General features: G+C 45.6%; 2 protein-coding genes across 2 annotated transcripts; both read left to right on the top strand.

Annotated features, from left to right (window-relative positions):
• Positions 1-34,668: 34,668 nt before the first annotated feature.
• Positions 34,669-36,255, top strand: LOC125524865 (aspartyl protease family protein At5g10770-like). The gene is made up of 2 exons (XM_048689899.1): positions 34,669-34,816; positions 35,015-36,255. The coding sequence occupies exons 1-2, from the start codon at positions 34,669-34,671 to the stop codon at positions 36,253-36,255; spliced, it is 1,389 nt and encodes a 462-aa protein (XP_048545856.1).
• A 12,443-nt stretch (positions 36,256-48,698) lies between these two features.
• LOC125519330 (aspartyl protease family protein At5g10770-like) lies at positions 48,699-66,549 on the top strand. The gene is made up of 4 exons (XM_048684174.1): positions 48,699-48,706; positions 48,905-49,542; positions 55,258-55,287; positions 66,122-66,549. The coding sequence occupies exons 1-4, from the start codon at positions 48,699-48,701 to the stop codon at positions 66,547-66,549; spliced, it is 1,104 nt and encodes a 367-aa protein (XP_048540131.1).
• The last annotated feature ends 5,540 nt before the right edge of the window (positions 66,550-72,089 follow it).

Below are 72,089 nucleotides of genomic sequence, written 5' to 3'. Positions count from 1 at the left end.
TGTTTGTTGTTGATCTTGGTGCCGGATGAGACACCCGGCTCTCCCCAACTAATTCTTGCAAAGACATCCTGGTCTAATCCATGACAACTCTCACCGCACTAATGACTGCTACCTCTTGAGCACTTGCGTTGTTTTTCCCTTGAAGAGGAAAGGGTGGTGCAGCAAAGTAGCATAAGTATTTACCTCGGTTTTTGAGAACCAAGGTATCAATCCAGTAGGAGGCTATGCGCGAGTCCCTCGCACCTACACAAAACAAATAAATCCTCGCAACCAACGCGATAAGGGGTTGTCAATTCCTACACGGTCACTCACGAGAGTGAGATCTGATAGATATGATAAGATAATATTTTTGGTATTTTTATGATAAAGATGCAAAGTAAAATAAAAGCAATGAAAATAACTAAGTATTGGAAGATTAATATGATAAAGATAGACCCGGGGGCCATAGGTTTCACTAGTGGCTTCTCTCAAGAGCATAAGTATTTTACGATGGGTGAACAAATTACTGTTGAGCAATTGATAGAATTGAGCATAGTTATGAGAATATCTAGGTATGATCATGTATATAGGCATCATGTCCAAGACAAGTAGACCAACTCCTGCCTGCATCTACTACTATTACTCCACACATCGACCGCTATCCAGCATGCATCTAGAGTATTAAGTTCAAGAGAATAGAGTAACGCTTTAAGCAAGATGACATGATGTAGAGGGATAAACTCATGCAATATGATGAAAAACCCATCTTGTTATCCTCGATGGCAACAACACAATACGTGCCTTGCTGCCCCTACTGTCACGGGGAAAGGACACCGCAATATTGAAGCCAAAGCTAAGCACTTCTCCCATTGCAAGAAAGATCAATCTAGTAGGCCAAACCAAACTGATAATTCGAAGAGACTTGCAAAGATAACCAATCATACATAAAAGAATTCAGAGAAGATTCAAATATTGTTCATAGATAAACTTGATCATAAACCCACAATTCATCGGTGTCAACAAACACACTGCAAAAGAAGATTACATCGAATAGATCTCCACAAGAGAGGGGGAGAACTCTGTATTGAGATCCAAAAAGAGAGATGAAGCCATCTAACTAATAACTATGGACCCAAAGGTTTGAGGTAAACTACTCACACATCATCAGAAGGGCTATGGTGTTGATGTAGAAGCCCTCTGTGATCGATGCCCCCTCCGGCGGAGCTCCGGAACAGGCCCCAAGATGGGATCTCGTGGATACAGAAAGTTACGGTGATGGAATTAGGGTTTTGGCTCCGTATCTGATCGTTTGGGGGTACATAGGTATATATAGGAGGAAGGAGTACGTCGGTGGAGCAACAGGGGGCCCACGAGGGTGGAGGGCACGCCTAGGGGGTAGGCGCGCCCCCCTACCTCGTGGCCTCCCTGTTGGTTGCTTGACGTAGGGTCCAAGTCTCCTGGATCTTGTTCGTTCTAAAAATCACGTTCCCAAAGGTTTCATTCCGTTTGGACTCCGTTTGATATTCCTTGTCTTCGAAACCCTAAAATAGGCAAAAAAACATCAATTCTAGGCTGGGCCTCCAGTTAGTAGGTTAGTCCCTAGAATAATATAAAAGTGTATAATAAAGCCCAATAATGTCCAAAACAGTAGATAATATAGCATGGAGCAACCAAAAATTATATATACGTTGGAGACGTATCAAGCATCCCCAAGCTTAATTCCTGCTCGTCCTCGAGTAGGTAAATGATAAAAACATAATTTTTGATGTGGAATGCTACTTGGCATAATTTCAATGTAAGTCTTCTTAATTTTGGTATGAATATTCAGATCCGAAAGATTCAAGACAAAAGTTCAATATTGACATGAAAATAATAATACTTCAAGCATACTAACTAAGCAATTATTTCTTCTCAAAATAACATGGCCAAAGAAAGTTATCCCTACAAAATCATATATTCTGGCTATGCTCTATCTTCACCACACAAAGTATTTAAATCATGCACAACCAAGATGACAAGCCAAGCAATTGTTTCATACTTTTGGTGTTCTCAAAGTTTTTCAATCTTCACGCAATACATGAGCATGAGCCATGGACATAGCACTTTAGGTGGAATAGAATGGTGGTTGTGGAGAAGACAAAAAGGGAGAAGATAGTCTCACATCAACTAGGCGTATCAACGAGCTATGGAGATGCCCATTAATAGATATCAATGTGAGTGAGTAGGGATTGCCATGCAACGGATGCACTAGAGCTATAAGTATATGAAAGCTCAAAAAGAAACTAAGTGGGTGTGCATTCAACTTGCTTGCTCACGAAGACCTAGGGCATTTTGGGGAAGCCCATCTTTGGAATATGCAAGCCAAGTTCTATAATGAAAAATTCCCACTAGTATATGAAAGTGATAACAAAGGAGACTCTCTAATATGAATATCATGGTGCTACTTTGAAGAACAAGTGTGGTAAAAGGATAGTGGCATTGTCCCTTCTCACTTTTTCTCTCATTTTTTTATTTGGGCCTTTTCTCTTTTTTATGGCCTCTTTTTTTATTTGGGCTTCTTTGGCCTCTTTTTTTTCGTCCGGAGTCTCATCCCGACTTGTGGGGGAATCATAGTCTCCATCATCCTTTCCTCACTTGGGACAATGCTCTAATAATGATGATCATCACACTTTTATTTTCTTACAACTCAAGAATTACAACTCGATACTTCGAACAAGATATGACTCTATATGAATGCCTCTGACGGTGTACCGGGATATGCAATGACTCATGAGTGACATGTATGAAAGAACTATGGATAGTGGATTTGCCACAAATACAATGTCAACTACATGATCATGCAAAACAATATGACAATGATGGAGCGTGTCATAATAAACGGAACGGTGGAAAGTTGCATGGCAATATATCTCGGAATGGCCATGGAAATGCCATGATAGGTAGGTATGGTGGCTGTTTTGAGGAAGGTATATGGTGGGTGTATGATACCGGCGAAAGGTGCGCGGTATTAGAGAGGCTAGCAATGGTGGAAGGGTGAGAGTGTGTATAATCCATGGACTCAACATTAGTCATAAAGAACACATATACTTATTGCAAAAATCTACAAGTTATCAAAGCAAAGTATTATGCGCATGCTCCTATGGGGATAGATTGGTAGGAAAATACCATCGCTCGTCCCCGTCCGCCACTCATAAGGAAGACAATCAATAAATAAGTCATGCTCCGAATTCATCACATAATGGTTAACCATACGTGCATGCTACGGGAATCACAAACTTTAACACAAGTATTTCTCAAATTCACAACTACTCAACTAGCATGACTCTAATATCACCATCTCCATATCTTAAAACAATTATCAAGTATCAAACTTCTCATAGTATTCAATACACTCATAGAGAATTTTATTATTAATCTTGTATACCTAGCATATTAGGATTATTTATGAAAATTACCATGCTATTTAAGACTCTCAAAATAATCTAAGTGAAGCATGAGAGATCAATAGTTTCTATAAAACAAATCCACCATTGTGCTCTAAAAGATATAAGTGAAGTACTAGAGCAAAACTGTATAACTCAAAAGATATAAGTGAATGTAGCGACCCGACCCGAATGGATCAAGTCTCTGTGCTTAAGTGTCATCCCTGGATCGGTATGCTGACACACACAGTACTCGAGGATTTATAAAAGAGGTAAATCACATGTAAAAGTAACGTAAATACTATTACCTCAAATCCAAATTAGCGGAAGTAACAAGGTTGTGGATTCCCATCAACACCAACGGCAAAGTTGAGTGTAGAAATCTTAACCCTAACGTATCACTTACTCGTCGTAAGATAATCCTGCAACATGAGACGTTGCAGCCACAGAGGGTCAGTACATTGAATGTACTGGCAAATTCACACCATAGAGAATGATGAATAAAGACTATCACTACATGCATATTTGGCTGGTGGAAAAGCTCTATGGTTATAAGGTTTTTGCGTAAAGCCAATTTTTCCCTACCGCAAAGGAATAAATTTTATTTAACTATCATGGTGGTTGTTGAACATTGAGAATGGTTGACAGCATTCTCAATCCCAATTAAGTAACATCATTAAACCCAACAATATTCATTTAAAGTAACGTGATGAGATCAACAGGATAATCCAAGAACTAGATACTCAAGATGTCCATAACCGGGGACACGGCTAACCATGATTAGTTTATACACTCTGCAGAGGTTTGTGCACTTTTCCCCACAAGACTCGATCGCCTCCGTTGGATTTCTCGCACTACATGGTGTTTGAGAAACGGATGACCGAGACACAGTCTTTCAGAAGCGCTAGCACCTTACGATGGATAGACCAGTACACCTACTTTCCCCTACATCTGCTAGTCTACCCTGTAAGAGTTCGCACGACTTACTCAACTATGCCAGAGCCCATAATGGCTTGTGGCTGCACACGGAAATTTCTAGTATGAATAATCTCATGATCCCTTTGAGCCTGGGTGGCGGTCCAAAATAAAAACAGGCAAGTCCTGGAATACCCAGGTGCCTCAATCCACCCAGATGTGTGTTAGGTTCCCACCTTAGATAAACCATTAATTAACAATCTCACATCTGTCATGGATACTCTCAAAACCCAATCCACGTCTACTAGCATAGCATGGCATAATAAGCATAACGTAATAGTAACTCCCAAGGGTTTGATAACAAACAGGTAATAGGTACTACCTCATCTACTTCCCATCCCATAGTTTAATTAGATCCTAATCATGCAATGTGTGAGGATGGATCTAATGCAATAAAACTAGGTTGTAGAAAAGGTATGATCAAAGTGTGAACTTGCCTACAATGTTGATGAAGATGATTCGCACTCAAAACTCTTGATAGATCTACTCGTCACACTCCGGTCAATCTATCGTAAGCAAGCAATAGTAACCACACATAAGCAATCACTCAAAAGATCAGAAAGAACAAAGAAGACGATTCGGAAACATCAAAACCAAGCAAATAACTCTTGCAACATAAAACAATTTCTAACAGTACCAAAATTATGTGAATTTGGCCTTATTAGAATGTTTAGGTCAAGAGCTTCGATTTGCAAAAAGAATCAACTGAAACGGAGCTACGAAACTCAAGTTATGATCAAACGAAGTTTGAATTCAAATCTGCTCTAATTCAAATTTTAAACTTTTCAAAAACATGTTTGAGTTGGATTACTGGATAGAGGAGATCATAACGAAGACGTGGGCATTGGTTTCGTTGGGTTTGGATAAACGGGTAAAAAGATGTGGTGTTTTGAAAATCAGGGACTAAACTGCAAAGAAAGAAATTGCAACTAGGTCCCTGGATACGTGTCAGAAATCTACTGGCCGAAATCTGTTCGCTGCGAGGCTAAAACGGCGGATGTTCGCTACTTAGCGCATACCGGTTAAAAAAAACCAGACATATCTAATCCTAACCGTAGCTCTAAGATCAGATGGTTGAGGTGACAGGGGGCTTTACCGCGGCGGTCACGTCGTCGGCGTCAGAGAAGAAAGCGGCGGTGGCGGCGGCTCGAACGGGACGGCGGCTCCGGGGCTCGGCGGCGCCGGTGGAGAAGATGGAGAGGCGCGGCTCGACGAGGGGAAGGCGGTGGCGGTGTGGGCGCTCGGCCTCGGAGTCGGAACGGCGCGGGCTTGGCGGCGGATCTCGCGAACACCGGCGAGTTCGCGCGGGGCGTGGAAAGCTGCGGTTTGAGGCAAAACGAGGCCAGGGCCTCGGCTTATAAAGGGGGTCGCCTTGGGCGAGGGGAGAAGACGGGGGAAGCGCCCGGGTTGAGCACGGCGTCGGCCGACGAATCGTGCGCGTGCTGGACTCCAGCGGGAGGTCGGTGACGAACCCGACAGGTGGGTCCCACCTGTCGGTGGCTGGGCGTGGCAACATGCGCGCGGAGGAGAGAGCGGGCGGGCGAGGCGAAGGCGTTTCAGGCGCGCGGAGGCCGCTGCTGAGCTGGGCTGGCGCTGGACTGGGCTAGGCCGGTCCAGTTCGGCGGCGGAGGAGGATTTGTTTTTTTTAACACAGGCAAAAGATAAATAAAATAAAAGCGAACTAAAAGAAAATATTATATAGCCATATAATATATCAAACTTTCAGAAAAAGATTTTCTACAACGTGAACATTTTTGTAAAGTCAAATAAAATCCAGAAAATTCAAATAATTCAAAGTGTGCTACTGGTCTAATAAAATCCAATAAAGAACATTTTAAAAACACCAAAATGATTTCAAATAAATTTTTCTCCAATTTTATAATGTAGGGAATCATGTTACCCTATTTTTCATGTATTTTGATTTTGGAGAAAAATAATTTGAATAAAACTAAAATAAATCCAAATTGAAAATAAATTCAAAAGAGCTTTGAATTTAAATCTTTGAACTCCCAACTCATATTTCATATAATTTGAAGAAGTCATTTTATCTTCGCTCGTGAAAATCATTGAGTTGCATAAAGTTGCAGAATTGGAAATATTTTCCAAATGAAATTTAAAATTTTTCAAACACCCCATTTCATTTAAATAAATGGAAGAAGTCATGTCATCTTCTCTCCAGGGTTTTGTGATGAAAAGAATTTGAATTCATGGAGATCAAAAAGCAAATATGGAAGTTTGGGAAAGTCCTTTTATTCCCTCTCTTTTAACTTTCAAAAAGTTTCGAATTCACTCACTTTCAGACAATCAATCAAACAATCAACCAAATCTATCTAATTATTATAACATTCCAAAGTTTAGAATTTTGGGATGTTACAAACCTACCACCCTTAAAATGAATCTCGTCCTCGAGATTCGGAGAGGCTAGCAAGAAAAAGGTTAGGGTTTGGGGGTCTCCTCAAATTCCATCAATCATCACCGGGGTCTGGGGTGCTACCACCCTTAGAAACATTGTTACGGTCCCATCAAAACTCATATACTCCATCCTTATTCTTGACGGGGTCGGTCTTCTCAGATCCTCGAGAAAATTCCTTCTCTGAGCTCTTCCGATAGTGGCATAATCTTTTCCTCAATTCTTCCGTCCTTTTATCTTGGTAAGGTTATTCTGAGACTGGGTCTTCTAGCTGACCGGTCTGGCGCCAATTTTATATAACTATCGATATCTCATGGTGGTTAACAATTTATGGCTTCTCCTGCAGGAAATGGGTCTGGGTTGATCCTCACCGTATAACCTACGGTTGGCAAAGCTGCCTTGTACAAGGGAAAAATTCTTATACCATTCTAGGGTTTAAACAAGGTTTTGATCATCGTCTCTCCACTATAGGTAAGTCACTCAGATTTACCATCCCATATAGCAAGGCGAATAATGAGAGTAAGTCGGTATGGTGATCAATCCATCCCGCACCCAAATCATTACCATGTATACAGTTTAGCGAATCTCGCATACTAACACTCAGTCATCCTCATGAGCATTGCAGAATTTCTCTCGTCGACGAACCAAGGTTCGGATAAATCCATTGATTCTGCAAGCCAAACAAACATCTATCATTCCTTCACAACTCTCAGGTTTTGCGTAACTCCTATAAGATCGTCTGTCGATAAAATCGTAACTTCTTTCAGGGTTTTTTTCCTTCAGCAAGAATGTGCTTGCTTCTTGGCAGGTCCTGGGCCTGTGGGTTATGGCACACCTCATCACTTGTAGTCCTTGAACTTATCATCGGGCAACTTATCGTTATTCCAACATCCAACTTCCAGCTTCCTAGCATACTTAGAATCCATCCAATTGTATTGTCTTCTTCCTTCTATTGGCACCAAACTAGGACATGATTACTCAGACACATCATGGAATTTCCATTGATCCATATTTCCAACATCATACCTCCTTTATATCCAACAGTACTTCATCTCTTCATATTCTTGGGGTATCCAACATATCGAGATAAAACTCGTATTCATTTTTGTCCGAAATCCACTCAGTGGAGTATCCTTATCTTTTCCAGGGGTCAACGGTTCTTTACAGGGTACTAGCACCCTTAAAATGCACAAATCTTCCATAGACCATATTTCTCATATCCTCAAAATGGCCAAAATTCTTCTTCATAGAGTAACAACTCATAAAATCCATATCAGTACCAACGGTGCTAACTTTATTCATTCTCAAGTGATTACCATCCCTTGCTTTTCCATTACATGTCTCAACTCAACACCTCAATATAAAAGAAAAATGTTCTCACTTCTACTACTCCATTACTTTTGTTGCAAACTCAACTATCTAGCACAAGTTTCCTTCTCCTTAGGGCATTCTCTAGCAAAGTGCCCTGCTCCATTACCACTAAAACATATTACTTCTGACAAGTATCGAGGTTTCCTTTTTGGGCAATTGTTGAGGTAGTGTCCTGACTCCTTGCACCTGTAACAGGTGATATGACTCAGGTCCTTCCTGGAATCCAATCGGTTTCTCTTCCTGGACTTTTTCATGCCAATCATGGCTTCTATTTCTTGTGGGTCATATTCTACTTCCTCCGTCGGGAATTCTACTTGATCCCCATTCAAACAATTTTGGGAGATGTGTCCTTCTTCTCCATATGAATAACAAGACTTAGTGCAGGGTTTACTCGGGTCTTCTTTAGATGTGTCCTCCATCTCTTCCTTCATCACAACTTCTTCTAAAATTTCCATGAGGGCTCCTTTCATTACTTCTTTCTTCTGCTGGATGGTTCGTTGTACCATGGGATAAATGTGACACTGAGCAGGATAGTGGGTAGTCCCTTCACACAAGAAACAAGTAATCTACCTAATTGGGCATTCTTCAACTGGGTGACTTCCTTCGCAATTAGGGCATTCATCCTTGTGTTCTTTATGGGTGTGTCCTATTTCTCCACAAATCTTGCATGCACAAGGTTTCTTCATATCCTTTCCATAAGGCTTCAACTTCTGGGACACAAACCGGGACTTTGGCAAAGTCAACTTAAATTCCTTCCAAGTGATTTCTCCTTGCCATCCATTGATGGTTTGGTACATTCTCCACCAAGTAGCAGCACCTCTTTCAAAGCACTGAAGAGCATGCTGGGTCATATCATGTCCAACTATAGGGTTATTCTCCATGTGATCCTCCATGTTCTGAATCCATCGGTCCGTCTCCAAGTGACTCATCGGTCCAGAAAATACAAGCTCATCTCCATTCATCCTCTATTGGGTCCAAGGGTTTTGGGGTGAGATAAGAGGGATAGAGAGGGATACACATAATACAAACAATGGTTTTGAAAAGACAGATTTTATCTGTGGCTGTCGGAAAAAACATCAAGCAAATGACAGCTCACAAACATCACATCTAACGTAGGTATATAACAGGGGTTTGGTCTTCTAAAGGTCAATAAATCTTCGACGTCTCCAAACTCTTCAAGCCTTGTTCATGCCTCCAATGGCTTGTTTCGATCATGCTTGTCTTTCTCAAGTTCTTTTGCCAGATCAATCTCTGTTGACGTGAAATCTCTCGTGACATCCTTTAATATTCCGGAGTTGCATTTCAAACTTCTGGTTTCAACATCCTTCACATGAACCATGGTCATACTGTCCTTCAGTTCCTGACAATTCTCCGGTATCTCGAGGTTGTAGCTCCTCCAACATGGCTACTCTCATTTTCAGGATCCTGAGTTCCCCATGAAATACTTCCTTGTCTAATACGACTTCCTAGAGCTCCATTTTAAACTTCTTGATGTACTACTCCAGATCCTGGTGATACACCGGCTAGGGCTAAAACTTCATCTTATGATAGGTGCTCCATCAGCCTTCTTCCATCAAATCCATTCTGAAGACATGCATCCTTAACTCAGCACGGTGACAATAGCAATAGCGAGTGATGACATCACGGATAACCGTGTTTCTGCTCTTGTCATTTCCATGAGCTATCTCTCCACAGTTGATATCTCCTGCCTTAGGGTTTCTTTGACAAAACTTCGAGTTCTCATACTCCTTGTTTCAGTCTTTCTCCGATACACCTTGATCTCGGGTATTGACAACTCCCATAATCTGCCAAGTTCCATAAGGGTAGCATTCCTAGGTCATACAAATCTGGGGATTCTTCAGAGCCTCCAATTCTCCTAGTCTTCAGAGTCTTCAACAGCTGTAGTTTCCATTATCGTAATGTATGGTAAAATCCTCTTCATTCCGAATGGTCTTACTTGTCTGATATCCTGTACTTCTTGGAGTGGTCTCATCAGTGGAATCTTTGAGTGGTCAAAAGGGGAAAGGGGTATGGTCTCACTAAAGAGAATTTTTGAATAAGCTCAGAAGAGAAGAGAGGTAAAAGATCTTTTTGAAAGGGGAAAGTTGTAGAGAAAACTCTTTGCTATGGGCTTGCCAGTTTCTAGGGTCACATCCTACAGTCAACATGTGCTCTGATACCATCTTGTAGCGACCCGACCCGAATGGATCAAGTCTCTGTGCTTAAGTGTCATCCCTGGATCGGTATGCTGACACACACAATACTCGAGGATTTGTAACAGAGGTAAATCACATGTAAAAGTAACGTAAATACTATTACCTCAAATCCAAATTAGCGGAAGTAACAAGGTTGTGGATTCCCATCAACACCAACGGCAAAGTTGAGTGTAGAAATCGTAACCCTAACGTATCACTTACTCGTCGTAAGATAATCCTGTAACATGATACGTTGCAGCCACAGAGGGTCAGTACATTGAATGTACTGGCAAATTCACACCATAGAGAATGATGAATAAAGACTATCACTACATGCAAATTCACACCATAGAGAATGATAGATCTACTCATCACACTCCGGTCAATCTATCGTAAGCAAGCAATAGTAACCACACATAAGCAATCACTCAAAAGATCAGAAAGAACGAAGAACACGATTCGGAAACATCAAAACCAAGCAAATAACTCTTGCAACATAAAACAATTTCTAACAGTACCAAAATTATGTGAATTTGGCCTTATTAGAATGTTTAGGTCAAGAGCTTCGATTTGCAAAAAGAATCAACTGAAACGGAGCTACGAAACTCAAGTTATGATCAAACGAAGTTTGAATTCAAATCTGCTCTAATTCAAATTTTAAACTTTTCAAAAACATGTTTGAGTTGGATTACTGGATAGGGGAGATGATAACGAAGACGTGGGCGTTGGTTTCGTTGGATTTGGATAAACGGGTAAAAAGATGTGGTGTTTTGAAAATCAGGGACTAAACTGCAGAGAAAGAAATTGCAACTAGGTCCTTGGATACGTGTCAGAAATCTACTGGCCGAAATCTGTTCGCTGCGAGGCTAAAACGGCGGATGTTCGCTATTTAGCGCATACCGGTTCAAAAAAAAAAACAGACATATCTAATCCTAACCGTAGCTCTAAGATCGGACGGTTGAGGTGATAGGGGGCTTTACCGTGGCGGTCACGTCGTCGGCGTCAGAGAAGAAAGCGGCGGCGGCGGCTCGAACAGGACGGCGGCTCCGGGGCTCGGTGGCACCGGTGGAGAAGATGGAGAGGCGCGGCTCGACGAGGGGAAGGCGGTGGCGGTGTGGGTGCTCGGCCTCGGAGTCAGAACGGCGCGGGCTTGGCGGCGGATCTAGCGAACTCCGGCGAGTTCGCGCGGGGCGTGGAGAGCTGCGGTTTGAGGCAAAACGAGGCCAGGGCCTCGGCTTATAAAGGGGGTCGCCTTGGGCGAGGGGAGAAGACGGGGGAGGCGCTCGGGTTGAGCCCGGCGTCGCCCGGCGAATCGTGCGCGTGCTGGACTCCGGCGGGAGGTCGGTGACGAACCCGACAGGTGGGTCCCACCTGTCAGTGGCTGGGCGTGGCAGCGTGCGCGCGGAGGAGAGAGCGGGCGGGCAAGGCGAAGGCGGTTCGGGCGCGCGGAGGCCGCTGCTGAGCTGGGCTGGGCCGGTCCAGTTCGGCGGCGGAGGAGGATTTGTTTTTTTTAACACAGGCAAAAGATAAATAAAATAAAAGCGAACTAAAAGAAAATATTATATAGCCATATAATATATCAAAATTTTCAGAAAAAGATTTTCTACGACGTGAACATTTTTGTAAAGTCAAATAAAATAAAGAAAAATTCAAATAATTCAAAGAGTGCTACTGGTCTAATAAAATCCAATAAAAACATTTTAAAAATACCAAAATGATTTCAAATAAATTTTTCTCCAATTTTATAATGTAGGGAATCATGTTACCCTATTTTCCATGTATTTTGATTTTGGAGAAAAATAATTTGAATAAAACTCAAATAAATCCAAATTGAAAATAAATTCAAAAGAACTTTGAATTTAAATCTTTGAACTCCCAACTCATATTTCATATAATTTGAAGAAGTCATTTTATGTTCGCTCGTGAAAATCATTGAGTTGCATAAAGTTGCAGAATTGGAAATATTTTCCAAATGAAATTCAAATATTTTCAAACACCCCATTTCATTTAAATAAATGGAAGAAGTCATGTCATCTTCTCTCCAGGGTTTTGTGATGAAAAGAATTTGAATTCACGGAGATCAAAAAGCAAATATGAAAGTTTGGGAAAGTCCTTTTATTCCCTCTCTTTTAACTTTCAAAAAGTTTCGAATTCACTCACTTTCAGACAATCAATCAAACAATCAACCAAATCTATCTAATTATTATAACATTCCAAAATTTAGAATTTTGGGATGTTACAGTGAAGCACATAGAGTATTCTAATAATTTCCGAATCATGTGTGTCTCTCTCAAAAGGTGTGTACAGCAAATATGATTGTGATAAACTAAAAAGAAAAGACTCAAATCATACAAGACGCTCCAAGCAAAACACATATCATGTGGTGAATAAAAATATAGCTCCAAGTAAAGTTACCGATAGAAGTAGACGAAAGAGGGGGTGCCTTCAGGGGCATCCCCAAGCTTTGGCTTTTTGGTGTCCTTAGATTATCTTGGGGGTTCCATGGGCATCCCCAATCTTAGGCTCTTGCCATTCCTTGTTCCATAATCCATCAAATCTTTACCCAAAACTTGAAAACTTCACAACACAAAACTTAAAGTAGAAAATCTCGTGAGTTCCGTTAGCGAAAGTAAACAAAAGACCACTTCAAGGTACTGTAATGAACTCATTCTTTATTTATGTTGGTGCTAAACCTACTGTATTCCAACTTCTCTATGGTTTTTAAACTATTTTACTAGCCATAGATTCATCAAAATAAGCAAACAACACACGGAAAACAGAATCTGTCAAAAACAGAACAGTCTGTAGTAATCTGTAGCTAGCACAAGATCTGGAACCCCAAAAATTCTAAAATAAATTGCTGGACGTGAGGAATTTATCTATTAATCATCTGAAAAAATAATTAAATAAATATCACTTTCCAAATAAAAATGGCAGCAGTTCTCATGAGCGCTAAAGTTTCTGTTTTTTACAGCAAGATTAACAAGACTTTCCCCAAGTCTTCCCAACGGTTCTACTTGGAACAAACACTAATTAAACCAAAAAAAACCAAAACAGAGGCTAGATAAATTATTTATTACTAAACAGGAGCAAAAAGCAAGGAATAAAAATAAAATTGGGTTACCTCCCAACAAGCGCTATCGTTTAACGCCCCTAGCTAGGCATAAAAAGCAAGGATAGATCTAGGTATTGCCATCTTTGCTAGGCAATCCATAAGTGGGTCTCATAATAGATTCATAAGGTAATTTAATTTTCTTTCTAGGAAAGTGTTCCATGCCTTTCCTTAACGGAAATTGGAATCTAATATTTCCTTCCTTCATATCAATAATTGCACCAATCGTTGTAAGGAAAGGTCTACCAAGAATAATAGGACATGAAGGATTGCAATCTATATCAAGAACGATAAAATCTACGGGCACATAATTCTTATTTGCAACAATAAGAACATCATTAATTCTTCTCATAGGTTTCTTAATAGTGGAATCCAAAAGGTGCAAGTTTAGAGAGCAATCATCAAAATCACGAAAACCTAACAAATCACACAAAGTCTTTGGAATCGTGGAAAGACTAGCACCCAAATCACAGAAAGCATAGCATTCATGATCTTTAATTTTAATTTTAATAGTTGGTTCCCACTCATCATAAAGTTTTCTAGGGATAGAAACTTCCAACTCAAGTTTTTCTTCATAAGATTGCATCAAAGCATTAACGATATGTTTGGTAAAAGCTTTATTTTGACTATAAGCATGAGGAGAATTTAGCACGGATTGTAACAAGGAAATACAATCTATCAAAGAGCAGCTATTATAATTAAATTCCTTGAAATCCAAAATAGTAGGTTCATTAACATCTAGAGTTTTTATCTCTTCAATCCCACTTTTATCAAATTTAGCATCAAGATCTAAAAACTCTGAATTTTTGGAACGCCTTCTAGGTAAAGGTGGATCATATTCAGTCCCATTATTATCAAGATTCATATTGCAAAACAAAGATTTAATAGGGGACACATCAATAACTTTTAGATCTTCATCTTTATTATCATGGTAACTAGAAGAACACGCTTTTATAAAGGAATCTTTCTTAGCACGCATCCTAGCGGTTCTTTCTTTGCACTCATCAATGGAAATTCTCATGGCTTTGAGAGACTCATTGATATCATGCTTACATGGAATAGATCTAAGTTTCAAAGAATCAACATCAAGAGAAATTTATCAACGTTCCTAGCCAACTCATCAATCTTAAGCAATTTTTCTTCAATCAAAGCATTGAAATTCTTTTGCGAAGTAATAAATTCTTTAATATTAGATTAAAAATCAGAGGGCATCTTATTATAATTTACATAAGAATTGTTCTAGGAATTACCATAATTATTAGAGGAATTACTAGGATAAGGCCTAGGATTAAAATTTCCTCTATACGCGTTGTTACCAAAATTGTTCCTACCAACAAAATTCACATCCATAGATTCATTATTATTCTCAATCAAAGTAGACAAAGGCATATCATTAGGATCGGAAGAGACACTTTTATTAGCAAATAATTTCATAAGTTCATCCATCTTTCCACTCAAAACATTAATTTCTTCTATCGCATGCACTTTCTTATTAGTAGATCTTTCAGTGTGCCATTGAGAATAATTAACCATAATATTATCTAGGAGTTTAGTAGCTTCTCCTAAAGTGATTTCCATAAAAGTTCCTCCCGCGGCCGAATCTAAAAGATTTCTAGAAGCAAAATTCAATCCGGCATAAATTTTTTGTATAACCATCCACAAATTCAAACCATGAGTAGGGAAATTACATATCATTAATTTCATCCTCTCCCAAGCTTGTGCAACATGTTCATGATCAAGTTCCTTAAAATTCATAATATCATTTCTAAGAGAGATGATCTTAGCGGAAGGAAAATATTTACAGATAAAAGCATCTTTGCACTTATTCCAAGAGTCAATACTATTTTTAGGCAAAGACAAAAACCAAGCTTTAGCATGATCTCTAAGCAAAAAAGGAAATAGCTTCAATTTAACAATATCATTGTCCACATCTTTCTTCTTTTGCATATCACACAAATCAACGAAGCTATTTAGATGGGTAGAGGCATCTTCACTAGGAAGGCCGGAAAACGGATCTTTCGTGACAAGATTCAGCAAGGCAACATTAATTTCACAAGATTTAGCATCGGTAAGAGGAGCGATCGGAGTGCTAATAAAATCATTGTTGTTGGTATTGTCAAAGTCACACAATTTAGTGTTATCTTGAGCCATCGTGACAGGCAAGCAATCCAACACACAAGCAAACGAGGAACGGGCAACAAGAGGCAAATAGAGAAAGAGAGGGAGGATAGAGAGAGAGGGGGGGGCGAATAAAACGGCAAGGGTGAAGTGGGGGAGAGGAAAACGAGAGGCAAATGGCAAATAATGTAATGCGGGAGCTAAGGGTTTGCGATGGGTACTTGGTATGTTGACTTTTGCGTAGACCTCCCCGGCAACGGCGCCAGAAATCCTTCTTGCTACCTCTTGAGCACTTGCGTTGGTTTTCCCTTAAAGAGGAAAGGGTGGTGCAGCAAAGTAGCATAAGTATTTCCCTCAGTTTTTGAGAACCAAGGTATCAATCCAGTAGGAGGCTACGCGTGAGTCCCTCGCACCTACACAAAACAAATAAATCCTCGCAACCAATGCTTTAAGGGATTGTCAATCCCTACACGGTCACTTACGAGAGTGAGATCTGATAGATATGATAAGATAATATTTTTGGTATTTTTATGATAAAGATGCAAAGTAAAATAAAAGCAATGAAAATAACTAAGTATTGGAAGATTAATATGATAAAGATAGACCCGGGGGCCATAGGTTTCACTAGTGGCTTCTCTCAAGATCATAAGTATTTTACGGTGGGGGTGAACAAATTACTGTTGAGCAATTGACAGAATTGAGCATAGTTATGAGAATATCTAGGTATGATCATGTATATAGGTATCACGTCTAAGACAAGTAGACCGACTCCTGCCTGCATCTACTACTATTACTCCACACATCGACCGCTATCCAGCATGCATCTAGAGTATTAAGTTCAAGAAAACAGAGTAACGCTTTAAGCAAGATGACATGATGTAGAGGGATAAACTCATGCAATATGATGAAAATCCCATCTTGTTATCCTCGATGGCAATAATACAATACGTGCCTTGCTGCCCCTACTGTCACTGGGATAGGACACCGCAAGATTGAACCCAAAGCTAAGCACTTCTCCCATTGCAAGAAAGATCAATCTAGTAGGCCAAACCAAAATGATAATTCAAAGAGACTTGCAAAGATAACCAATCATACATAAAATAATTCAGAAAAGATTCATATATTGTTCATAGATAAACTTGATCATAAACCCACAATTCATCGATCTCAACAAACACACCGCAAAAGAAGATTACATCGAATAGATCTCCACAAGAGAGGGGGAGGACTTTGTATTGAGATCCAAAAAGAGTGAAGAACCCATCTAGCTAATAACTATGGACCCGAAGGTCTGAGGTAAACTACTCACACTTCATCGGAAGGGCTATGGTGTTGATGTAGAAGCCCTCCATGATCGATGCCCCCTCCGGCGGAGCTCTGGAACAGGCCCCAAGATGGGATCTCGTGGATACAGAAAGTTACGGCTGTGGAATTAGGGTTTTGGCTCCGTATCTGATCTTTTGGGGGTACGTAGGTATATATAGGAGGAAGAAGTACGTCGGTGGAGCAACAGGGGGCCCACGAGGGTGGAGGGCACGCCTAGGGGGTAGGCGCGCCCCCCTACCTCGTGGCCTCCCTGTTGGTTGCTTGACGTAGGGTCCAAGTCTCCTGGATCTTGTTCGTTCCAAAAATCACGTTCCCGAAGGTTTCATTCCGTTTGGACTTCGGTTGATATTCCTTTTATTCGAAACCTTAAAATAGGAAAAAAAACAACAATTCTGGGCTGGGCCTCCGGTTAGTATGTTAGTCCCAAAAAATAATATAAAAGTGTATAATAAAGCCCAATAATGTCCAAAACAGTAGATAATATAGCAGGGAGCAATCAAAAATTATAGATACGTTGGAGACGTATCAATGACCGGTTGTTGTGCGGGAGAAGATGGCTGGCTCGCTCGTAGAAACAATTGCGCGGGCGATCCTGGCATTTCAGAAATCAGGGACGGCAACGGCAAGCCACTATGCAATAAAGACAAGCGTCGCAACAATAATGCAGGAACCCAAGACAAAATGGTTAACACCAGATTTAGTTGCTCCAAAACCGGTAAACGGAAGAAGCCATTTAAGGCAAATAGAGATGGCCCATCCAGTCTAGACAAGATACTGGATCGGCCCTGTCACATCCATGGTAGCCCCGACAAACCCGCCAACCATACCAATAGAAATTGTTGGGTTTTCAAACAAGCCGGCAAGCTCAGTGCCGAACACAAAGGGAAGGGGCCGCACAGTGACAGTGGAGAAGAGGAGGCTCGCCTACCGAGCACCGGGGGACAGAAGCAATTTCCCCCCGAAGTAAAAACAGTAAACATGATATACGTGACACATACCTCTGAAAGGGAGCGCAAGCATGGACTACGAGACGACCACGCCATAAAGCCGGTTGCCCCAACATTCAACCCATGGGTGGCCTGCTCTCGATCACTTTTGATCACGGGGACCACCCAACCAGTATCCATCAGGGAGGTTTGGCAGTCCCGGTCCTCGATCCAATTATATGCGGATTCCATCTCACGCGAGTCCTCATGGATGGCGACAGTAGCCTCAATTTACTCTATCAAGATACCGTCTGCAAAATGGGCATTGACCGTTTGAGGATCGGGCCCACCACAACTACCTTCAAGGGAGTGACACCCGACCCAGAAGCTCACGGCACATGCTCAATCTCACTGGAAGTCGTCTTCGGTTCACCGGAAAACATCCGACGCGAAGACTTCATCTTCGATATTGTCCCATTCCGCATTGGCTACCACGCATTGCTCGGGCGGACCGCTTTTGCTCGTTTCAATGTGGCCCCAAACTACACCTATCCAAAGCTTAAGATGTCAGGTCCATGCGGCACCATAACGATCAACGGAAATGCGGAACGCTCCCTCCGCACCGAGGGGCACACTATGGCACTCACAGCCGAAGTGCAAGGCGACCTCCTCAAGCCACATATCTCATCGGTCATTAAACCACCGGCCTCTACTACATAGAACCGGTCAATTTTAGAGATGGATTAGCAGCTCCGCCTCCGTCATTCGCCTCTTATACCTGCGGATTTTGCACCGCGCATACATAATTATGCACTCAAAATACCTTGGTCATCGGTGGAGGCACACTATGGACAGGCCTACAAAGTGGTTCGTCCGGATTTTAGCCTTTTCTCCTTTTTTCTAACTATTTTCTTACCTTTTTTCCACAGGTGAATCAATACATGTCCGTCCTATGGTCCTGAAAGGACTCCTTTATGAGCCCAACTTTCCTCCAAATAACCAGGGAAGCATTTTCGCGGAAACACAGGCAATGCAGACGTGCGACAGGAGGTCCAAAAGATTTTTTGTAGACCAAAAACTCTATTTGAAACCTGAACAGAGCCTTTTTTCCTCAGCCCTCGACCCCTGGCACGTAACATGGCCTGGGTGGTGTCATAATCTGTAAAGATTATGTTCGACGTATCAATCAGATTTTAGTGAACATAATCCGTCTTCAGTATTTGCTTTCCCGCATACAAATGTACCTGGCTTCTTCGGTTGTTTCATGCAGACACCTCAGCACAAATCGCCAGGGGCTTGATACCGCAACATATGGGTTGCCGAAAAAGTCCGAATAGCTCTATAGCATACTTTGGCGTCACAAGTTTGGCATTATATGCATCAGCTCCGAATCATGTCTTTGGTCAATAGTTGGGTTGCCCGGCTCCTGTGCTTGCTACCCTACGTTCCATGTTATCGGCTAGGGTAGTAAAGGGAGAACTACCGCAATTGTGTTTCTGGTTCACCTGGTCAAACATCTCAGTAGAGAAAGCCGAAAACTGACTGTCATGATGCGGCGAGAGCTGGTCAATCACTCGGTGACTTATCAAAATCTTTTGTGATTTCTTCCGTATTACACGAAGGACCGTTTTATCTGGTCACCTATGTAACGCACCCGTATTCGGATAACTGCGTACATACCAGGGGCTACATCATAGACCCACCGTAAAACTCCTATGGCTAAGTGAAGGTGTTAAAGCCCTATAGTCCGATTGCCTAGTTCGCCGCAGTGACACCTCCGTTCCGGACCAAGACGTTGGGTTAAGAGTGCTCAGGTGCTATTCCGAACACCCCCGTATCTTATGCGAGGGGGCCGAAGCCGACGAATGGCAAACTTTCAGGTTATAAGAAACGGCCGCAAAGGAGGAAATAATAGCAAAGGTATATAACACAACTTTAATGTATCATAATATTGTTTTTACAATTTTGGTACATTTACTCAAATATAATATCCTTCGAGCACTGACCCTCTATCAAGCGGGCGCCCTCTAGGACGTCCTCCAAATAATGCTCCGTCATGCGATGGTCCTTGCCTCCAGGCGGACCCTTGGTTGCAACATCGGTGGCCTTCATCTTTGCCCAGTGCATCTTGACGCGGGCGAAGGCCATCCGAGCACCTTCTATGCACGCCGACCGCTTGACGGCGTCAATACGCGGCACTACATCGACAAGCCGCTGTACCAAACCAAAATAGCTTCCCGAAACAGGTTCGGCTAGCCATAGCCGAACCACGACGTCCTTCATGGCAGCTCCAGACATCTTGTGTAGCTCGGCCCACTGGGCCATCTGATCGTCCAGCAGCGCCGGACGCCTTGCCACGTCGAATTGCAACCAGAAAAGCCTCTCCGCCGCATGCCTTCCTGTGCTTGGAAGAACTGTGCCGCATCGGAAACACTCTTCGGCAGATCCAAGAGCGCGTCTGGAGAACTCCACATACTTTGGGTCGCCGAACTTAGTCTGTAAAAGAAAGGGCTTACCAACCGTTATCTCCCCTGCCTGTCGGATCTCCTCCCGAGCCACTCTAGGTCCGGATCGCGCTTCTTTCACCTCTAGTAAGGCCTGGTCGAGTTTGGCTGCCTTAGCTTTGTTATCCTCCTCGAGAGATTTACACCTGCTAGTGACATCCTTCACCTCACGCTCCATGGTAGATATTCTCTCCTGGTACTGGCGCTGAGCGGCCTGTTCGGCCTTTAAATCCACAGCCGCCTTCTTGGCAGCCACATCGCTCACTCTGGCCTGCTCCTTGGCCCGGGCAAGTTTAGCCTGAAGGGTCTCAACTGCGGCAGCACCATCTATAGTTATGCATATCACAGTTTATGATTTTTAGCCTCGTGCTCATACTAGTATACATGCATAAACAAAGCTGCCCCAACACATACCTTGTGCCTTGTCGAGCCGCCTGTTAATGAGAGTGATGTCCTCATCCGCTAACTCAAGTTTTTGCTTTAGATCTACAACTTCTATAGCTTGGGCGGTCTCCATGGATGCAACAACCTGTGTTCGCATTAATTATGTTACTTCCTGAGCATATCTTTTTGATCCTCTGATCGCCTCCCTGTGGAAGCCGACCAGAGCCTCAGGGGCTACTATCTATACACGAGCGCATTGTGCATGTAGAAATGGTTAAGCTATTACATTGCATACCTCGAAGCCTCTCAATAGGCCCATGAAAGCTTCATTCAATCCGCTTCTTGCGAACATAATCCTTTCAACTACCGTACCCATTAAGGTATGATGTTCCTCGGAGATAGACACACTTTTTAATGTGTTCATCAGAGTATCCGGCACCTCCGGATTCTTGGAGGCTGTTGCGTGAGTATGCATTCCCTTCAAAGGGGTACATCGGCTAGACCCTTGAGTCGTCTTCGGCTGTAGTCCGGATAGTTCGGGGCCTTCATTGCTGGCCTCCGTAGGGGCTGCGCCCCTGGACCCTTCAGATCGAAGTACCACCCACGGGTGTGGTTTTCATTGTCCCCCACGCCGCTTGATGGTCAGGGGAGATTCTCCGAGATGACACCTCGAAGTCGTCCGCCCTAAAAGGCGAGGAAGCATGAGGAGGCGTCTCGCTTTCCATCATCCCCGAAGATAAGTCCCCTGATGAGGAGGACTTTCGGGGTGGACTGTGGGCCAAATTGCAAGCATATAGTTTATATGTTATCTCTGCAACCCGAAAAGAATGGGACATGTCTAGAGCATCCTTGTTCACTTACAATTCGGCAAGGGGCATGTCCTTAGAGAGGTGCCTTGCGACGACATCGGCTTCGGAACCCGAACCATATGATAGGGATACCTTCCCTCTCTTGGGTGCTTCCACTTTCAAGTCTTCGGATGCAGTCCTTTTCCTCCCGTAAGGGGAAGGGATGTCACCTTCTCTTTCCCCTTCGTCTTTCGAAGAGGGAGCTTCAGTCTCTCCGAACATAATGTCCGGAATACCTATAGAGTGGAGGCCACTTTCAGCCTCTTCGCTCTTCTTCTTCTCCTCTTGCGCTGGCACTTGATACGGCGCCGGGACCAGCATCCTCGTCAACACGGGATCGGCCGAGTCTTCGGGAAGTGGAGCTGAACCCCTAATTCGTTCCACCTTCTTTATCCAGCCCTGGTCAAAAATAGAGTTCTCAGTACATTTCTATGGGATACTCAAACAGTTGTGGTTAGAAATTGGGTGCTTACCGAGGTATCCGGATGGTTGCAGTCAAGGCCGATGTCCTCTAATGTGTCCGACCACTGCTTTAGAGTCTTGAAGAATAGTTTCCACATCCCTTCGTGCGTTGTGCCGAAGAATTGCTGAAGGGTCCGCGGTCTTTCCGGATTGAACTCCCACATGTGGAGAGGTCGTCGCTGGCATGGGAGGATCCGGCAGACTAGCATCACTTGGATGATGTTTATAAGGCCAACGTCCCTTTCAAGGACACTCCGGATACGACTTTGAAGCATCTGTACTTCATCAGCTGATCCCCAGTCGAGCCCCTTATTTATCCATGATGCGAGCCGCGGTGGAGGGCCAGATCGGAACACAGGTGCAGCTACCCATTTGGTGTCGCGGGGTTCGGTGATATAGAACCACTCCTGTTGCCATGAGTCAGAGGTTTCCATTAAGGTACCTTTTGGCCAGCTAGTGTAGGCGAGCTTGCACACCATGGCACCGCCGCACTCCGCTTGCTCCCTGTTAACCAGCTTCAGCTTCACATTGAAAGTCTTGAGCCATAGGACGAAGTGCGGGGGGATGCGGAGAAAAGCTTCGCACACGACGACGAACGTCGAGATGTGGAGAAAAGAGTCTGGAGCTAGATTGTGAAAATCTAGCCCATAATAGAACATGAGGCCGCGAACAAAGGGGTGAAGAGCGAACCCTAGCCCACGGAGGAAGTGGGAGATGAATACAACCCTCTCGCCGGATCTTGGTGTGGGGATGACCTGCCCTTTAGTAGGGAGCCTATGGGGGATTTTCGTAGTCAGGTACCTCGCCTTCTGAAGCTTCGCGATATCCTCCTCGGTCAGGAGGCTGCCCACCTACCTTGGGAGATGGATCCGTACATAACTAGAGGGCCTGGTAACAATGGAAGAAATCATATCCTGGGCGCTGGAGCCTGGGGTTGGGAAGGTTGAGGAAGAGGTAGGCGTGGGGGGAGAAAGATAGATCTGTACCCCGTTATAAAGACGAAGAATATCGAACGCCTCCTCACGGGCCTTAAAGCTCGCCTATTCCCAAGAGATCGCCAACAACACGATTGGATTATCCACATCCATATTAATGAGGATCCCGCAATAAGGGGACACGATCCCTGCTTCGACAAGATGTGCCAATGAAAACCGCGTCTCAAAACATGGAGCGGGTGGTTAAAAAACGGTTCGAAATAATGACCAGGCGGAGACGTGGCATCTCACTACAGAAAATGTCACTAGATGGGACTTGTTAAATATTATACTCTTGGCGGAGCTTGTTTTGCAGAGCCCGACACGTTCTCTGTGTTCGAGGACTACTTTGAAGTATTCGGAGGAGGAACCCGCCTTGCAATGCCGAAGACAATCTGCACGCCGAACACATCGTCATTGAAGCATGGTTCAGGGGCTACCGAGGGAGTCCAGGATTAAGGGGTCCTCGGGCGTCCGGCCTATGTGACATGGGCCGGACTGATGGGCCATGAAGATACAAGATAGAAGACTTCCTCCCGTGTCCAGATGGGACTCTCCTTTGCGTGGAAGGCAAGTTTGACGTTCGGATATGAAGATTCCTTCCTGTGTAAACCGACTCTGTACAACCCTAGACCCTTCCAGTGCCTATATAAACCGGAGGGTTTAGTCCGTAGAGGCAATCACAATCATACAGGCTAGACATCTTGGGTTTAGCCATAACAATCTCGTGGTAGATCAACTCTTGTAATCCTCATATTCATCAAGATCAATCAAGCAGGAAGTAGGGTATTACCTCCGTCGAGAGGGCCCGAACCTGGGTAAACATTATGTCCCCGTCTCCTGTTATTATCGACCTTAGACGCACAGTTCGGGACCCCCTACCCGAGATCCGCCGGTTTTGACACCGGCAACGACAAGGGCCTAGACAAGAGCTAACGACACTGCATGTGTCGGCACCCTTTGGCAATGGCTCAACAGAGGTTATAAATTTTCCTCGAGGAAATTGATAATGAGTGAGCCTTATCCATCTAGATATCTTACATTTTAGTCCTATGATTATAGTATATTATATATTTGTCCCTACATCTCACACCCACGCCATTAGGCTTGCCACACTTTCTAGTTTAGCCCCCAAATTCTATGATATTTGCGAACAAGTTCTAGTTTTTTACAAAAGGAAACAAAGAAGCCATCAAATTGATTTTACCATCCTCATTCTAGTAAGTTTTGACAAGGATTTTACAGTGATCCAGTAGACAAGCTGGTATCAACGCTAAACAACGATATCGAGGGGCCTTAGACCTCAAATAGTGTCATGACAAAAGGAGGAGAACACACAATATGGAGCTAACCTTGGGCGTCGATGCTCGATCTAGTAAAGAACACCAATAGTGTGATGACAAGTGGACGGACGTGGCAACACATAACAGACCACATTATGTGTTGGGGAACGTAGCAGAATTTTAAAATTTTCTACGCATCACCAAGATCAATCTATGGAGTCATCTAGCAACGAGGGAGATAGGAGTGCATCTACATATCCTTGTAGATCGCACGCGGAAGCGTTCAAGAGAACGGGGTTGATGGAGTCGTACTCGACGTGATCCAAATCACCGATGACCTAGCGCCGAACAGACGGCACCTCCGCGTTCAACACACGTACGGTTGGGAAGACGTCTCCTCCAACTTGATCCAGCAAGGGGGAAGGAGAGGTTGATGAAGATCCAGCAGCACGACGGCGTGGTGGTGGAAGCAACGGTGATCTCGGCAGGGCTAAGCCAAGCTCAGGGAGAGGGAGGAGTGTCACGGGAGGGGGAGGGAGGCGCCAGGGGCTAGGGTGCGGCTGCCCTCCCCCCACTATATATAGGACCCCTAGGTGGGGCGCCGGCCCTAGGAGATTGAATCTCCAAGGGGGGGCGGCGGCCAAGGGGGTGGAGTGCCCCCCAAGCCAAGTGGGGCGCCCCCACCCCTAGGGTTTCCAACCCTAGGCGCAGGGGAAGGTCCAAGGGGGGCACACCAGCCCACTAGGGTTTGGTTTCCTTCCCACTTTAGCCCATGGGGCCCTCCGAGATAGGTGGCCCCACCCGGTGGACCCCCGGGACCCTTCCGGTGGTCCCGGTACAATACCGATTACCCCCGAAACCTTCCCGATGGCCGAAACTTGACTTCCTATATATAAATCTTCACCTCCGGACCATTCCGGAACTCCTCGTGACGTCCAGGATCTCATCCGGGACTCCGAACAACTTTCGGGTTACCGTATACTAATATCTCAACAACCCTAGCATCACCGAACCTTAAGTGTGTAGACCCTACGGGTTCGGGAGACACGCAGACATGACCGAGACGACTCTCCTGTCAATAACCAACAGCGGGATCTGGATACCCATGTTGGCTCCCACATGCTCCTCGATGATCTCATCGAATGAACCACGATGTCGAGGATTCAATCAATCCCGTATACAATTCCCTTTGTCAATCGGTACGTTACTTGCCCGAGACTTGATCGTCGGTATCCCAATACCTCGTTCAATCTCGTTACCGGCAAGTCACTTTACTCGTACTGTAATGCATGATCCCGTGATCAACCACTTGGTCACATTGAGCTCATTATGATGATGCATTACCGAGTGGGCCCAGAGATACCTCTCCGTCATACGGAGTGACAAATCCCAGTCTCGATTCGTGCCAACCCAACAGACACTTTCGGAGATACCTGTAGTGTACCTCTATAGTCACCCAGTTACATTGTGACGTTTGGCACACCCAAAGCACTCCTACTGTATCCGGGAGTTGCACAATCTCATGGTCTAAGGAAATGATACTTGACACTCGGAAAAGCTATAGCAAACGAACTACACGATCTTTGAGCTATGCTTAGGATTGGGTCTTGTCCATCACATCATTCTCCTAATGATGTGATCCCGTTATCAATGACATCCAATGTCCATAGTCAGGAAACCATGACTATCTTTTGATCAACGAGCTAGTCAACTAGAGGCTCACTAGGGACGTGTTGTGGTCTATGTATTCACACATGTATTACGATTTCCTGATAACACAATTATAGCATGAACAATAGACTATTATCATGAACAAAGAAATATAATAATAACCATTTTATTATTGCCTCTAGGGCATATTTCCAACAGTCTCCCACTTGCACTAGAGTCAATATTCTAGTTACATTGTGATGAATCAAACACCCATGCAGTTCTGGTGTTGATCATGTTTTGCTCTAGGGAGAGGTTTAGTCAATGGATCTGCCACATTCAGGTCCGTATGTACTTTACAAATATCTACGTCTCCATTTTGAACACTTTCACGAATGGAGTTGAAGCGACGCTTGATATGCCTGGTCTTCCTGTGAAACCTGGGCTCCTTGGCAAGGGCAATAGCTCTAGTGTTGTCACAGAAGAGAGTCATCGGGCCCGACGCATTGGGTATGACTCCTAGGTCGGTAATGAACTCCTTCGCCCAGATTGCCTCTTGCGTTGCCTCCAAGGCTTCCATGTACTCCGCTTCACATGTATATCCCGCCACAACGCTTTGCTTGCAACTGCACCAGCTTACAGCCCCACCATTCAAAATGTACACGTATCCGGTTTGCGACTTAGAGTCATCCAGATCTGTGTCGAAGCTAGCATCGATGTAACCCTTTACGACGAGCTCTTCGTCACCTCCATAAACGAGAAACATATCCTTAGTCCTCTTTAGGTACTTCAGGATATTCTTGACCGCTGTCCAGTGTTCCATGCCGGGATTACTTTGGTACCTTCCTACCAAACTAACGTCAAGGTTTACATCAGGTCTGGTACATAGCATAGCATACATGATAGACCCTATGGCCGAGGCATAGGGGACGACACTCATCTTTTCTCTATCTTCTGCCGTGGTCGGGCATTGAGCCGTGCTCAATCTCATACCATGCAATACAGGCAAGAACCCCTTCTTTGACTGATCCATTTTGAACTTCTTCAATATCTTGTCAAGGTATGTACTCTGTGAAAGACCAATGAGGCGTCTCGATCTATCTCTATAAATCTTGATGTCTAATATATAAGCAGCTTCTCCAAGATCCTTCATTGAAAAACACTTGTTCAAGTAGGCGTTTATGCTTTCCAAGAATTCTATATCATTTCCCATCAACAGTATGTCATCCACATACAATATGAGAAATCCTACAAAGCTCCCACTCACTTTCTTGTAAATGCAGGCTTCTCCATAAGTCTGCGTAAACCCAAACGCTTTGATCAAACGAATGTTCCAACTCCGAGATGCTTGCACCAGCCCATAAATCGAGCGTTGGAGCTTGCATACCTTATCAGCATTCTTAGGATCGATAAAACCTTCCGGCTGCATCATATACAATTCTTCCTTAAGGAAACCATTAAGGAATGCCGTTTTGACGTCCATTTGCCATATCTCATAATCATAGAATGCGGCAATTGCTAACATGATTCAGACGGACTTCAGCTTCGCTACGGGTGAGAAAGTCTCATCGCAGTCAACCCCTTGAACTTGTCGATAACCCTTAGCGACAAGCCGAGCTTTATAGATGGTTACATTACCATCCGCGTCTGTCTTCTTCTTAAAGATCCATTTATTTTCTATGGCTCGCTGATCATCGGGCAAGTCAGTCAAAGTCCATACTTTGTTTTCATACATGGATCCTATCTCGGATTTCATGGCTTCCAGCCATTTGTCGGAATCTGGGCCCGCCATCGCTTCTTCATAGTTCGAAGGTTCACCGTTTTCTAACAACATGATTTCCAAGACAGGGTTGCCGTACCACTCTGGTGTGGAACGTGTCCTTGTGGACCTACGAAGTTCAGTAGCAACTTGATCTGAAGTTTCATGATCATCATCATTAACTTCCTCTCTAGGCGGTGCAGGCACCTCAGGAACATTTTCTTGAGCTGCGCCACTTACTGGTTCAAGAGGTAATACTTCATCGAGTTCTACTTTCCTCCCACTTATTTCTTTCGAGAGAAACTCTTTCTCTAGAAAGGATCCATTCTTGGCAACAAAGATCTTTCCTTCGGATCTGAGGTAGAAGGTATACCCAATAGTTTCTTTAGGGTATCCTATGAAGACGCATTTTTCCGACTTGGGTTCGAGCTTTTCAGGTTGAAGTTTCTTGACATAAGCATCACATCCCCAAGCTTTTAGAAACGACAGCTTAGGTTTATTTCCAAACCATAATTCATACGGTGTCGTCTCAACAGATTTCGACGGAGCCCTATTTAAAGTGAATGCAGAAGTCTCTAAAGCATAGCCCCAAAATGACAACGGTAAATTGGTAAGAGACATCATAGATCGCACCATATCCAATAGAGTGCGATTACGACGTTCGGACACACCATTACGCTGAGGTGTTCCAGCCGGCGTGAGTTGTGAAACTATTCCACATTTCCTTAAGTGTGTGCCAAATTCGTGACTCAAGTATTCTCCCCCACGATCTGATCGCAAGAACTTGATTTTCTTGTCACGTTCATTCTCAACCTCACTCTGAAATTCCTTGAACTTTTCAAAGGTCTCAGACTTGTGTTTCATTAAGTAGACATACCCATATCTACTCAAGTTATCAGTGAGGGTGAGAACATATCGATAGCCACCGCGAGCCTCAACACTCATTGGACTGCACACATTAGTATGTATGATTTCCAATAAGTTGGTTGCTCGCTCCATTATTCCTGAGAACGGAGTCTTGGTCATTTTACCCATGAGGCATGGTTCGCATGTGTCAAATGATTCGTAATCAAGAGACTCCAAAAGTCCATCTGCATGGAGCTTCTTTATGCATTTGACACCTGTGTGACCAAGGCGGCAGTACCACAAGTATGTGGGACTATCATTATCAACCTTACATCTTTTGGTATTCACACTATGAATATGTGTAACATTACGCTCGAGATTCATTAAGAATAAACCATTCACCAGCGGAGCATGAGCATAAAACATATCTCTCATATAAATAGAACAACCATTATTCTCGGATTTAAATGAGTAGCCATCTCGAATTAAATGAGATCCTGATACAATGTTCTTGCTCAAAGCTGGCACTAAATAACAATTATTGAGGTTTAAAACTAATCCCGTAGGTAAATGTAGAGGCAGCGTGCCGACGACGATCACATCGACCTTGGAACCATTCCCGACATGCATCGTCACCTCGTCCTTCGCCAGTCTCCGCTTATTCCGTAGCTCGTGCTTTGAGTTACAAATGTGAGCAACCGCACCGGTATCAAATACCCAGGAGCTACTACGAGTACTGGTAAGGTACACGTCAATTACATGTATATCACATATACCTTTAATGTTGCCGGCCTTCTTGTCCGCTAAGTATTTGGGGCAGTTCCGCTTCCAGTGACCACTTCCCTTGCAATAAAAACACTCAGTCTCAGGCTTGGGTCCATTCTTTGACTTCTTCCCGGCAGCTTGCTTACCAGGCGCGGCAATTCCCTTGCTGTCCTTCTTGAAGTTCTTTTTACGCTTGCCTTTCTTGAACTTAGTGGTTTTATTCACCATCAACACTTGATGTTCCTTTTTGATTTCCACCTCCGCTGATTTCAGCATTGAATATACCTCAGGAATGGTCTTTTCCATCCCCTGCATATTGAAGTTCACCACAAAGCTCTTGTAGCTCGGTGGAAGCGACTGAAGGATTCTGTCAATGACCGCGTCATCCGGGAGATTAACTCCCAGCTGAGTCAAGCGGTTATGCAACCCAGACATTTTGAGTATGTGTTCACTGACAGAACTATTTTCCTCCATCTTACAACTGAAGAACTTGTCAGAGACTTCATATCTCTCGACCCGGGCATGAGCTTGGAAAACCATTTTCAGCTCTTCGAACATCTCATATGCTCCGTGTCTCTCAAAACGCTTTTGGAGCCCCGGTTCTAAGCTGTAAAGCATGCCGCACTGAACGAGGGAGTAATCATCAGCACGTGACTGCCAAGTGTTCATAACGTCTTGGTTCTCTGGGATGGGTGCGTCACCTAGCGGTGCTTCTAGGACATAATATTTCTTGGCAGCTATGAGGATGATCCTCAGGTTCCGGACCCAGTCCGTATAGTTGCTGCCATCATCTTTCAGCTTGGTTTTCTCTAGGAACGCGTTGAAGTTGAGGGCAACATTAGCGTGGGCCATTTGATCTACAAGACATAGTGTAAAGATTTTAGACTAAGTTCATGATAATTAAGTTCATCTAATCAAATTATTCAATGAACTCCCACTCAGGTAGACATCCCTCTAGTCATCTAAGTGAAACATGATCCGAGTCAACTAGGCCGTGTCCGATCATCACGTGAGACGGACTAGTCAACATCGGTGAACATCTTCATGTTGATCGTATCTTCTATACGACTCATGCTCGACCTTTCGGTCTTCCATGTTCCGAGGCCATGTCTGTACATGCTAGGCTCGTCAAGTCAACCTAAGTGTATTGCATGTGTAAATCTGGCTTACACCCGTTGTATTCGAACGTTAGAATCTATCACACCCGATCATCACGTGGTGCTTCGAAACAACGAACCTTCGCAATGGTGCATAGTTAGGGGGAACACTTTCTTGAAATTATTACGAGGGATCATCTTATTTAAGGTACCGTCGTTCTAAGCAAATAAGATGCAAAACATGATAAACATCACATGCAATCAAATAGTGACATGATATGGCCAATATCATTTGCTCCTTTTGATCTCCATCTTCGGGGCTTCATGATCATCGTTGTCACCGGCATGACACCATGATCTCCATCATCATGATCTCCATCATCGTGTCTTCTTGAAGTTGTCTCGTCATCTATTACTTCTACTACTATGGCTAACGCTTTAGCAATAAAGTAAAGTAATTACATGACGTTTATGTTGACACGCAGGTCATAAATAAATTAAGACAACTCCTATGGCTCCTGCCGGTTGTCATACTCATCGACATGCAAGTCGTGATTCCTATTACAAGAACATGATCAATCTCATACAACACATATATCATTCATCACATCCTTTTGGCCATATCACATCACACGGCACATGCTGCAAAAACAAGTTAGACGTCCTCTAATTGTTGTTGCAAGTTTTTACGTGGCTGCTATAGGTTTCTAGCAAGAACGTTTCTTACCTACGCCAAAAACACAACATGAAATGCCAATTTCTATTTACCCTTCGTAAGGACCCTTTTCATCGAATCTGATCCGACTAAAATGGGAGAGACAGACACCCGCTAGCCACCTTATGCAACTAGTGCATGTCAATCGGTGGAACCAGTCTCACGTAAGCGTACGTGTAAGGTCGGCCCGGGCCGCTTCATCCCACGATGCCGCCGAATAAAGATAAGACTAGTAACGGCAAGCAAATTGACAATATCCACGCCCACAACTGCTTTGTGTTCTACTCGTGCATAGAAACTACGCATAGACCTAGCTCATGATGCCACTGTTGGGGAACGTAGCAGAATTTTAAAATTTTCTACGCATCACCAAGATCAATCTATGGAGTCATCTAGCAACGAGGGAGAGAGGAGTGCATCTACATACCCTTGTAGATTGCACGCGGAAGCGTTCAAGAGAACGGGGTTGATGGAGTCGTACTCGACGTGATCCAAATCACCGATGACCTAGCGCCGAACGGACGGCACCTCCACGTTCAACACACGTACGGTTGGGAAGACGTCTCCTCCAACTTGATCCAGCAAGGGGGAAGGAGAGGTTGATGAAGATCCAGCAGCACGCCCGCGTGGTGGTGGAAGCAACGGTGATCTCGGCAGGACTTCGCCAAGCTCAGGGAGAGGGAGGAGTGTCACGGGAGGGGGAGGGAGGCGCCAGGGGCTAGGGTGCGGCTGCCCTCCCTCCCCCCACTATATATAGGACCCCTAGGGGGGCGCCGGCCCTAGGAGATTGAATCTCCAAGGGGAGGCGGCGGCCAAGGGGGGTGGAGTGCCCCCCAAGCCAAGTGGGGCGCCCCCCACCCCTAGGGTTTCCAACCCTAGGCGCAGGGGGAGGCCCAAGGGGGGTGCACCAGCCCACTTGGGGCTGGTTTCCCTCCCACTTTAGCCCATGGGGCCCTCCGGGATAGGTGGCCCCACCCGGTGGACCCCCGGGACCCTTCCGGTGGTCCTGGTACAATACCGATTACCCCCGAAACCTTCCCGATGGCCGAAACTTGACTTCCTATATATAAATCTTCACCTCCGGACCATTCTGGAACTCCTCGTGACGTCCGGGATCTCATCCGGGACTCCGAACAACTTTCAGGTTACCGTATACTAATATCTCAACAACCCTAGCGTCACCGAACCTTAAGTGTGTAGACCCTACGGGTTCGGGAGACACACAGACATGACCGAGACGACTCTCCGGTCAATTACCAACAGCGGGATCTGGATTCCCATGTTGGCTCCCACATGCTCCTCGATGAACTCATCGGATGAACCACAATGTCGAGGATTCAATCAATCCCGTATACAATTCCCTTTGTCAATCGGTATGTTACTTGCCCGAGACTCGATCGTCGGTATCCCAATACCTCGTTCAATCTCGTTACCGGCAAGCCACTTTACTCGTACCGTAATGCATGATCCCGTGATGAACCACTTGGTCACATTGAGCTCATTATGATGATGCATTACCGAGTGGGCCCAGAGATACCTCTCCGTCATACGGAGTGACAAATCCCAGTCTCGATTCGTGCCAACCCAACAGACACTTTCGGAGATACCTGTAGTGTACCTTTATAGTCACCCAGTTACGTTGTGACGTTTGGCACACCCAAAGCACTCCTACGGTATCTGGGAGTTGCATAATCTCATGGTCTAAGGAAATGATACTTGACATTCGGAAAAGCTATAGCAAACGAACTACACGATCTTTGAGCTATGCTTAGGATTAGGTTTTGTCCATCACATCATTCTCCTAATGATGTGATCCCGTTATCAATGACATCCAATGTCCATAGTCAGGAAACCATGACTATCTTTTGATCAACGAGCTAGTCAACTAGAGGCTCACTAGGGACGTGTTGTGGTCTATGTATTCACACATGTATTACGATTTCCTGATAACACAATTATAGCATGAACAATAGACAATTATCATGAACAAAGAAATATAATAATAACCATTTTATTATTGCCTCTAGGGCATATTTCAAACATTATGCAGAGTGGAAGAATAGGGTGACAAAATGTTAGCATCAACTTGTCCGGAAATCAAAAATGCCAATTTACGAGAAACTGTCTTACATGAAATGGTTATTAAAGAAGACACACAAAGGCAAAACAAACAAACCAAAGAGGTGCCGAAATGCATAGAGGCACGCAGGCATGCAACCACTGATTTGCATCGAAATTCGTCAAGTAGTTTGGTCATTTGCTTGTGTTTTAGCCTTTAATCAACACATACGAGGCCCATGCGTGCAAATTTTGGCAGAGTTGCTTGCTCCACCCACCACACCTCCCATACTTTACTATTTCATTTGCAAACTTTAATCTAATATCTTTTGAACCGAAATCCTAAATCAAGTTTTGTTTTGCATATTCGTGTTCGTTACAACGAGTACCTTCAACCAGACTAATTTTGATAACTTTTGAAGTTTTACCAATTTTTAGATATTATAACTTGATAGTCGCGATATTAAGTTTTACTAAGTTTCATTTGCTTTTAGGGTTTAGGGTTTAGGGCATAGGGCTTAGAGCTTTGGGTTGGGGGAGATCTTAGGGTTTAAGTTTTAGTTTTTGAAACATAGTAAATGTATCATCTTTCCTATCAAATTTTAGTAGTTGAAACTTGGTGAAGCTTTTAAAACTTGTGAAAACGTACTAAAATGGTCTTTTTTCAAAGCCCTCGTCACACGGAGGATGAATATGCAAGCAAAATATAAATTGCACTTTCCGTTCACAAGATATAATAGTCAAATGAAAAATCATGAGAGGTGGGGTGGATGGGCATGCACTCTCTGCCACAAGTTGTACCACTTCAAAATTTACGAAAGGCTGCAAGTAATTAAGCTCCATCACAAAACCAATATTTGAGGCCTCCTTTAGTTCATAGGATAGGTATATCATAGGAATAAGAAAATCATAAGAAGTGAGATAACATGTATCTCAATTCCTACAGAGAAAAAAAAATCATTTGATGCATGAAATAGGATTTTTTTTCATTAAGTTCAGGCTAATGTTTTTCTCCTTTGAAATGTGAAAAATTGGTTTCTATCCTACATAGATATAGGAATTCGTTCCAACAAACCAAAGGGCTATAAATGATTTTTGTTCCGTTGAAAATCCTTCCCTGTAGAATTCCTACAAAATTTCTAAGAGCGAAAGAAAGCCTGGATTTTGACACAATCATGCAGTATAGACCGTCGAGGAGTACCTTCACGGTCGACGTCGTTCCTCGAGATGTACTTTTTATTACTTGCATGGGTATTTATATCTAGTAAAGTATGTACATATGCCAGACAATAGAATTCCTGATAATTTTGTCAACAAAAAATGACGTTACCTAATCCTTCCACCCGTGCAATTGACGAAATCAAAACTGGCGGCAACTTCTCGTTAATTAGGAGAAGATCGCAAGGCACGAGCCTCCTCTATATAAGGAGGGCTCGCATTCTGAAGCTGCAGTTGAGCCTGAGAAGCAAAGAAACAGCATCTATACGCCATGGCATCGGTTTCGAAGCTTGTGCTTCTCCTGCTGTGCGCCTACCACACTCTCGTTGCTCACGCAGGAGATGATCTTGGCAGTTACTACAAGGTTCTGCCCGCTGGCTCTCTGGAATCTGCCACCCTCAACTGCACCGATCACCAAGGTGCAGTACTGTCCACGCACTTGACATTCCAATGGATCTGGATACCAAACGTATCATTTTAAAACAACGAGTACTATACGTATCATTTTAAAAAAACGAGTATTATACGTATCATTTAAAAAAACGAATACTATACGTATAGTACTAGTATTTTGTGCACATTTCTAATCGTTTCCATGCCGATCTGGACTGTTTCAGCAGTGAGTCCAGCATCCGGCGGCGTCGTCATGGTGCCGTTGCACCACCGGCACGGCCCATGCTCCCCTGTCCCCTCCACGAAGGCGCCGACCTTGGAGGAGATGCTCCGGTGTGACCAGCTCCGAGCTGACTACATCGGACGGAAGTTCTCTGGCGCCAAGGGTGGCGGCCTGGAGCAATCGGATGTAACCGTGCCGACCTTGCTGGGCCTCTCCCTGGGCACGTTGGAGTACGTGATCACCGTCGGCATCGGCTCGCCGGCCGTGACCCAGACCATGTTCATCGACACCGGCAGTGACGTGTCATGGGTGCACTGCAAGCCGTGCTCGCGGTGCCACTCGCAGGCGGACTCGCTCTTCGACCCCAGATCGTCGAGCACCTACTCCCCGTTCACCTGCAGCTCCGCCGCCTGTGCGCAGCTCCGTCAGGATGGCCAAGGAAACGGCCGCTCCGGCTCCCAGTGCCAGTACGTTGTCAACTACGGCGATGGTTCGAGAACCACCGGGACCTACAGCTCCGACACGCTCTCGCTGGGCTCCAACGCCGTCAGCAACTTCCAGTTTGGGTGCAGCCAGTCTGAGTCGGGCCTCCTTCTCAACGACCAGGACCAGACCGCTGGGCTCATCGGGCTCGGCGGCGGTGCTCAGTCGCTGGCCACCCAGACCGCGGGCACCTTCGGCAAGGCCTTCTCGTACTGCCTCCCGCCGACTCCGAGCTCGTCCGGGTTCCTCACTCTGGGTGCAGCAACCTCGGGTTTCGTCGTCAAGACGCCGTTGCTGAGGAGCAGGCAGGTCCCGGCGTACTACATCGTGTCTCTTCAGGCCATCAGGGTCGGAGGGAGGCAGCTCAACATACCCACCACGGTCTTTTCCGTCGGGTCGCTCATGGACTCCGGCACAATCATCACGCGCCTGCCGCGGACCGCGTACTCGGCGCTGTCATCGGCGTTCAGGGCCGGCATGAAGCAGTACCCGCCGGCGCAGCCCATGGGCATCTTGGACACGTGCTTCGACTTCAGTGGCCAGTCCAGCATCAGAATACCGACCGTCGCACTGGTGTTCTCCGGGGGCGCCATCGTCAACCTCGCCCCCGAGGGGATCATTCTGGAGAGCTGCCTCGCCTTCGCGGCCAACCGCGATGACAGCTCCCTCGGCATTATCGGCAACGTGCAGCAGCGGACGTTCGAGGTGCTCTACGACGTTGGTGGCGGCGCCGTGGGGTTCAACGCAGGCGCATGCTGATCGCATATATATAACAATAAATAAATAAATAAAGAGAAGGTATTAGCATAACACGTATATCACAATAAATAAGGTACTTGTATGAGTTTATATAAAAGATTAAATGAAGCCATGTTGAATCATTGAAGATGTTAGTTCCATATTTTTGCGAGTTCTATTCATGAAAAGTTAGAACCCTTCCAATGCTTCATCGTGCTAAGGCTGCCATGTAAGCAGAAAATCTGATGTGGTAAGGTAATTAAGAAGAGAGAGATGAGTGTAGTGACTTCAGGAAGAAACAATGTCAAGCGCGAGAACCTAAACAAAACACTTAAATGAAAGAATCCCACCAATTCATGAAGAAATTTAATTACAAAATCATTAAATGAAGGATGCCTGGCACCAACAAGTTAAGCACTTATGCACTGGTGCTTACATGAGTTGCTAAAGTTTTTAATGTGCTTAGCACCTCCTGTAAGCATCAATACATTGGAAGTGGCCTTAGGCAATGTTACTCGTTTCCTGAGAACTGAGTAAACTCGTAATATAAAGAAACCCGGCAAACGAGATTGATTGCCCAATGTTGTGAAAAAACAACTCAATGATAAAATGGAACTCAGTAAAATATATCATTTGCCAAGTCTTGGGCAAATCAAACTCGGCGAACACCCAACGATGGGATCGATGGCGCTCATTATGGGGTGCGCGCGGCGGCCACCTTAAGAGCATGGTTAATAATACATCCAACTGTCGGCTATAAGAAATTGTCATGACATTTACAACCAACCTCTTAATCGGCATGTACAATAGTCCCTCCGTCTAGGTGTATAAGTTATTTTACGAAAACCTAATAATCCCAAAACACTTAGGCGCGGTGCATTAACTTCCACCTTGTTTCTTGTTTCTGGACATATCAACCAATAAGACTAGCCACAGTGGGAGTAACTTCAGCAGTAACATCGAGTGCAACTCATCAAATTTGCTTATGTGGCAACGAGTTAATGAGGAGAGAGGTAGTTTGAGTAACTTAGCTAGTTATTGTAATATCACATGTCCCAATACAATATGAGTCTATAACCTAATAAATGAATCTTTGCATGACACCACACTTATGTTACTACCCACCATGAAGGTACGTAGTAACATAATCTAGAGATATATGTATGTTACTACCGTATGTTACTCTCCATTGTGGCTAATCTAAGAGATGTGGGGTGTGCATGCTTTTAATGACTCGAGACTACCAAACACAATATGCAGTGGTTAGTACATTGCATGTAATGCTATTAATTAGCAAATAAACATTAAGTTCTCTCATTTTCCCCTCCTACTTGATCACGGTGCATAACCTAAGATGACTTATTCACCTAGAAAGAGGGAGTAGTAAGTTTTAAATATGTACTAGTTTATCAATAGTTAGCTCATCTCACATCCTCACAAAGCGTCCGGGTCTCATGTTGCAGCTGGCTACTAACCAAGAGCCTCCTTCTCTTCTCTCTCCTCTTCTCCCTCCTCTTCTCCCTCCTCCAACTAAACAAAGATATATTATTTTATTCCTTATAGCTTGCTTATGTCACCCTATTGTCACGTTGTCCACAAGTCCTGTGCAGCCAATTTTTTTTGCAACAACTGTATTGTTTCAGAAGGTTTCTGCGATAGAGATCTTGTTTCAGAAATAAAAAGAAAACAATTCAGTGATGAAGTTTTTTCAGCAACAAGGTCTTGTTTTAGAAAGTTTCTACAACACATGTTTTGTTTCAGAAATTTTTTTGGCAGCTATCAGTGTCAAAACCGGCGGATCTCCGGTTGGGGGTCCCGAACTGTGCGTCTAGGCCGGATGGTAATAGGAGGCAAGGGACACGAAGTTTTCCCCAGGTTCGGGCCCTCTCGATGGAGGTAAAACCTACGTCCTGCTTGATTAATATTGATGATATGGGTAGTACAAGAGTAGATCTACCACGAGATCAGAGAGGCTAAACCCTAGAAGCCAGCCTATGGTATGATTGTTGTTCTGTATGTTGTCCTACGGACTAAAACCCTCCGGTTTATATAGACACCGAAGAGGGTTAGGGTTACACAAAGTCTGTTACAATGGTAGGAGATCTACATATCCGTATCACCAAGCTTGCCTTCCACGCCAAGGAAAGTCCCTTCTGGACACGGGACGAAGTCTTCAATCTTGTATCTTCATAGTCCAGGAGTCCGGCTGAAGGTATAGTCCGGCTATCCGAACACCCCCTAATCCAGGACTCCCTCAGTAGCCCCCGAACCAGGCTTCAATGACGATGAGTCCGGCGCACAGATTGTCTTCGGCATTGCAAGGCAGGTTCTCCTCCAAATTCCGTGTACCTGTTGAATAAAGTCTGGTTTGTTTTAGATGTTGCGCTCCTTGGCTTCTACGGCCAATAATGGTCGTTTCCCACGTGTCAAACGAATATGAAAAGTCTGAGTGTTTTTACATTCACACCCCTAGCCGTGTAAATGAGCTGCCCTATTTACATCCAAACCACATCTTCCCCCCTTCGCGAGTGTTCATCAGAGCGCATCCGACAAAGGTCCATTCCACCATGGCCAGCCATCGCAACTCCTCCTTTCGCCCTTCCAGCCCTCAGCCTGGATATTGGGAGAGATGCTCCATCCCGCATAGCGAGCTAGTGACGCTCCAGACCAAGGGATTTCTCCCCCTGGCCTATATGATCCCGGTTCGAGCTGGTCTTGCCATCTATAACGGCGGAAAGCAAGCGGAGAGAGCCCCCAATCCCTCCAAAGGAGAGCGGGTATGCCTTGTCCCTTATTTAATAAGGGGGCTCGGGTTTCCAATCCATCCATTTCTCCGGGGGCTACTGGAGTTCTACGGCCTCCAGCTACACAATCTCACGCCTGCCTCCGTATTGCATATAGCGGGCTTCATAGCCCTCTGCGAGCTGTTTTTGGGTGTCGAGGCTCATTTCGGGCTATGGAAAAGGTTATTCTGCCTTGTGCCCCGCTCTAAGGAGGGGTCAATGTATCAAGTGGGCGGAGCCGAAGTGTGGCGCATCGCCGGGACCGGATATCTGTCCGGAACCCCAAAGAAGGCGTCCGAAGACTGGCCCTCGGAATGGTTTTATATAGAGGACGTCCCGCTGCCGGATCCTGTCCGGATCGGCCTCCCTGAATTCGACAATGCTCCCTTAAAGAAGCGCCTAAGCTGGCGTCCACGGAGCCTTCAGAGGGAAAGTGACAGGGACATCATTTACCTGATGGGCCGAATAAGATTGTTAGTCCATTCCGGACTGACCATGATCGGGGTTATGGCCGAATGCATCATGCGGGGGGTGCAGCCGCTTCAGTATAGAAGCCACCCCATGTGGGACTTCAACGGGGAGGACGACGCCACCCGCTACGGCCGTAAGGGGCCGGATTCAGCTGCCGCTCTACTAAAGATCTTGTCCACTTTGTATAAGGGAGAAGAGGAGGAATTTCTCCGCGTCAACCCACAGGGTGGATTCTCTATGCACAATCCCCCAAGCTAGGTAAGCGGTCACATTTACTTGCCCATCCGTTTTGTATTCCCATTGTTAAATATTCATTCTAATGACTTCAACGCAGGAACTGCGCCGGGCTATTAAAGAAATAAACAGCCCTCCTCCGCAACCCGAGGACCCAGGACAATCCCTCGACCCGGCCTCTCAAGAGGATCCGGACATATCTGTGGAGCTGATTGATGGAGTGTTCCATCAATTGAGCAAGGACAACGCCTTGGTGACCATTACGGCCAATTACCCAGGGCTAATCCCGGCCTCCCAGGTAACTGAGATCGAAGTCCCAGTACCCCTAATAGGTGTCCGCCCTCTCATGTTTTCAGTTTCCTGATTATAACCGAGCTTTGCAGGGGAGGTTTCTGAGACGGGAGGCCGAACCTGCGGCGGTAAGACAACGAGGGGCCGTAGGGCCCCGTGGGCAGAAAAGAGGTGCAGTTCGGACCGAGGCGTCAGCGCAAAGGTATGGCGCGCCCCATTATCCCAGGTGTTACACCTGCGAGGCATATTAACACTCATGCTCTCTTCAGGACAAAGAGACATCGCCGGACTATACCCGGAGAAGCTGCCAACCGCGCCTCCACCAGCCAGGCTCCAAAGCCTGGTCCGAAGGCGGAGGCGAACACAAGGCGCGCACCGGACGCTCCTCCGATGGAGGATGTGGACAGGTTGTCTTCCACCAACTCTGAGGTGGAGAGTGCCATGAACCACAGGCGTCGCCGAACAATTCTTCGCGATGCTTGTTTCTCCCAAGAGGCATTAGATGCCTTTAATTCGGGAGATGCGTACCTCCGTGCCGCTCAAAATGGTCTAGCCAGAGCCACGGAGCAATATGTAAAAGACATACGGGTAAGAAAATTTTGGTAATTATATGTATATACCAGTAGCCCGCGAGACTTGAAACAGTTAGAGTAACTGATTTAAGGATCATTTGTTATGCAGGTTCTTACAGAAAAGAATTCCCTACTGTCCAGGGAGCTGGAAGAGTGCAAAGCCCAACTTGAGGCCGCACTAGCCGCGGCAAGGGAGCCCAAGGAGACCCCCTCTGGTAATATACACTTCGAAAGATAAGTGTTTTGCGAAGCACGGCATGGGTGCGAATCTGACAAATGAAATTGCAGATGGCGCCGGATTGAATCCGGAAAGGCAACACCTCCTACGCCAGTTAAAGGCTGGTGAGAAGGTGCTGACAAAGGTGAGGCGTCAGAAGAACGATCTCCAAGATGCGAACACCAAGCTGGGCGTCGAGCTGAAAGATGTTCGTGCCCAGCTGTCAGACTCCGTTAGGGAGAATCAGCGGCTTCAGCGCGGCATATTTAGTAAGTGCTTGAACGAACCTTTGAAAGAAAGTTCGGCGGGGAAGTCGACTAACAGAGCAATGTCTGTAGGTGTGCTAACAGGTCGTCCTGCAGAGGAGATGCCTGGTTCTACGGGTGACCTTCTTCCCGAGCTCTCGCAACTGCTCGATCGAGTTCGGCAGGTGATGCAAGGCGTCGCCCAGGCCCTGTGGCCATCCATCTCCATGCCCGAAGGTCTTGGAGAGCTTGCGGAGAAGATAAGGGAACACGGCGGCACTTCCGATTGTGGAAGATATCGGCCTGCCGTCAAGGCGCTAGGGAGGCCAGGGCTATGGTGAAGACGTGGTACACAAAGGCTGACCCCAACCACATGGCCGAGGTCGGTCCTGTGGGGCCCGATGGGAAGGAGATCCCTGTAAGCTTAGTATACGGCCAAGTAGAATTGGCCGCAAAGTATTCCCAGCAGGACTATAAATTAGACAGCCTGTTAGATGGTATTGAAGAGGAATACAATTAGTCAAAATGACTATGTAATTTAATTGACATTTATAATGCCTTCTAGCCAGATTGTAGATCGTTTGTCATGGCCGACCTTTTCGCTTCAGCCTCGGGACCTGACGGTCCGGAGTGTGTCTGAATTCCCATGCGGTTATATAAGAACCGGGGAATGCATGGAGACCAGGCGTAGGGGTCATTAGTGTGTGAACAGACAAGTGCCCGACTAGTTATGTTATATTACATGGTTAGTAAGAAACATCTTCCAGTGAGAATAGTTCCGTTAGGGGTTCCTTTCCCTGGGAGGCATGCCCTAAAGTGCATGCCCATTCTGCGAAAAAGACGCAGCAAAAAGCATCTGGGGGCGCATAAATAAATAAGTGAAAAGATCATCTTTTAGGTCACCGACCGAGTATTCCCTTAAGAACGCTAGCTTTCGACTTCACCCAGTCTAAGGTACACATCCGGCTGATCCGGTAGTAACAATCGCATAGGTGCTCCCTTTACCGCCTAGCCGAATAATCGGGAACGTAGGGATAAGCACAGGAGCCAGGCAACCCAGCTTGGCCAAAACTTAAGTCATATCGATGCATATAATGGTGAAATAAAAGGTACATGCGGAAGTGTAACACATGTGTTGGGCATGGAGCCCGTATAAATAAGCTTCTGTTAAAAGAAGCCCCCAGGTTTAATGAGTGCGAATAGCATGTCATTTGATGAGCCTTTAAAGGTTATAAGAGAAAGGAAGGGGTGAAGGGGAGAAATGTAAGACAGACAGTATATATAAAAAATGGACAGAGGAAGGAGACGAACACAGAGTCTGGTGCAAGGCATAGAATCTTCGGAGATGGGCTGCGTTCCATGGGTTCAGCTCGAGTCGGTTATCCGATGCATCTCGCAGGCGGCACGCTCCACCAATCAGGACTTGGTCAATTATGAAGGGACCTTCCCACTTGGTCTTGAGTTTGTCCTTTTTCTTGTCCGGCAGGCGTAGAACTAATTCGCCAACGTTGTAATTTTTGGCCTGTACTTCTTTGCTCTGGTATCTTCGAGCCTGCTGTTGATAGAATGCGGAACGGGCTTTTGCCACATCGCGCTCCTCCTCCAATGCGTCCAAACTGTCCTGCCGATTGAGCTCGGCTTCTCTTTCTTCGTACATGTGCACTCGAGGTGAGTCATGAATTATGTCGCAAGGCAAAACTGCCTCTGCACTGTACACCATAAAGAATGGCGTGTATCCGGTGGTGCGATTCGGCGTGGTCCGCAGCCCCCAGAGTACGGAGTCGAGCTCCTCTACCCAGTATGTGTTAGATTCCTTGAGGGACCGCACTAATCTGGGTTTGATGCCGCTCATGATAAGTCCATTTGCACGTTCGACCTGGCCGTTAGTTTGTGGGTGATAGACGGAAGCATAATCGAGCTTGATGCCCATGTTTTTGCACCAGAGTTTTACCTCGTCGGCCGTGAAGTTCGTGCCGTTATTAGTGATGATGCTATGGGGGACGCCGTAACGGTGTACAACCCCGGATATAAAGTCTATCACCGGTCCGGATTCGGCCGTCTTAACAGGCTTGGCTTCTATCCATTTGGTGAACTTATCCACCATGACCAGTAAGTATTTTTGCTTGTGGGTTCCGCCTTTAAGGGGTCCAACCATGTCAAGCCCCCAGACCGCGAAGGGCCAAGTAATGGGGATAGTTTGGAGGGCGGTGGGTGGCATATGGCTTTGGTTTGCAAAGAGCTGGCAACCGGTGCATCGTTGGACTAAGTCCTGAGCGTCTGCCCGGGCCGTCGGCCAATAAAAGCCTGTACGGAAGGCCTTGCTTACAAGGGACCGAGCTGCAGCGTGATGACCGCCGAGTCCGGCATGAATTTTAGCCAGGAGGTTCCGCCCCTCCTCTTCGGAGATGCACCTTTGAAGGACTCTGGTAGTGCTTTTCTTATAAAGCTCTCCCTCGTGGACTCTGTAGGCTTTGGATCGCCGCACTATGCAGCGTGCCTCATTTTGGTCCTCGGGGAGTTCCTGCCTAGTAAGGTAGGTGAGGAATGGTTCTGTCCACGGGGCGATGACGGCCATTATTACGTGGGCTAAAGGTGTTATTTCATTGGCAGAGCCTCCGATTGTGTCGGAATGTTCGGTGTCGGGCAGTGTGGTTGGGTCCGGGCTGTTATTGTTTGGCTCCCCTTCCCATACTACGGATGGCTTGAACGACCTTTCCAAGAAGATGTTGGGGGGGACTACATCGCGTTTTGCGTCGATGCGTGCCAGGACATCTGCCGCCTGATTATTTTCCCGGGCTACATGGTGGAATTCAAGCCCTTCGAACCGAGCTGACATTTTTAGGACGGCGTTGCGGTAAGCTGCCATTTTTGGATCCTTGGCATCGAAGTCTCCATTTATTTGGGATATTGCGAGGTTTGAGTCCCCGCGCACCTCTAGGCGTTGAATGCCCATGGATACTGCCATCCGGAGACCATGTAAAAGGGCCTCATATTCGGCTGCATTGTTGGAGTCCGTGTACATAATCTGGAGTACGTATTGAACTGTGTCTCCTGTGGGGGACGTCAAAACAATGCCAGCCCCCAGTCCGGCCAACATCTTGGAGCCGTCGAAATGCATGATCCAATTTGAATATGTGCCGTACTCTTTAGGGAGTTCGGCCTCCGTCCATTCTGCGATGAAGTCAGCCAAGACTTGCGACTTGATGGCTCGCCGTGGCTTATAAGTTATGTCGAACGGGAGGAGCTCAATGGCCCATTTTGCAATCCGGCCCGTTGCGTCACGGTTGTTTATAATATCGTTAAGTGGTACTTCCGAGGCTACTGTTATTGAACACTCTTGAAAGTAGTGTCGTAGCTTCCGGGATGCCATGAATACCGCGTACGCAATCTTTTGATAATGCGGGTACCGTGATTTGCAGGGAGTGAGGACAGTGGACACATAATAGACTGGCTTTTGAAGGGGGAATTTGTGTCCGTCCGCTTCTCGTTCGACGACGAGCACTGCGCTTACAACCTGATGTGTTGCTGCAATGTATAATAGCATTGGTTCGCCAATGTTTGGCGCGGCCAGGACTGGGTTTGTTGCCAGTATGGCTTTTATTTCGTCGAGTCCGGCCGTGGCTGCATCCATCCATTCGAAGTGTTCGGTGCGCCGAAGGAGGCGGTAAAGGGGTAGGGCCTTTTCTCCCAAGCGGGAGATAAAGCGGCTTAGAGCCGCCACGCATCCGGTTAACTTTTGTATTTGTTTGAGGTCCTTTGGGATATCCAGTTGCGACAGAGCTCTGATCTTGGCTGGATTTGCTTCAATTCCTCTACCGGATACAATGAAGCCCAAGAGCTTTCTGGCTGGAACGCCGAAAACGCATTTTTCCGGGTTGAGCTTGATGTCGTATGTTCGGAGGTTATCAAATGTGAGCCTCAAGTCGTCTACTAGAGATTCGACATGTCTTGTTTTGACGACCACATCATCTACATATGCCTCCACTGTTTTGCCGATCTGGTTTGCCAGACATGTCTGAATCATGCGCTGATATGTTGCGCCGGCGTTTTTGAGCCCGAAGGGCATCGTGTTGAAGCAGAATGGGCCGTATGGTGTGATAAATGCCGTTGCGGCTTGGTCTGGTTCTGCCATCTTGATTTGATGGTAGCCGGAATATGCGTCGAGGAAACACAACGAATCGTGTCCTGCGGTAGCGTCGATAATTTGATCGATGCGCGGGAGGGGGAAGGGATCCTTTGGGCAAGCCTTGTTAAGGTCTTTAAAATCAACACACAGGCGCCAGGATTTGTCCTTCTTTGGTACCATCACCAGGTTTGCTAGCCAGTCCGGATGTTTTATATCTCTGACGAATCCGGCCTCCAATAGCTTTGCTAGCTCCTCTCCCATGGCCTGTCTCTTAGGTTCGGAAAAACGCCGAAGAGCCTATTTGACAGGTTTGAATCCTGTTTGGATATTTAAGCTGTGCTCGGCCAGCCTGCGTGGGATTCCTGGCATGTCTGAAGGGTGCCAGGCGAAAATGTCCCAGTTCTCTCGTAGGAACTCTCGTAGTGCGGCGTCTACATCAGGGTTTAACCGTGCCCCGATGGAAGCTGTTTTATTGGGGTCCGTTGGATGGACTTGGAATTTGACTATTTCGTCCGCCGGTTTAAAGGAGGTGGACTTGAATCTTTTGTCGAGTACCACTTCGTCCCTATTCACCGTAGAGCGCAGCGCAGTCAGTTCCTCAGCCGCTAGGGCTTTGGATAGTGCCTCGAGGGCCAGTGCGGCTGTCTTGTTTTCGGCGCGGAGTGCTATGTCCAGATCACTAGTGAGAGTGATGATCCCGTTAGGCCCGGGCATCTTGAGCTTCATGTACCCGTAATGGGGTATTGCTTGGAAGATTGTAAACGCTTCCCGCCCTAGCAGAGCATGATAACCGCTGCTGAACGGAGCCACATGGAACGTGATCTCTTCGGACCTGTAATTATCCGGCGTGCCGAACACCACATCTATTGTGATTTTTCCTGTACAGCGCGCTTCCCGACTGGGGATTATTCCTCTAAAGGTTGTGCTGCTTCGCTCAATGCGGTTCCAGTCTATTTCCATTTTTGAAGGGTTTCCTCATAAATGAGGTTCAATCCGCTGCCGCCGTCCATGAGTACCTTGGTAAGACGAAAGCCGTCCACTATTGGACTGAGGACCAATGCGGCTGGTGCTCGGGCTGTTCGGAATTTAGGTTCATCACTGGCGTTAAAGGTAATAGCCGTGTCACTCCATGGGTTTATCGTTGCTACTTGGTAGACTTCGGCAAGGCTGCGGAGTGTCCTTTTTCGCATATTATTTGATGCGAAAGTCTCGAAGACTGTTAATACCGTATTGGTGTCTCTAGGGTGGCTTTCTATGGCCTCTGGAATTAGGAGATTTTCGCCAATTTTGGCCACCTGCCGGAGTATCCAACATGCTCTAAGGCTGTGAGTTGGTGTGGCGTCCTCTGTACTATGAATTTTACAGGGTCCATTAAGCCATCCTTCCAGCACGGTTCCATGCCCTGCAGAGGGTTTTTGCTTTTTGGTGTTTGACCCGGGTGTCTGGCGATGATGCACCATTTTATTTCGGACTGGGTTTGTATTCAGGGCCGGATCGTCCCAAAATTTTATTTCGGTTTTCCAGGCGCTTTCCATCGCACAGTACTTTCGTATGATGGACGCCAAGTCAGTGAAGCGTGTAATATCACGACGACTTATGGCGTTGAGGATTCCCTTGTCCGTGCAATTATTGCAAAAGTTTGAGATTGCGTCTTCCTTGCGGCAGTCCTTTATCCTATTCTTAACCAGGAGGAATCTGGCCCAGTAATGATGTACTGTTTCATCAGGCTCTTGCCTAATTTGGGATAGATCGCTTATGTTCGGGTGGGTGGGCAGAATTAAATCCGAAGCCTCACCCCATCTGAGGCTCAGAGGCCGAAGAATTTCCAAACTCGAAAATTTGGATTCCTGGATGTTGTCCAATGAATCCAGCCCGTCGCCTGATTCTAAGTTCAGGTCTTGAGTGATATCCTCCCCTCCGCGGGTATCCGGCTTGGAGGGATCGGGAATCCGGACGTAGCTAGTCCTTAAGATAGATGAAGGGTCGCCGCACTGTCCCTCTACCACGGCAACGTGATGGGTGACTTGGGGAGAGTTAATCTCTCTCAGATCGGGTTTAGGCCCAATCTGGTCATAACCCATAGCGACTCCCAGGGCGGCGATGCGATCCAAGAGCTTGTTTATTGAGGAGAGCTTCATTGGATCTAACTGCTCGGCGAGTTCTGAGCTGACATGAAGATTTTTTTCGATGGCTCGAGAGGTCATCATCGGCGCAGAAGCCAAACAGGCGGTCATAAGAAAACCACCTAGCCAGAGGGTTTGGCCGACAACCAAAGCTCCCTTAGCAACGGTGCCGTCTTTAAAGACGGGGCGATGCATCCTTCCTGATGGCGACGACACAGAGGAACTCTCAATGAAAGCACCAATGTCGGTGTCAAAACCGGCGGATCTCGGGTAGGGGGTCCCGAACTGTGCGTCTAGGCCGGATGGTAACAGGAGGCAAGGGACACGAAGTTTTACCCAGGTTCGGGCCCTCCCGATGGAGGTAAAACCCTATGTCCTGCTTGATTAATATTGATGATATGGGTAGTAAAAGAGTAGATCTACCACGAGATCAGAGAGGCTAAACCCTAGAAGCTAGCCTATGGTATGATTGTTGTTCTGTATGTTGTCCTACGGACTATAACCCTCCAGTTTATATAGACACCGGAGAGGGTTAGGGTTACACAAAGTCGGTTACAATGGTAGGAGATCTACATATCCGTATCGCCAAGCTTGCCTTCCACGCCAAGGAAAGTCCCTTCCGGACACGGGACGAAGTCTTCAATCTTGTATCTTCATAGTCCAGGAGTCCGGCTGAAGGTATAGTCCGGCTATCCGAACACCCCCTAATCCAGGACTCCCTCAACAGCAAAGATGTTTTTTCTTCTGTAATAGGGGTCTTGCTTCAGTAACATAGCTCCAGTTGCAGAAAGTGTTGGAGGAGCGCACAATGCTAGAGCGTACGAGGCCAAGCATTGCAACACGACGCATGTTTCAGAAACATAGCTTCAGTTGCAGAAATCGTCAAATGAGTGCCCGGCGTGCTTGAAACCAGCAAGTCGTTGGTTCGATTCCCTCCTGCGCTTCTTTTTGCGATCTAACAAATAACACAAAAAATTAAATGGGTCGGCCTAGCTCACTGTAAGTGGTGTGCCCTGCAGGCGCCCGTTAACGAAAATGCACGTTAACAAATAGGATTTACCTTTGGAGCTTATTCATGTGGATCTTTTTGGGCCTCCTTCGTGGGATAGTCTTGGTGGTAAAAAGTATGGACTTGTCATTGTTGATGATTACTCAAGATACATGGGTGTTTTTCCTCAAGTCCAAGGACAAGACGAAGATCGCCTTCATTGATTTTGCCAAGCAAGCCCAACGCAAGTTTGACAAAGAAATCTTGGCAGTAAGAAGTGATAATGACTCCGAGTTCAAGAACTACATCTTAGAAGAATTTCTTAGTGACGAAGGGATTGAGCATCAATATTCCACACCCTACACCCCTCAACAAAATGGTGTAGCCGAGAGGAAGAACCATACACTTCAGGAAATGGCAAGGTCCATGTTGGATGAATACATGTCACCACCTAGTTTTTGGACCAAGGTTGTCAACACCGCATGTTGATACGTCTCCAACGTATCCACTTTTCCAAACTCTTTTGACCTTGTTTTGGACTCTAACTTGCATGTTTAAATGGAACTAATCCGGACTGACGCTATTTTCCACAGAATTTCCACGTTGTTATTTTTGTGCAGAACAAAAAGTTCTCGGAATGACCTTACCTTGCCGACCACGCTGGGCCTCTCCCTGGGCACGTTGCAGCATGTGATCACCGTTGGCATCGGCTCGCCGGCCGTGAACCAGACCATGTTCATCGACACCGGCAGTGACGTGTCCTGGGTGCAGTGCAAGCCGTGCTCGCGGTGTCACTCGCAGGCGGACTCGCTCTTCGACCCCAGCTTGTCGAGCACCTACTCTCCGTTCACCTGCAGCTCCGCCGCCTGCGCGCAGCTCCGCCAAGACGACCGAGGAAATGGCTGCTCTGGCTCCCAGTGCCAGTACATTCTCAACTATGGAGATGCTTCGAGAACCACCGGGAGCTACAGCTCCGACACGCTCTCACTGGGCTCCAATGCTGTCAGCAACTTCAAGTTCAGGTGCAACCAGTCTGAGTCTTGCCTCCTTCTCCACGACCAGGACCAGACCGCTGGGCTCATCGAGCTCGGCGGCGGAGCTCAGTCGCTGGCCACCCAGACCTCAGGGACCTTCGGCAAGGCCTTCTCATACTGCCTCCCGCTGACTCCGGGCTCGTCCGGGTTCCTCACTATGGGTGTAGCAACCTCGGGTTTCGTCGTCAAGACACCGTTGCTGAGGAGCAGGCAGGTCCCTGAATGAAATATGCCCTAGAGGCAATAATAAAGTTATTATTCATTCCCTCATATCATGATAAATGTTGATTATTCATGCTAGAATTGTATTAACCAGAAACATAATACATGTGTGAATACATAGACAAACATAGTGTAACTAGTATGCCTCTACTTGACTAGCTCGTTGATCAATGATGGTTGAGTTTCCTAGCCATAGCCATGAGTTGTCATTTGATCAATGGGATCACATCATTAGGAGAATGATGTGATTGACATGACCCATTCCGTTAGCTTAGCACTTGATCGTTTAGTTTACTACTATTGCTTTCTTCATGACTTATACATGTTCCTATGACTATGAGATTATGCAACTCCCGATTACCAGAAAAACACTTTGTGTGCTACCAAACGTCACTACGTAACTGGGTGATTATAAAGGTGCACTACAGGTATCTCCAATGGTGTTCGTTGAGTTGGCATAGATCAAGAATAGGATTTGTCACTCCAATTGTCGGAGAGGTATCTCTATGCCCTCTCGGTAATGCACATCACTATAAGCCTTGCAAGCAATGTGACTAATGAGTTAGTTATGGGATGATGCATTACGGAATGAGTAAACAGACTTACCGGTAACGAGATTGAACTAGGTATTGAGATACCGACGATCGAATCTCGGGCAAGTAACATACCGATGACAAAGGGAACAACATATGTTGTTAGGCGGTTTGACCGATAAAGATCTTCGTAGAATATGTAGGAATCAATATGAGAATCCAGGTTTGTAAGTGCATCTAGTGCCACCCCTAGTTGGTTTTGGAGTATTGACGACAAACCTGGTTGAGGGACTAATGTGTTTGTGAGAATTGCAGGATAACACAGGTAGAAGTCCCTCATTGATTCGGCTTTCCTACCAGAGATGACCCCTAAAAATGTATGAAGACATTGGAGTCAAAGGTGGTATGTGAAGACATTCACATTGAATACCATGACAAGAGAAGACATCGCGTGAAGACTATGGAGCGCGAAGACTTAGTTATTTCGTCGTTCTTCTTATTCTTTGTTGAGTCATATGAACCACCGTACTGTTAAGTGGGGTCCAAGTGAACCAGTCAGAATGACTGAAGTGATGCTTAACCAAAATCCTATGTCTTCGAGCGAAGACAATGAGAGCAAATCTTATCTAGAGCTAGATAAGTCAGCTTTGCTTGTAGCCCGAGTAAAGTTGTCGTGTGTGTTTGAAATCTGACCATTGGAACACGTGTCAGTTCCTTAGTGACCCAGGGTCATTTCGGACAAATCAGGTCGGGTTGCCTAGTGGCTATAAATAGCCCACCCCCTACAACCATAAATGGTTGGCTGCTCAGAGTTAGTGTACGGCTTTTGTTGTTTGAGAGCAAGCCACCTCGAAGCCTTTGAGAGAGAATTCCTTGCGAGGACAAAGCCCTAAACACCCAGAGCCAAAGAGTGTTAGGCATCACTGAAGTCTTTCTGTCTGTGTGATCTGAAAACTTATTACACTTGAGGAGTGTGAATCCTCTAGCCGGTTAGGCATCGCGTTCTGAGCATCCAAGAGTCATTGTGGATTGCCGGTGAACGAAGTCTATGAAGGTTTGGAAGTCTACCTTGAAGACTTACTAGAGTGATTGGGCGAGGACTGGGTGTTCTTAGCTCAAGGGGAATAAGGTGAGGACGTGGTCTTCTGAGTTGAATCTCAGCCTCCCTAACCAGACGTACAGTTGTCACAGCAAATGGAACTGGTCCAACAAATCATTGTCTTCAACGAGTCACTGGTTCCATTCTTCCCATCTCTTTATTTGCAGATTGGTCCTTGTGAAGTCATTGCCTGTTTGCATTATCTATTTGTCTTCACTGTGTGACTGCTTGTTCTGTTTGGCTTCGTACTATCTTCCATCCCGATCTATACTGCCTAGCTGCTATTAGTCTTTGTGCTTTCATCTCACTGAATACTTGACTATGGCTTGCTTAGTGTAGTCTACCTTCCGCTGCATGGTAAGAGATTTGTTTCTATCGTTTGTCTTCGAAACTTCCATGTTTTGAAGACTTTCATAAAAATCGCCTATTCACCCCCCTCTAGTCGATAACTAGCACTTTCAATTGGTATCAGAGCAAGGTACTCCCTTGTTCTGTGTGATTCGGTTTAACCACCTGGAGTTTTAGCTATGTCGACTGTAGGGATAATCAAAGTCTCCGCTGCGTGCCCAGTCTTCGATGGAACTGAATATCCCTACTGGAAGAATAAGATGCGCATGCATCTTGAAGCCATTGATGTTGACCTCTGGTATGTCGTCAAGAATGTCATCCCCAAGGCTGGTGAAGGTGTCACCGCTGCTGATGTCAAGAAGTTCGTTCAACTGGATTCCACTGCCAAGAACATCATCTGTGGTCATCTGACCAAAGGACAGTATGGCCGTGTGAGTGCTCTGGAAACATCCAAGCTAGTCTGGGACTGGCTCACCAAGGTCAACGGAGGCGTATCGACCCAGAGAGATCAAAGAATCAGTGTCCTTCGCAACCTCTTCAACCGCTTCAAGAGAAACGACAATGAGAATGTTCAGCTTACGTTTGATCGACTCACTGACATCACAAATGAGCTTCAAGCCCTCGGCGCTACTGAGATCACCAAGCATGAAGTCGTCAAGACACTCCTGAGATCACTTGACAGCTCGTTTGAGACCCTAGCCCTGATGATTCAAGAACGCCCTGACTTCAAGACACTCAATCCCTGTGACATACTGGAAAGGCTCAACACACATTAGTTTCAGCTTTCTGAGAAAAGAGACATCTACATTCCCAACTATGGGCGAACTCGTGCTTTGAAGGCAAAAGCTATTTCCTCATCTGAAGAAGAATCTGATTGCAGTTCTGATGATCCTGAAGACATTGGAAAGGAGCTTGCTATGCTTATGAAGAAGTTCCAGAAATTCACCAAGAAGAAAGGCTTTAGAAAGTTCTCACAATATAGCTCAAGGAATGATGAAGCTTCTGCTCATGACTACAAGAAGAGAACATGCCACAAGTGCAAGAAACCTGGCCACTACATCTCTAAGTGTCCTCAGTGGGACAATGAGAACAAGAAGAAGTAGAAAAGCAAGGAATATGATTTTGACGACAAGAAGAAGAAGAAATACTCAAAGTCATCTTCCAAGTCTTCATCAAAGTCTTCATCAGACAAGAAGAGCTCATCTGGCAAGGCTCGTGCGTTTGTTGGCAAGGAAATGGATCAGAGGAGGGTTCTGCTTCTGAGGAGGCGGAGGTGGAGTCTGAGGAGGAGTCCGATTCTGGCATTGCAAGTATGGCTACAGCCTACGTTGCCAACTCCATCTTCAACATTGAAGGCAATGACTCCATCACCGACGCCGATGCTAATGACCAGGATGACTCCGCTCCCACCTACTGCTTCATGGAACGCGGTGCCAAGGTAAACTCATGCACTACTCACTATCAAACATCCAGTAAAGATGATTCTGATTGTGGTTCCAAAGCCAGCTACAAAGCACTTGCTAAAATTGCAGCTGAACTACAAAAAGCTATGGAACATATTCAAAAACTGTTAGACAAAAGCGATGACCTGTTAGACGCTGAAATGACTCGATCTCAGTCCTTAATTGAAGACATAAAAAATCTTCACGTTAAGTATGAGGAACTTGAAAGTCGTCATGAAACGCTCTCAACAACTCATGAAAAGCTCTCCTATGATTATCTTCAAAGGAAGCAAGATCTTGAGAAATTGAGAGCGGCTCATGAAGATCTTCAAAAGGAAAACGAGTCACTTCGCGCCAAACAGATCAGTCCCGCTCAGGAAGGATTTGAACCACCATGTCTTAAATGCATTGAGCGTGATAACGCTACTTCTATTGCTGGATGTTCTACTGCTGCTACTGTTGCAATATCTTCAACTGTTGATGTGGTAACTAACCCCTCTGGTGAGGATGCCACTGCTATTGCTAAAGAAAATGCTAGGTTGAAGACATTGCTTGAACAGGGATGTACAAAAGTCTCGAAGGACATCAGACACTATGTGATGTCCTCAAAAGGCAGATCCTGAACCGAAACCCTAGGAAAGAGGGTGTTGGGTTCGAAAGGGAAATGAATGCTGATGGCTCTTACTGGAAACCTGAGCAGTACCCCAAAACCACATGGGTTGCTGCAAAGGAATCTTCAGTGGATCCATCCACCCTATCTGGCTTTACTTGTGCTAATCCCATTGTTATTGATGAATCCTTTGATGCAAACTATAAACTCTTTAAGAATCAGAATGGTGAAGTGTTTGCCAGGTATATTGGTACTAACTGCAGGAGTGGGCCACCTATGAAGAAAGTCTGGGTGCCGAAAAGGTGTGTGGAGAATCTTCCTGTGAATGTCATCATGACACCACAAGTGAAGAAGACAAACCCCAGACCACATGCCTCATATGGTCCAAAGGTTTCATACAGACAGAGGGCTCACCTGAGTCGCACTAATGCAAATGTTTTGCAGGGAAACCATACTCAGGCCTATGAATATGAGCGCGTTTCATCAAACCGCCATGTTCATAAGACCAAGAACTACTCTGCTTATTCTTATGAGTACTATTACCCTCCTGCAAGACTATTTGCTAGGGCTTCAAAGCCAAAGTTCTCAGATGCTGCACTTAGACTCATTGCTCCGAAGCCACCCTTGAAGATGTGGGTGGCTAAGAAAGCTTAACTCTCTTTTACAGGGAAGGGTCTCCAGCCAAAAATCAAATTCGTCTGAAGCTATTGCTGGGGACCTTAAACATCTTGTAGGGCGCAAGATCAAATGCCCAAATGGTCTTATTATGTATTTTGTTCCTAAGTCGCTTGCTACTTGCCATATCAGTCCTAACCTCGATCTAAGCTTTCATAATCCACTTGCTCGTCAAATGTTTATGCTTCACAATTCTCTTCGTGAAGCCTATCCCCCAACTGCACTGTAGGGTATGACACCAGCTGCTTTAGAATGGATTATTGATAGTGGGTGTACTAATCACATGACTGGCAAGCGAAGTCTTCTCATGGACTCAACTTTACATCCATCTGACAAGAGTCACATCACATTTGTTGATACGGGTAAAAGAAAGGTATTGGGTCTAGGTAGAGTTGCAATCTCAAGGGATCAACACATGGATAAAGTGATGCTTGTTGAATCCCTTGGTTTCAACTTAATGTCTGTCTCAATGCTTTGCGATTTAAACATGATTGTGATATTTGGAAAATATCGTTGCCTTGTTCTAATGGAATCTGACAAGTTTCTAGTCTTTGAAGGGTATCGGGAAGATGATTTGTACGTGGTAGATTTCTCAGCAGGACCACAGCTTGCCGTATGTCTTCTAGCAAAGGCTTCAGAATGCTGGCTCTGGCATCGGAGGCTAGGGCATGCTGGCATGAGGAACTTGCACACTCTTTCTAAGAAGAAGCATGTCATAGGCATCGAGGGCGTCAAGTTCAAGAAAGATCACCTATGCGGTGCTTGTGAAGCTGGAAAGATGACAATAGCCAAGCATCCCTCGAAGACAATCATGACAACGACTCAACCCTTCGAACTGCTACACATGGGCCTCTTCGGTCCCACTCACTACTCAACTCTTACTACTACTTCTTGTCTCTATGGCTTCGTCATTGTTGATGATTATTCAAGATATACATGGGTGCATATAATCCTCTACAAGACTGAAGTGCGGGATGTCTTTAGACACTTCGCCAATCGAGCCATGAACAACTATGGCGTCAAGATCAAGCACATCAGAAGTGACAATGGCACTGAATGCAAGAACACTGGCCTCGACACTTATCTTGATACTTTGGGCATCACTCATGAGTTCTCAGCTCCGTACATGCCGCAACAGAATGGCGTCATGGAACGCAAGAACAGAACACTTATTGAGATGGCCCGGACGATGCTCGATGAATACAAGACTCCAAGAAAGTTCTGGCCTGAAGCCATTGATACTGCATGCCATATTATCAACCGTGTTTATCTTCACAAGCTTCTGAACAAAACATCCTATGAGCTCCTCACTGGTAAGAAACCAAATGTCAGCTACTTCAGAGTATTTGGTGCCAGGTGCTGGATCAATGATCCACATCACACTTCAAAATTTGCACCAAAAGCACATGAAGGTTTTATGCTTGGATACGGAAAGGATTCGCACTCCTACAGAGTCTTCAACCTCTTTCACTATAAAGTGGTTGAAACTATGGATGTGCGGTTCGATGAGACTAACGGCTCGCAAAGAGAGCACCTGCCAAATGTGCTAGATGAAGTTCCATCCAATGAAACCATCAAGCTTATGGGAATTGGAGAAATCATACCGTCTGAAGCTCAGCCTAAAGAGGAACTCATCATCTCTGCACTTGATCAACCTGAAGATAATGCTCAGCCTGAAGACAATCCTTCTAATGATGAAAATGATCAGCAGGAGCAAAATCTTCGTCCTGTTCATCCTTGTGTTGCAAATGAAGAACAAATTGAGAGAATAATTGACAGCATCAATGCACCTGGTCCACTCACTCGTTCAAGGGCAACACAACTAGCAAATTTCTGTGGACACTTCGCATTCGTCTCAATATCTGAACCCAAGAAAGTTGATGAAGCCTTCATGGAGCCTGAGTGGATTCAAGCAATGCAAGAAGAGCTTCAACAATTTGAGCTGAATAATGTGTGGGAACTGGTCAAGCGTCCTGATCCTCGTAAGAACAATATCATAGGCACTAAATGGATATATCGCAACAAGCAAGATGAGCATGGTCAATTTGTCAGAAACAAAGCTCGTCTCGTTGCTCAAGGATACACTCAAGTTGAAGGAATTGAGTTCGATGAAACATTTGCTCCTGTGGCTAGGCTTGAAGCTATACGCATATCGCTGGCCTATGCAAATCATCATAACATTCTTCTGTATCAAATGGATGTGTAGAGCGCTTTTCTCAATGGCAAGATTGAAGAAGAAGTGTATGTTGCACAACCGCCTGGCTTTGAAGATCCAAAACATCCTGACATGGTTTATAAGCTCAACAAGGCACTGTATGGCCTCAAACAAGCCCCTCGTGCTTGGTATGACACACTCAAGGACTTCCTGAAGAGCAAAGGCTTCAAACCTGGTTCTTTGGATCCCACACTCTTCACAAAGACATATGATGGTGAACTGTTTGTGTGCCAAATATATGTGGATGACATTATCTTCGGCTACACCAACGAGAAATACAGTGATGAGTTTGTATATATGATGCAAGAGCAATATCAAATGTCCATGATGGGTGAACTGAAGTTCTTCCTTGGTCTTCCAATACGACAGCAATGCAACAACATCTTCATATCTTAAGAGAAATACCTCAAAGATTGCCTGAAGAAGTTTGGAATGCAAGACTGCAAAGGTTATACTACGCCAATGCCAGCTAAACACCATCTGGGTCCCGACGACAATGGTAAAGAGTTCGATCAAAAGGTATACCGCTCCATGATTGGTTCTTTGCTTTATTTATGTGCATCTAGGCCAGATATCATGCTTAGTGTTTGCATGTGTGCCCGATTCCAAGCGACACCAAAGGAATCGCATCACTTAGCTGTGAAGCGAATTCTTCGATATTTGGCTCACACCCCAACACTAGGATTATGGTATCCAAAGGGCTCAAAGTTTGATCTAGTTGGATTCTCGGATGCTGATTATGCTGGTGATAAGGTGGATCGCAAGTCTACATCAGGCACATGTCACTTTCTGGGACGATCACTTGTATGTTGGTATTCAAAGAAGCAGAACTGTGTATCTCTCTCCACTCCTGAATCTAAATACATTGCTGCTGGATCTTGCTGCGCTCAGCTTCTATGGATGAAGCAAACACTCAAAGACTATGGCATTCATCTGAAGCAAGTGCCACTCTACTGCGACAATGAAAGCGCCATCAAGATTGCTAACAACCCAGTTCAGCACTCGAAGACAAAGCACATTGAAATTCGTCATCACTTTTTCAGAGATCATGTCATGAAGGAAGATATTGATATCATACACGTCAACACTGAAGAGCAACTAGCAGATATCTTCACAAAGCCCTTGAATGAGAAGAGGTTTTGCAAGTTATGGTGTGAGCTAAATATCTTGGAATCCTCAAATGTCATGTGATCAGGCACACATCCTAATACTTATGCATGTTGATGACTTAGATGTGCAACACATGAAGTAAAGTATGTCTTCAATCAATGAAGACTTACATTCTGAGTGTGAATACATTAACATGGAATTTGACTTCGGAGCGCCACAATAATTGTGCGCCGTGTCTGGGTCTAATAGTTCATATACGGTCACTACTACAAAAACAACTATAGCCAATATGGACACTAATGGCGCACTGTACATGTGGTGCGCCATTACTAAATACTAATGGCGCACCATGTGTTGGTGCGCCATTAGTGTGCAAATACTAATGGCGCACCACATCTACGGTGCGCCATTAGTAAAAAAAATTTAAATTTTTTTCAAAACTACTAATGGCGCACCGTGGGATGGTGCGCCATTACTCGTTCAACTAGTAATGGCGCACCACTCCCACGGTGCGCCATTAGTAATTATGTTTCAAAAAAATTTCAATTTTTTTAATTTTTATTTTGAAACTACTAATGGCGCACCGTGGGAGTGGTGCGCCATTACTAGTTGAACTACTAATGGCGCACCATCCCACGATGCGCCATTAGTAATTTGGCCCAAACATTCCCCCGAATGCACACCCCCCCCCCCCCCCCCCCGTGGACCGCCTTTTCAGTTTCAAAAAAATAAAAGAAAATGATAGAAATGTCAAAAAAATAAAATAAAATAAGATTCCCATGTGATATGTGGTCTAGTTGTTAGCAAAATTTACAAACATGAATTTTCAACTTTTTTGCAAAATCTCTCGAGAATTTGTAAAAATGGGCATAACTTTTGCATACGAACTCAGATGAAAAAGTTTTTTATATGAAAAATCATCTACTCGAAAAGTTACGTCCGAATTTTCAAAATCCTCAAAAACCTAACAGAAAAAAAGATACGGGGCTTTTAAGATCTGGAGAGGCAAAAAAATTCAAACTTATTAATGGCGCACCTGCCCATGGTGCGCCATTACTATCTTCCCGCCTTCAAAATTCAAAATAAATCAAAATAAAAAATAAAAAAAAGTTACTAATGGTGCACCTGCCCATGGTGCGCCATTATTATCCTCCCGCCTTCAAAATTCAAAATAAATCAAAAAATTAAAAAAAATTAGTAATGGCGCACCTGCCCACGGTGCGCCATTACTATGCTGTATATATGGCTGGGCGTGTCCTCTCCTCCTTACCTCTTCATTCTTCTCCTCCACTCCACCTCTCCTCCACTCCATCTCCTCCTCTCCTCCACTCCATCTTCCCTTCTCTCTTCCACCATACTACCCTCCTCCTCTCCGGCGACCTCCTCCTCCTCCTCTCCGGCAACCTCCTCCTCCCTCCTCTCCTCCCCTCCCCTCCCCTCATGGTTTCTCCTCCCTACTCTCCGGTGAGCTCCTCCTCCGTCCTCTCCGGTGAGCTCCTCCTCCCTCATATCCGGTGAGCTCCTCCTCCCTCCTCTCCGGTGAGCTCCTCCTCCCTCCTCTCCTCCCATCCCCTCATGGTTTCTCCTTCCTCCTCTCCGATGCTCCGGTGAACTCCTCTCCAGCGACCTACTCCTCCTCTCCGGCGATGTAGGCGAGCGCCTCTCTGGTCACCTCCTCCTCCTCCTCTCCGGCGAACTCCTCTCCGGCAAAAGAACACGGCAAAAGAACGTACAAGATCCAAAAACAGGAACAAAATTTGAAATAATATCGTGCAAAAAAATGAGAAAAAAATGGGCAAAAAAATTGCGATCCAGATCCAAATTCAAAATTCAAAAATAGCAGTGGCGCACGGTGGGGGTTAGACGGTGCGCTACTACTATTTCCCCACCTTCAAAATTCAAAAATACTAATGGCGCACCAGTGGCCTATACTAATGGCGCACCACTGGTGCGCCATTAGTAAAAAATACTAGTGGCGCACCAGTAGTGCGCCATTAGTAGGCAGAACTGGTGCGCCACTAGTAGGCCTTTTCCTAGTAGTGGGTGGGTAACGCCACCACCAAATTCTTACCTTAGAAGTGTTTTTCACATGGCGTTACATTTGCAAAGTCTTCGCATTTTGTTTGTCTTCAATGTTAATATGGCCTCATGTTTATCTTCAATTTAGTTTCTATCCTCTACAGCATTCACTTATAGCTATGTCTTCACGTTGAATCTTTTGAACTAAGTGAATGTGATCGGACCCTAACCTTCTATGCTTCCTCTTAAGTCTATCTATCCAAATCATATGCATTCTATTGAAACTGTCAAATGTCTTCTCTGCGTCCTTGTCAGCAGAAGACACAGAGACAAACATTATCGCTATTCTTCAGTTGAATCTTTTGAACTAAGTGAATGTGATCGGACCCTAACCTCTCTCTGCTTTCGTCTTAAGTCTCTCTATCCAAATCATATGCATTCTATTGAAACTATCAAAATGTCTTCTTTGCGTCCTTGTCAGCAGAAGACACAGAGACACACATTAATCTGTTTTCAATGCTCAATCCTTTTTGCCTGAAACCCGGAGAAGTGGGAACGACCACCCTACAGTCCAGGCATGCGTGGGAACATGGAACAACCTCCAATGTGTTGCATGATCGCCATGTGTCCTTCAGATGTGAACCGCCAAGGGCACCTGCGTAATAACACTGTGCCGTCCTTGTCTCTATAAATACACACCTCACCCCGTCATTATCTCTTCTTCCACTCTCGCACAAACCCTAGCGCCACCGCTAGCACTTCGACGACGCCGGCGACAAAGCGCTTAGCTGCCGCGACCTCACCGACGCCGTCTCACGCCGGTCCCGCGGACATCGTCTTCTCCGCCGTCGCCGTAGGTGTCCTCCGTCGCCAAGTTAGGGCACGGAAGATAGAACTGCTCAGCCTCCTCTCCCACTTCGTCTAGCAGTTCCTCGTGTGGTAAATAAAACCTCCTTTTTATAGTCTTTTTGAATAGATTCATCCTTTTCAACCACAAGTGGTTTCTGTTCCCACAAGTTGGATCTATCTCATTCTGCATCTCATAGCATGCCTAGTATGTTCACTTATGCTTCACAAAGTAGTTAGATTCCTCACTTGTACTTATTCGTGGATTCGTACAAATATGGAACCAACTCTCTACCTATGAGTGAATGTCTTCGCACTATGAGGTCAATGTCTTCTAAACTGATTTATCTTCAAAATCTTCTGAGAATGCATATGACCTCTTCCCCTTCCCTCGCACCTTTAATGCTGTCACAGGTACATGTCCGTAGGAGAATCCCTTGATTCTCATAGTCTGCATTCATTTGCAGAGTTCTTACAGCATCATATAAATTCTCCTGAAGCCAGTTCTTATCTGACCAGTAGATGGAAGACTTTGACAGTGTTAAAGCCTTTCAGTCTAAACTTCATGGCAACAGAGAAATCTGCAAGGAAGTGTGGCAGACAGCGCCGTGGAAACACCTCAAGAGATTTGCCTCCTGACCTCTATGAGCTGTACAAGACAGATCCAGAGGAGGATTACAATCAGTGGAAAACCCGAATCCAATGGATTCGAAGATATTGGGCAGAATAATGGTACAGGTACAGGTTCGTGACCAGGAATATGCTGAGAAGAATACCATCAAGCGACCCTGGGGAGACATCTTGTACAAAAACCTTCAACCCAAGTCCAGAGCTGAAGCCATTGAACAAGGCTTCTATCCTTGCATGGTCCGTGGACCACAGCCTACAGATGCAGACCCTTCTTCATTGCTATGGTGTCGTGACGACAATCTGTTCAAGCGCAACTTCTAGTTTGCCAAGAACTTGGCCAAAGAAAAGAAGAAGTCGCAGGGATTAGACTTCAATCCAGGCCCCTCTGCTCCTCGTGCTGACGGCACACAACAAGCCGAACCCAATCTGGTTGGGCCCTTCTATAACTTAGAAAGTCTCATCACTCACATAAAGGTTCAAGGGGTAGTCGTGGATCAACCTGCAGACGACGCTGATTCTGATGAAGCGCCTGCACCACCGAAGCCAAAGAAGCTGAAGAAACCTAAAGCTTCGAAGCCTTCCCCTGCACCAAATGTTTCACGGGCGAAGCCTCTGGCCACTGCACCTCCTGAAGACAGTGTGCAGTCTGAAGATCTTTCACGCATCTCCAAGCCCGCCAAAGTGAAGAAGCCCATGCAACCCACTGGTCAAGCACTGACCCCTGCTGCTGTTTTGCGAAATGAAAATGACGCCATTGATCTGTCCAGTGACGACGATCTTGGCGATGACGCTCTTGAGCAGTTGATCAAGAGAAAGCAAGAGGTGGAAATCTTTAATGACCTTCCTCTATTTGATGTAGAAATCTTAAACAAGTTCATTGATGAGTGGTTCGACAACCCAAATGTCAGCTTTGATAATCTTCAGCTTCCAATTGGCCTCAGCGTCGCCTTCCACAGAGCCATTGCTCCTGAGCTGGCTCTAGCTCAGAAAATTGTTGAGCTGAAGCATAAGATCGATTGTGAAAAGGCTCAGTTCAAGAAGCACATGGCCAAGTGAAGGAAATATGCCCTAGAGGCAATAATAATGTTATTATTTTATTTCCTTATATCATGATAAATGTTTATTATTCATGCTAGAATTGTATTATCCGGAAACATAATACTTGTGTGAATACATAGACAAACCAAACGTCACTAGTATGCCTCTACTTGACTAGCTCGTTGATCAAAGATGGTTATGTTTCCTAGCCATAGACATGTGTTGTCATTTGATTAATGGGATCACATCATTAGGAGAATGATGTGATTGACATGACCCATTCCATTAGCTTAGCACCTGATCATTTAGTATGTTGCTATTGCTTTCTTCATGACTTATACATGTTCCTATGACTATGAGATTATGCAACTCCCGTTTACCAGAGGAATACTTTGTGTGCTACCAAACGTCACAACGTAACTGGGTGATTATAAAGGAGCTCTACAGGTGTCTCCAAAGGTAAATGTTGGGTTGGCGTATTTCGAGATTAGGATTTGTCACTGCGATTGTCGGAGAGGTATCTCTGGGCCCTCTCGGTAATGCACATCACATAAGTCTTGCAAGCATTGCAACTAATGAGTTAGTTGCGAGATGATGTATTACGAAACGAGTAAAGAGACTTGCCAGTAACGAGATTGAACTAGGTATTGAGATACCGACGATCGAATCTTGGGCAAGTAACATACCGATGACAAAGGGAACAAAGTATGTTGTTATGCGGTCTGATCGATAAAGATCTTCGTAGAATATGTAGGAGCCAATATGAGCATCCAGGTTCCGCTATTGGTTATTGACCGGAGACGTGTCTCGGTCATGTCTACATTGTTCTCGAACCCGTAGGGTCCGCACGCTTAAGGTTTCGATGACAGTTATATTATGAGTTTATGCTTTTTGATGTACCGAAGTTTGTTCGGAGTCCCGGATGTGATCACGGACATGACGAGTAGTCTAGAAATGGTCGAGACATAAAGATTGATATATTGGAAGCCTATATTTGGATATCGGAAGTTTTCCGGGTGAAATCGGGATTTTACCGGAGTACCGGGAGGTTACCGGAACCCCCCGGGAGGTATATTGGCCTTGGTGGGCTTTAGTGGAAGAGAGGAGAGGTGGCCAGGGCTGGGCCGCGCGCCCCTCCCCCCTAGTCCGAATAGGACAAGGAGAGGGGGGCGGCGCCCCCCCTTCCTTCTCTCTCTCTCTCTCTTTTCCCCCTTCCCGAATCCTATTCCAACTACGAAAGGGGGGAATCCTACTCCCGGTGGGACTAGGACTCCTCCTGGCGCGCCCTCCTCCTGGCCGGCCGCACCCCCCCCTTGATCCTTTATATACGGGGGCAGGGGGCACCCCTAGACACACAAGTTGATCCATGTGATCATATTCTTAGCCGTGTGCGGTGCCCCCTTCCACCATAATCCTCGATAATATTGGAGCAGTGCTTAGGCGAAGCCCTGCGACGGTAGTACATCAAGATCGTCACCACGCCGTCGTGCGGACGGAACTCTTCCCCGACACTTTGCTGGATCGGAGTCCGGGGATCGTCATCGAGCTGAACGTGTGCTAGAACTCGGAGGTGCCGTAGTTTCGGTGCTTGATCGGTTGGGCCGTGAAGACGTACGACTACATCAACCGCGTTGTGCTAACGCTTCCGCTGTCGGTCTACAAGGGTACGTAGATCACACTCTCCCCTCTCGTTGCTATGCATCACCATGATCTTGCGTGTGCGTAGGAATTTTTTTGAAATTACTACGTTCCCCAACAGTGGCATCCGAGCCTAGGTTTTATGTGTTGATGTTATATGCACGAGTAGAACACAAGTGAGTTGTGGGCGATATAAGTCATACTGCTTACCAGCATGTCATACTTTGGTTCAGCGGTATTGTTGGACGAAGCGGCCCGGACCGACATTACGCGTACGCGTACGCGAGACCGGTTCTCCCGACGTGCTTTGCACATAGGTGGCTTGCGGGTGATAGTTTCTCCAACTTTAGTTGAACCGAGTGTGGCTACGCCCGGTCCTTGCGAAGGTTAAAACAACACCAACTTGACAAACTATCGTTGTGGTTTTGATGCGTAGGTAAGATTGGTCCTTGCTTATGCCCGTAGCAGCCACGTAAAACTTGCAACAACAAAGTAGAGGACGTCTAACTTGTTTTTGCAGGGCATGTTGTGATGTGATATGGTCAAGACATGATGCTAAATTTTATTGTATGAGATGATCATGTTTTTAACCGAGTTATCGGCAATTGGCAGGAGCCATATGGTTGTCGCTTTATTGTATGCAATGCAATCGCGCTGTAATGCTTTACTTTATCACTAAGTGGTAGAGATAGTCGTGGAAGCATAAGATTGGCGAGACGACAACGATGCTACGATGGAGATCAAGGTGTCGCGCCGGTGACGACGGTGATCACGACGGTGCTTCGAAGATGGAGATCACAAGCACAAGATGATGATGGCCATATCATATTACTTATATTGATTGCATGTGATGTTTATCTTTTATGCATCTTATCTTGCTTTGATTGACGGTAGCATTATAAGATGATCTCTCACTAATTATCAAGAACTATTCTCCCTGAGTATGCACCGTTGCGAAAGTTCTTCGTGCTGAGACACCACGTGATGATCGGGTGTGATAGGCTCTACGTTCAAATACAACGGGTGCAAAACAGTTGCACACGCGGAATACTCATGTTATACTTGACGAGCCAAGCATATACAGATATGGCCTCGGAACACGGAGACCGAAAGTTCGAGCATGAATCATATAGTAGATATGATCAACATAGTGATGTTCACCAATGAAACTACTCCATCTCACGTGATGATCGGACATGGTTTAGTTGATTTGGATCACGTAATCACTTAGAGGATTAGAGGGATGTCTATCTAAGTGGGAGTTCTTTAAGTAATATGATTAATTGAACCTAAATTTATCATGAAACTTAGTACCTGATAGTATCTTGCTTGTTTATGCTTGATTGTAGATAGATGGCCCGTGCTGTTGTTCCATTGAATTTTAATGCGTTCCTTGAGAAAGCAAAGTTGAAAGATGATGGTAGCAATTACACGGACTGGGTCCGTAACTTGAGGATTATCCTCGTTGCTGCACAGAAGAATTACGTCCTGGAAGCACCACTGGGTGCCAGGCCTGCTTCTGGAGCAACACCAGATGTTATGAATGTCTGGCAGAGCAAAGCTGATGACTACTCGATAGTTCAGTGTGCCATGCTTTACGGCTTAGAATGGGACTTCAACGACGTTTTGAACGTCATGGAGCATATGAGATGTTCCAGGAGTTGAAGTTAATATTTCAAGCAAATGCCCGGATTGAGAGATATGAAGTCTCCAATAAGTTCTATAGCTGCAAGATGGAGGAGAACAGTTCTATCAGTGAGCATATACTCAAAATGTCTGGGTATAATAATCACTTGATTCAATTGGGAGTTAATCTTCCAGATGATTGCGTCATTGACAAAATTCTCCAATCACTGCCACCAAGCTACAAGAGCTTCGTGATGAACTATAATATGCAAGGGATGAATAAGACTATTCCCGAGTTCTTCGCAATGCTGAAAGCTGCGGAGGTAGAAATCAAGAAGGAGCATCAAGTGTTGATGGTCAACAAGACCACTAGTTTCAAGAAAAACGGCAAAGGGAAGAAGAATGGGAACTTGAAAAAGAACAGCAAGCAAGTTGCTACTCAAGAGAAGAAACCCAACCTGGACCTAAGCCTGAAACTGAGTGCTTCAACAGCAAGCAGACTGGTCACTGGAAGTGGAACTGCCCCAAGTATTTGGCGGATAAGAAGGATGGCAAGGTGAACAAAGGTATATGTGATATACATGTTATTGATGTGTACCTTACTAATGCTCGCAGTAGCACCTGGGTATTTGATACTGGTTCTGTTGCTAATATCTGCAACTCGAAACAGGGACTACGGATTAAGCGAAGATTGGCTAAGGACGAGGTGACGATGCGTGTGGGAAATGGTTCCAAAGTCGATGTGATCGCAGTCGGCACGCTACCTCTACATCTACCTTCGGGATTAGTATTAGACCTAAATAATTGTTATTTGGTGCCAGCGTTAAGCATGAACATTATATCTGGATCTTGTTTGATGCAAGACGGTTATTCATTTAAATCGGCGTTCAGGGCCGGCATGAAGCAGTACCCGCCGGCGCAGCCCATGGGCATCTTGGACACGTGCTTTGACTTCAGTGGCCAGTCCAGCATCAGAATACCGACCATCGCACTGATGTTCTCCGGGGGCGCCGTCGTCAACCTCTCCCCCGAGGGGATCATTCTGGAGAGCTGCCTCGCCTTCGCGGCCAACCGCGATGACAGCTCCCTCGGCATCATCGGCAACGTGCAGCAGCGGATGTTCGAGGTGCTCTACGACGTTGGTGGCGGCGCCGTGGGGTTCAATGTAGGTGCATGCTGATCGCATATATATAACAATAAATAAATAAAGAGGAGGTATTAGCATAACACGTATTCCCTCCATTCCAAAATAGATAATTCAAGTTTCACTACCAGAATAACGGCCGCTGCCGACGGCCTTCTCTACGCCGACGGCTCTCATCTGCATAGATGGTGGTATGCCGAAGACCGTAGGCGTACTAAAGCCGTCGGCGAACCTCCATCTATGTCAACGGGGGCCGTCGGCGTAGAAGGCCGTCGGTGTATATTCCACTATGCCGACGGGGGCTGTCGGCATAGAGCCGCCGTCGGCACACAGGTGGGTCCGCTGACCCAGGTCCAAACGGAGGGTCGACGCCGTCACCTCTATGCCGACGGCCTTGACAGAGGCCGTCGGCATAGCTTGTACATTTTTTTTATTCAGAAAAAAATCACGTGGGCTTTCTATGCCAACGGGGATACCGTCGGCATATATATTATATGTTTTTTATTTCTCATTTTCATTTTCTTATTAAACTTTAGATTTGATTAATTTAAATCTAATTTATATAAACTTAAACATACACAAATTATATATGAAATTGGGGCAGAATTTTCCATAGATTATGAATATCCTGTTTGTTTTTACTTTTGAGTATTTTAAAATGTAACTTCATGTAATTTTGCATATAGGTCCTTATACTTAGTAAAAATCACAAGTAATTGATACTTCACTAGATTTGGATAACTTTTAAATGATTTTCTTATCATAATCTCGCACCAGGACATGATGCGTGTGTGAATGTGTTGTGACATGCGTAGACGCCCTTCTTGGGCTTCGAGGTGTGCCCCCCCCCCCTTCACGGACGGCAGTGCCGCCATCACTTTGAGGGGGAATCGTGCGCGTCGGGTAGAACCGGAGGGAATCTAGTGGTGGGTTGGGTCCAGGCCATGTTCGGGGTTGTTTCTATGGGCTGACCTATCGCAACCAGTGGAAGAGTCCACTGGTCAAAGCCCGCTAGGAGAAAGTCAAAGGCTTAGATCTCCGGGTCAACGAGGCTAGGGTTAGTCCGGTCAGTGGGGCTTCCAGGTGTAGCTATGCCACCAAAACACCGTACCGGGTCCCGATGCGTGTGTGAAAGTGATGTGGCATGCATAGACGCCCGTCTTGGGTCTTCGAGGTGTTGCCCCCCCTCCATGGACGGCTGTCCCGCCGTCACTTGGAGGGGGAATCGTGCGTGTCGGGTAGAACCGGAGGGAATCTATTGGTTGGTTGGGTTCAGGCCGTGTTCGGGGATGTTCCTATGGGATGACTATTAGGGACATCTCCAAAAATTTGGGGCCCCGGGGCAAAAATCAAAATAGGACCCTAAATTTACATCAGGGTCGAACTAAATAATCACACAATACATATATGATGATTTTCCAACAACCAAAAAAATCAAGAACTACTGAGTTCAAACTTAATTGTGTCCTAAATCTAGCCTCCTTCGGCACTTCCCACCTAACCTAATCAAAACAAATGAACTTATTACCTGATAGTGGAAGACCAGAGGTGATGGCGCTCGTAATTGACAGGCCGTGGGCGATCGACGGACGCCGAAGTAGGCAGGCATTCAGGTAGATCTGGCACCATAGTCTCTGGTGGGCGATCGGAGGAAGCAAAACCAACAGGCGTTGTTGGGGCCTGTTAGCAATCAATGCACTATGGCAGAAAAACGATCGATTGATCGATTCTCTAGACCTCATGGGCCTGTTATACATGCTGTTTTGGGCGAATGGGCTCATGAGCTTTATTTTTCCTGATTTTAAACCTACAGCTAATAGACTAATACTTAGTGATTAGGGGCCCCAAATATTTGGGGGCCCTGGGCGGTCGCCCACCTCGGCCCCCTCCATCGACGGCCCTGATGACTATTCACAACCAGTTGGAAGAGTCCACTGGTCAAAGCCCATCTGGCGGAAGTGAAAGGCCTAGATCTCCTGGCCAAGGGGCTTCGTGGTGGCCTTCCGGTTGTGGCAATGCCACCGAAATAGCGCACGCGGTCTTGATGCATGTGTGAAAGTGACATGGCATGCATAGACGCCGTCTTGGGTCTCCGGGGTGTTGCCCCCTCCATGGATGCCAGTGCCGACGTCATTTGGAGTGGGGGGGGGGGGAACGCATGCATCGGGTAGAACCAGAGGGAATCTAGTGGTTGGTTGGGTCCAGGCCGTGTTCGTGGATGTTCCTATGGTCTTTCGGTCAGGCTTCTACGAAACACACTCAAAATTTTACTAGACCCTACAAGGAACATATGAACATCGTCCCAGGTCCTGAGGATTTCCGACATCGTATGTTTTCTGTGGATTTTAACGGCTAGATTAGGCATGCCGCCGAGGTACATTCGCCCCCCGGTGGTGGGTCCTTCCCCTCCTTTTGTTGCACTAGGTATACACATTCCGAAAAGACATCATATATGATTATACAAACCACTTTGCAAAGAAACACAAAATCTGTGCTGGCTTCCTATTGGTTGGAAGCAACCTCCCACGGATCGGTGACGTGGCAGGGCAGCCTACCCCACCACGACACCAGCCCCACCTCTCCCTCCCTGCCACCTCTCTCCTTCCTCTCTCTCTCTCATCTCTCCCTCCCTCCACCGCCGCTGCCTACGCTGCATGATTCCGGCATGTTCCGGCAAGCCTCGCCAACGCGCAGCACAGATCCAGGCCCCCTGCCTCCGCTCTTCCCTTCCCTTCGTCCAAATCCGCCTCTCGTGGCCCCGAGAGCTCAGCCATGACCCCTTCCGATGGCTAGGGTTCCGAGGGTGGTGTCCCCTCCAACTCCGGCGCGGCGACAGCGACTCTGCTCCCCCCTCTCCGAAGCCCACCGCAAGTCTCATGGGTGGCTCCGCCTCGTGGATGGTAATCCTGCACCCGGTGGTTGCGAGGCGGACGCACGCAGCAGGTAAACTCCGGCGAGGTGGTGGCTCCCTCCGGCGGCTCCCTCCACGGCATGACGGCGGTGCACTGCATCGGCTAAAGCACCACCATGGTGAGCCCCTCTCCACTCCTCTGTTCCCTCCGGTTGCTGCCATGCACATGGCGTGTATTTTTCTAACTGTACAATAACAATTACTCCTCTACTGTCACATACTAGATGATTGCTACTAGACTAATAGATTAGCCTTGAATTCATCTAGTTTGGATCAAAACAGAACCATTGATTAATACTCGATGATTTTTACTGTAAATTTTGTTACAGATTTCTTTGAACTAGTTTGATTCCCTGTTGATCTACATTTTTTACTTACTCACATGCTGGACTGAATTTGCTACTGCTGTTACTCTAGTGTTGAATGAGATAGGCATTCTATTGCTTGTTTCCTTGCTTCCACAAATTAAAATTCAGTAATCTTGTTAACTGCTACCGTTGTCATGAACCACACATCTGAGATGAACTTGACATTGATTTGCTCCTTTGTCAAGTATGGATAGACTTTGCTATTCACCAGTATTCAGGAAGTCGATGTGTGTGTGTTGGTGCAGCTGTTAGGACATGTTGGATTGTTATCACTAGTACTAGTCCTATCAAATTGCATGTGAGTAGTTCATTACCATGCTATCCAGGGGATATTCATTTTTGTGCCTGTGAATTCGTTCTTGTTGTGTATATATGTATATGTGCTAGCAACATGAGTAGGATTTAGCATCATGCTGGGCCTGGATGAATTGCATGCATACATTGATCCTGGGAGAAGTGTCTGGCTGATACAATCCTCTTTTTTACAAAGCTATTATATACTTTGGGAAATATAGTAGTTTGTTATTTACTGCCTGCACTGCAAGTATGGATGCTCATGCATGCATGCATCCAGGGTGAGTCGTACCTAGTTGTTCTTTATGCATCTCCAAGTTACTATTGAAAAAACTCGCATAACTAGTTGTTTCTTTTCAGTTTAAACCTGAGACCTCTTTTGTTTTTATCTTGAGAGCTATGGCTGATGGCCAAACCGTTGTTTTTCTGTGCTAGACTCAGTCCACAGCTTTGTTTTGTTTTGTGCCACCTGATCATTATGCCATCCTATTGATATTGATGCAATGGAATTTATAGTTTTGCTGTCCCCTGAGATGCTTATCTAGTGTTTATGGCTTAGTAACTGTCCTCTGAATTTGAAATTATACTAGTATTGCTCTGCACTCAGCAGCTAGCTCTGTTTTGTGGCACCTGTTACTTATGCCACGGTATTGTTTCAATGGAATCAGTACAATTTCTTTCGACACTGGGATTGCTCTGTTTGCTTCACATTATGGTGTTAATGTCTTACTAGCTAATTGTGGCGGCCGTCTGGATTGTCGCTCATAGTATTGCTGGTGGTGGTGCTGTTGTGTAGGTTGACAAAAATGCTCTGCATCTTGAGAAGCAAATATCTTAAAACTTTGACTTGGATCTCGACGGCGACGGCATCCAACGAACACAAGGTCGCTCCCAACCAACAAGTTTTTTTTCTTCCAAGTTAATAATGTGGATTGTCTGTGCACTGATTTTCAGAGTGGATGGCTATACCATTTAATTTTGATTACTAGCACTAGTAGTTGTATTCAGTGTGAGCTGGAAGACTAACTGATTCAGTTTTCAAAGCCATCTTTGCTGTTCTGGTTGTGTTTGCACAGCTCACTTGTTGTCAGTGCAGTTCTCTTACACATATTTGTTTGTTGGGGTTTACTTTCTAGAATCATGTCTCTAATTGCATTCGTAAATTTCTAGCCTTAATTGTTTTTTTGTTATGGTCAGCTAGTATGCCGACGGTCTAACCGTCGGCGTAGCTATGCGCCAGGCCTGCCCAGCAGCTGACATGTGGCACTGCTAGGCCGACGGTTAGACCGTCGGCATAGGTTCTAGAGCTATGCCGACGGCTTTACCGTCGGGATACCTGTGCAACGTGTCAGCACATGGTTGGCTCGGTTTTGACGGCGGAGCCGTAGACGGCCGTTAGGCGGAAAATTTTGCCAACGGTGCATGTGTGCCGACGGTGGTACGGACGCCGTCGGCATAGCGGCCTATACCGACGGCTTTGCTATGCCGACGGACGCCCTGGGATATGCCACCGTACGAGTTGCCGACGGGGCTATGCCGACGGTGGCCGTCGGCAACATAGCTTATTCTGGCAGTGTTTGTACTAACTTTAGTACAAAGTTAGGTTATCTATTTTGAAACGGAGGTTGTATATCACAATAAATAAGGTACTTGTATGAGTCTATAAAAAAAATGAAGCCATGTTGACTCAGCGAAGATGTTAGTTCCATATTTTTGCGAGTTCTTTTCATCGAAAGTAGGCTCCTCCCAATGCTCCATCTTGTACATGTGCTAAGGATGCCATGTAGGTAAAAAAATCTGATGTGGCAAGGTAGTTAAGAAAAGAGATGAGTGTGGTGACTCCCGGAAGAAACAATGCCAAGCACGAGAACCTAGTGAAAACACTTAAATGGAAGAATCCCACCAATTCCTTGAAGAACTTTAATTGCAAAATTATAAAATGAAGGATGCTTGGCACCAACAAGTTAAGCACCTATGCATTGGTGCTTACATGAGTTGCTAAA

Source organism: Triticum urartu, chromosome 7, assembly GCF_003073215.2.
Source record: "Triticum urartu cultivar G1812 chromosome 7, Tu2.1, whole genome shotgun sequence".
Classification (NCBI taxonomy): Eukaryota; Viridiplantae; Streptophyta; class Magnoliopsida; order Poales; family Poaceae; genus Triticum; species Triticum urartu.
This window is presented reverse-complemented; position numbering and strand designations above follow the sequence as displayed.

Bases quoted from the DNA above. Each gene is read 5' to 3' on its own strand.
- LOC125524865 (XM_048689899.1), top strand. From the start codon at position 34,669: ATGGCATCGGTTTCGAAGCTTGTGCTTCTCCTGCTGTGCGCCTACCAC. The intron at 34,817-35,014 runs GTGCAGTACTGT...GGACTGTTTCAG, and splicing joins CAACTGCACCGATCACCAAG to CAGTGAGTCCAGCATCCGGC.
- LOC125519330 (XM_048684174.1), top strand. The intron at 49,543-55,257 runs GAAATATGCCCT...GAGCCATGAACA, and splicing joins GAGCAGGCAGGTCCCTGAAT to ACTATGGCGTCAAGATCAAG. The intron at 55,288-66,121 runs GTGACAATGGCA...ATGTGATCGCAG, and splicing joins CAAGATCAAGCACATCAGAA to TCGGCACGCTACCTCTACAT.